The sequence below is a fragment of the Myripristis murdjan genome, chromosome 19 (assembly GCF_902150065.1).
Source record: "Myripristis murdjan chromosome 19, fMyrMur1.1, whole genome shotgun sequence".
In the NCBI taxonomy this organism is placed as follows: Eukaryota; Metazoa; Chordata; class Actinopteri; order Holocentriformes; family Holocentridae; genus Myripristis; species Myripristis murdjan.
Genome location: NC_043998.1, coordinates 10989099 through 11061187, shown reverse-complemented (window position 1 = coordinate 11061187; position 72089 = coordinate 10989099). Strand labels below are relative to the sequence as shown.

General features: G+C 40.3%; 4 protein-coding genes across 4 annotated transcripts in view; 3 read left to right on the top strand and 1 right to left on the bottom strand.

Moving 5' to 3' along the window:
* The window catches only part of LOC115377965 (uncharacterized), a 48040-nt gene extending 42872 nt beyond the window's left edge, over positions 1-5168 (top strand). Inside the window, exons 7-10 of the mRNA XM_030078052.1 lie at positions 2889-3086; positions 3223-3407; positions 4125-4140; positions 4824-5168. Of these exons, the coding sequence (XP_029933912.1) occupies positions 2889-3086; positions 3223-3407; positions 4125-4140; positions 4824-4864 (440 nt within the window). The 3' untranslated portion in view covers positions 4865-5168. The remainder of the gene's footprint in view (positions 1-2888; positions 3087-3222; positions 3408-4124; positions 4141-4823) is intronic.
* A 4806-nt stretch (positions 5169-9974) lies between these two features.
* LOC115378241 (leucine-rich repeat-containing protein 4B-like) lies at positions 9975-19393 on the top strand. The gene is made up of 3 exons (XM_030078429.1): positions 9975-10296; positions 15206-15818; positions 15942-19393. The coding sequence occupies exons 2-3, from the start codon at positions 15576-15578 to the stop codon at positions 17934-17936; spliced, it is 2238 nt and encodes a 745-aa protein (XP_029934289.1). The 5' UTR covers positions 9975-10296; positions 15206-15575; the 3' UTR covers positions 17937-19393.
* A 10722-nt stretch (positions 19394-30115) lies between these two features.
* On the top strand, positions 30116-38655 carry LOC115378011 (testicular acid phosphatase homolog). The gene is made up of 12 exons (XM_030078123.1): positions 30116-30192; positions 30613-30743; positions 32240-32335; positions 33099-33185; positions 34829-34984; positions 35265-35363; positions 36309-36404; positions 36901-37033; positions 37332-37414; positions 37618-37724; positions 38006-38187; positions 38376-38655. Exons 2-12 carry the CDS (start codon positions 30651-30653, stop codon positions 38483-38485), a joined length of 1242 nt encoding a protein of 413 aa, XP_029933983.1. The 5' UTR covers positions 30116-30192; positions 30613-30650; the 3' UTR covers positions 38486-38655.
* A 98-nt stretch (positions 38656-38753) lies between these two features.
* Positions 38754-65674, bottom strand: LOC115377765 (myosin-binding protein C, fast-type-like). Its single transcript, XM_030077772.1, has 28 exons — positions 65606-65674; positions 58676-58693; positions 51468-51536; positions 51095-51243; positions 50863-50980; positions 50702-50750; positions 49926-49985; positions 49612-49781; positions 49203-49335; positions 47882-48006; positions 47592-47697; positions 47236-47405; positions 46139-46304; positions 45938-46044; positions 45809-45838; positions 45533-45675; positions 44358-44517; positions 44145-44249; positions 43779-43967; positions 43530-43664; positions 43224-43391; positions 42494-42582; positions 41844-42039; positions 41337-41476; positions 41016-41175; positions 39659-39795; positions 39236-39422; positions 38754-38884 (listed from the first exon to the last, which is right to left on the bottom strand). Exons 1-28 carry the CDS (start codon positions 65622-65624, stop codon positions 38853-38855), a joined length of 3330 nt encoding a protein of 1109 aa, XP_029933632.1. The 5' UTR covers positions 65625-65674; the 3' UTR covers positions 38754-38852.
* Between the last annotated feature and the right edge of the window lie 6415 nt (positions 65675-72089).

Genomic DNA, 72089 nt, shown 5'->3' with positions numbered 1-72089 from the left:
AATTGTCAATGCCCAGGCTTGATCAACATTTTCTTGTTATGGCTCAGGAATCGTATTTATGTAGTCTAGTATTTTCATGTCACTTGTTTCAAAGTTACTGATTTCATGTACGGTATTTAATATTTGAGATAAGCTAAAGGATATATGAAAGCACATAATTAGGAAAAATACAACAAAAGCACAAATTGTGCAATTATAAATATATATAAAAAATCATATACAATTCATTTTATTTTTTAAATAATTATATGCCTCCATAAGAGAAACTAACATCCACACATATAAACCCACTATAAGTCTTAGCCCCATTGTGTACCTGGTTATGACAGTTTATTTAGTATCAGTGATCAGATAAACTCTTAACAGAAGTTTAGACATTTGGACATAACACATTAGAATCAGTCTCTCACATTTTTTTCCCCTTGAGCTTTAGCAATGCTGGTTGTAGCAGTAAAATTTACCTTTGACTATATCAAGCTTTTCTCTTTCAGGGAAAGCAACAATGGAAAAGTTTTACTCACATGTCACCTCCAACACTCTGGATTCTCATCAGAAATTTGTTCAGCGACTCATCAAAGAAGGTGCAACTGAGGTAGACTCACCTGACAAGAGTGATGTCATCGTCATCTTCTGTGCCGTCATCAGTCGCCTCGGGACTGACATAACTGCAGCGTTATCCAACATCTCAGGTAAACATGTAGAAACCACAGGTATTAGTGCTCAGAGAATTAGCATTCATTGCACACAAAGTGACATGGACTGTATTGTTTGTGTTTTTGTGACAAACTGGATGATCTGTGTTGTTGAACAGAACTCTTTGGATGTAAACCAGTGATCCTGGTGGTGATGCACCACACCTTCAACCCAGAGCTCACTGTGGCAGACAGCAGCAGACTGGTGAACAGCAGCTCTGTCAAACTGGTTGTGGACTGTCTCTTCTATGAGACCAAGGGACTTTTGGACTGCCCACGCAATGAAAATGCAGTCAGACAGGTTCTTAAACAGGTAGTCACACTGTGTTTTGAGTTTCTTTACCATGTGTTTACATGGTGTAAAGATCCAGTCACTGAAACATGATCCTGTTTTCATGCCAAAAATATAACCTACTGCTAAAATGAAATCTTATAAATATCTGTAAATTTCATTTTAAATTACCTTTCTCTGATATTAAAGATGTTATTTTTCTGGAAAACCAGTTTTATGCTAAATGAGGGACACATTTGCCTAAAATTGGAAACTTGATGCATTTGTTGCCCTTATTACTGAAGATCCCAAACCATGTATCCCAGATCACTCCCATCTGTATGTTACATTAAACACAAAAAAACAAACAGAAATGATCATTTGATCATCGGCAAGAGCTCTAAGACTGAAGAATGTGTTTACAGTCAGATTGACAGAGCACTATAACAGTGAAGTATGAAAAATATGATAAATATGATAGTTTGTTTTCTTTTGTTAGCAAGCATTTTAGCAAAAGTTTTGTTCAGAATTGTATAAAAGAATTGAGAAACATTCTTTATTAGAGGTTATTCTTTTTTTTCCTTTAATTGCTTTGAGGTTGATGGTTGTGATTTAGACTGAGTTGTTGTCATGTAAAAACCTCTGACTTGTCCCACTTTTACACTTCATATTGCAGTAAATAAAGTTACATATTTAACCTCTATATTAGGTGGCTAAAGAGTTTGGTGCTGATGCAGTTTTTATTTTTGTTGCAGATGAATCTTCCAAAATCATTAAATGTACCTACACTGAAATTACCAGCATTGCCGCAGTGGTTCAGGGGCAAAGACTGCACACATTGTCAAGAAAAGGACCGACAACTTCAGGAAATGAAGGAAGAGATTGAGACGTTACAACATAAACTGGAGGAACTAAGAAAGCTGAAAGACAAACCTGAACAACCTGAGTCTGTTTTGCTAGAGCCCCTTTTGTCTGAAGTGCAGAAACAACTTGAAGATGAGAAACAACTCAAGGAAGAGAAGAATGAAGTTGAGCAGAAACAACTTCAAGAAAAAGAGAAAGAACTTAATGAGGATAAACAACTTAAAGAAGACGAGAAACAACTTGAGGAAGAGAAACAGATTAAGGGAGAAGAGAAAGAACCTGAGGAGAGAAAACTACAGGAAAAGGAGAAACAACTTGAGAAAGAGAAAAAACTTCAGGAGAGGGAGCAACATCATCAACAAAACCAAACTAAACTGAAAGACCAACACTCTGAGGAAGAAAAGACAAACATGGAAGAACAGGGAGAGGGAGGAGAAGCTCTGGAGGAGAGCACCAAGCAGTCTGAACAAGGTAGGCAGCTGTAAGGCACAGTCATTTTGACAACTTTAACATTCCTGACAAAACTGGACAACTGTGACAATCAGCCCATTAAGAGAAGACAGCCAGCTCATTTTAATCCTACAATAAATATCTCTGTCCATAATGCATATATTTCAGTGCAGATAATAAATGATCCTCAGACTAAATTCAAGGGAGTGGAAGCTGAAGAATCAGCCCCAACAATTAGTGAACAGGTGATGATGTCAGAGCTTTTTTAAAGAAAGTAAATAGTGAAAAATAAAGATTTTCTATTTCTTTACATTTGACCCATATTGTGTTTTGCCAGAGGCCCTTTTGTCTGGAGGCGTGATGCCATTTGGTGTGAAGCTGCTTGGTCCAGTTGTACTAACTAGACCTTTGACTTGACAGTTTATTTTCCAGAGACCTGAAGCCTTTTAGTCTGAGGAACGACGTCTTTCTGTCTGATATCAGAGAGCTGAAGTCGAGGTCTGAAGAGCTCCTAAAATGTTCCCCGTACTATACTGGACGCTGTGATTGTGCCACTAAAATCTACTTTGACTGTATCAGGTTTTTTTTTTCTTTTTTGTTGTTGTTTTCAGAAACAGTAAAAATGGAAAAGTTTTATACACATGTCACCTCCAACACTCTGGATTCTCATCAGAAATTTGTTCAGCGACTCATCAAAGGAGGCGCAACTGAGGTAGACTCACCCGACAAGAGTGATGTCATCATTGTCTTCTGTCCCATCGTCAGTCGCCTCGGGACTGACATCACTGCAGCATTATCCAACATCTCAGGTAAAAATCCCAGGGATTAGTACTCACATGGTTACCAATTATTGCATAAAGTGTAATACAAATAATCATTTTGCTGCAAATTAATTCATTATTTTGTTTGTTTTTTGTTTTATGCTTTCTGTAACAGTATTCTTAGTATTTAAACAAGTGATCCTGGTGGTGATGCACCACACCTCCAACCCAGAGCTCACTGTGGCAGACAGCAGCAGACTGGTGAACAGCAGCTCTGTCAAACTGGTTGTGGACTGTCTCTTCCATGAGAGCAAGGGACTTTTAGACTGCCCACGCAATGAAAATGCAGTCAGAGAGGTTCTTGAACAGGTAGTCACACTGTGTTTTGAGCTTATTGATCATGGTTGCACATGGTGTAAAGAGAGAGAAACAAGTTTTCATTTTATATTCAGAGGGCCAGGTGTTTAAAAATATGATGAAATGAATATGATGATGATGGTTTGGTTCTAGTGAAGGAACATCAAGATTTCCTGTTTTTTCCATCAGCACCATATTTTAGTCAGTTTTGGACAAGGCTTTGCTTTACTAAATAAAGACGGACTGAAACTAACTAACTAACCAAATCACAAAGTAAACAAACAGACAAACAAACAACTGTGAAAAACTGTGAAAACTTTGTGTTAAAATGTGAATCAAAACCTTTGTTTGCAAATCCAAAATGTTGGCTTGCAAATCCAAAAGTTTCTCCCTCCTTTGAGCTGTATCTTGTGGGCGGGAGCCTAGCTGAAAGACATAAGAAACATGACTTGTGTTGATAGCTTTACTTTCAAATCTGTTTTTTGGTGCTAAATCTATTCTGTTTGATTGCATAATAAGGAAACAGAAAGCATAGAAACATACCATCTGTTGCATTGAGGGTGACAGTTATGATTTATTTCAAATGTATGTCATGTCAAAAAAGGTTGACTGGCTGTTTTTCAGTATATATTACGTATTGTATTGGTATTAAGTGTGCATACTTAACCTCTATTTAAATTATATATCATAAAGAATTTGGAACTGATACTATTATTACTTCTCTTCCAGATGGATCTTCCAAAAGGTAAAATGACTATTTTTGTGATGTGACTTGATATTACAAACAATATTACACACCAGGCTCTGCAGTATCAAATAACAAAGAATAAATGTACACACTGCTGGTGGACAAGAACTGAAAACTCCCAGTTAGAGACGACAAACCAAGGCTGACCTATTAAACTGAAGAGAAAGTAAAATATTCCAGCTGCAAGCAAAGCTAAATCAAATGATAGGAAGCTGAAAGAGGCGAGGAACAGGAGGTGGACTGTGAATGTAGAGGGATGTTTTTGATCAGTGATGTGCTGAATTGGACCAGGACTGGCTGTGTGGTGTTGAGGTTCCTCAAGAGGAACACTGCAATATTCTTGTCCCATTTCAGGGTGTGTGTGGCCGTGGTCTCCACACATGACTGAGCTGAAGTCATAGTTAGATTTTGTTTACCAGTTATCTTCCACATTTGGAATGAAGCTGTAGGGCTGTTCATTCACAAAACGAGTTACTGTTGGTCCTTTGTGGTGATACTGAAAACATTATCAGATGATCAGACCAAAGTGGGGTAAATCCTTTTAGGTTGTCTCTAGTCATAAATATGTAAGACTAAAATGGAAATATGACCTATTTAGAAGTTATGTTGCAATCTTTCTATTGTTGACAGTTCAGATTACTTCACTGTCTTGATCAGAGCATTGTAATGTTTTTTCCCAGGGGAAGAAGAGCAGGACTGCATAGCTCCTCAGCAACTCTGATCTGATGACGGAGGTATAGATATAGCTTCCTAATTTTTTCTGAGGATGCCCTGGAAGCCCCTCATGGACCACTGCTAAAACACCTAGCCAGAACATGATGTCCTCTGCTTGTTTCTTGACTCGTGTATGCCCTGGTGATTGACTGGCATTTATTTTCTATCGCAGCAAGTAGCTCTGACTCCCTGGAATTGCTGTTCGCTTTCCTCCGAGTATCAATCTGCACACTACTGTCAGTTCACTCCTGTAATCTCTGTAGTCTGGCATATTTCGATGCTCCTTGCCCTTTCATAATAAAGCTTATCAGCCGTTTTCACTGCAGTCTTTTTTCTGTTTCTGTCATTGGTAAACACAGTATTGTGCACACCATAATAGTGTCATCAGTCTCTGCCTCTGTGTGTTTTTGGTAGTTCTTGTTCAAGGCGTCCGCTACATAGAGGTCTATTCATTTTAGTCATTACACATTCATAATGTATTTCTGTATTGCTTCAGTGGCATCTTTTGGAGTCTGAGTAAGGTTTCAGTCAAAGATTGATGAATTATTGTATTGATGGAGTTGTGGTCAGTATGGACCTAATTCTCTGCCAAAGATTAATGTGAGATGCAGGAATTTAATATGTAAGATTAATGGGAGACCCTACAACTAAATAGGTTGATAGGATTTTATTTTTTTAAGGAGCTGTGCCCCACAGGGATGATAGATCTTATGAGGGTTTGATGTGTTAGACTCTGACACTCTAGGATCTTAGATAGCTGTTTGACTCAAGAAAAGGGAGGTGACAAACTAATGCATTTGAAAGCTACTCCCTCTCTGAGAAAACTCACAGACAATTAAAGAAGATAGCTTTTATAACGGAAATTATATCACCATTATATTTTGTGTGCTGTGTAGCATGCTTTTATATCCTATTCCCTACGGTGAAGTCGAGTATTTTCTCACTGAGCTTAGAGAGTAATCAAAAGGCAGCAACATGCCTTTATTTCCTCGTCTATAACACGTGAAATCAATGACAGAGGTAGGTATTTTTTCCCCTAAAACTCAGAGAAGAGTTAAAGCTCCTTACTGTAAAATTTAACAATTTAAGTTATATTTTATATAAATAGATATTTATCAAACCACAGCAATTATCTTTCTAGTAAATAATTTGTTAGGTGTGAGTACCATAGTCTCTGGTGTGTGTGTGTGTGTGTGTGTGTGTGTGTGTGTGTGTGTGAGTGTGTGTAGTTTTTGACTTAATATTTCACTGCTCAAAGGCCTTACCAGAATTATTGTGGGAAAAATATTTTGGTGCTTGAAGAAAAATGTGGAACAAGATAGAAAAAAATGTTGATGGTAATCCTAATGGCAGCTCTAGTGTCAAATGTTCCAAACATTACACGGAAAATGGGAATTTCCCAAATGGAAAACAAGCAAAAAAACAAAACAAAACAAAAAAAGAACAGATTTGATATGTAGGCTCTGACTGAATAGCACTAAAATTCTCGCTTTTAGACCCCCTGGATCTTTTTTGTCTACTTATGCCAGTTCAGCTTATACTGTACACTTTTTCCCCCTCTCCTACTGACTGCAGTTCTCTGCATTCCCCAGAAGATGGCGGTAGAGGACAGCAGTTCCTTTAGACAAGGATGCTGCGGACTCCAGGTACTCTGTTACTGACAAGCTTGACAGCACAAATGGATACTGTTAGCTATGATAATACAAAATGTCCTGCTGTAATACTGACATACATTCTGTCTTAGGGCTGCTATACTGCTGCACAAATTCTTCTAATTCAGTGCCAACTATGTTGAAGGACTTAACTTGATAGTAAGCATGAAAATGGCTTTGTAATGGTTCACATGAAAAATAACAACCCTCTGAAATGTTTGTTTGGAGTGTTAGTGCTAAGTATTTTGTAATAATGAAATGATCTGGCAAAATCATTTTAAACTTCTGTTTCATTATAAAATAAAAGTCCAAGTGCGAACAATGTTATATTTTAGGTAGCAATCAGTGCCAATTCAATTTTTTGCGACATTACTTTTTGTACTGACTGTGGACAAAATGAGTGACGTTATGGCGTGTACCTCAACTGGAACTCTGGAATATATCATTTCTGTGTCTGTGCACATACTGCAGGCCCACATCTGCACACGAACGTGGACACGCGCCAACACAGGTGCACAGGCACACATACACATACACACACACACACACACATATATAAACAAACATACACACCCACACACACATGCCCTCACACACATAAGCACAAACACACTGTGTACAAACCAAAAGTGATTTCTCACAGACGGGAAATGATGTCAGTTCTTGTCTCCAAGGAGATGGAGGCAGTTGCTAAGATACTGTGACACTAGGATTTCTCTCTCTCTCTCTCTTTCTCCCCCTCTGTCTCTCTCTCTGTCTCTCTTTCTAACACACATACACACACACATACCCACATTCAAACTCACATGCATGCACACATACACACATAGGGTTGTCACCATGAATAACTCTAAACTCTCCCAAGTATCTCTCTTACTCTCTAACACAGATGGCAATGAGCATCCTTCCAACTTTTCAGTTATATTTCTAAAAATAACCACAAAAAAATATAGTTTTGTTCACAAGCCCCATTGGATGCCCGAGGCCATCAAACAGATCACTAATTCTCTTTACCCAAATCTAAGATCAGCGCCACTGCAACAAATATCACCCATATTCTTAATCATTGCTTTGAACTTTTTTACGATGACTCAACCACCCACTACCAGCCTGGTGAGGCCTGTATCCAATATCCCGAAACGATGGAAATGATGGATGTGTATCAGCACCCCTCCCTTCTTCACAGTGTGAGCTGCACCTCTCCAGTGCTATCAGCATGCCACATATGTCTTGGCAATAGCATGTCGCTGCCAAATCCTCATCTCCCTCCCTTTCTCCTCCCCTGTGGCTCCTAACACAGCATTAAGAGTTTATGGGGTTTGGGTTGTATTGGAAATGCTGTGCACTCCTTCTCTCGATAGTGGGATTAGTGCCCTCCGCTGTATTTCTACTCGAAGAGCCTTCCCGTACTGATGACACAAGCAATACAGCGATGAGTGTTTGTTCATTTACTGTGCACAAATACATGTCCCCCTCCCTCCTCCCTTCCCTCTCTCTATCACTCCCACACACACACACATATACACTTAAGGGTGCATGCATACACACGTACGTGGCATAGATGCATAAGGGGGGATATCAGATGCAATGTGCAATGACACAGTGAGGACATAGTGTGGAAAGAGGGGGAAGGATAGCAGAGGCACTGGGTGGGTTTGGCATGGGCGGCGTGGAATCATTTTAAATGGCGCGGGGGTTGGAAGGCAAAAAAGATGTACAGAGGGAAGAAGAGAGCAAGAGAAAGCATTGAAAGGGAGCCAGGACGGGAGAGAGTCTGGATGTGGGCTAAGATTTCATCATGAGTGAGAGGGAATGAGAGGGAGCAAGGGAAGAGGGAAAAGAGGGAATATCCTCTGCACCACTGTGTGACTGGAAATTTAATAGAGGGAGAGAGAGAGAGAGAGAGAGAGGGAGAAAGAGAGGGAAGGAGAGAGGTAGAGGGGTGGGGGGAGAGGGAGGCGGAGGAGGGGGGAGGGGAGAGGAAGAGAGAGGCAAAAGGCACAGAGACCTCATTGCTGTGCGGCTTTCAGCAAAAGCTAGTGGTTGTGAACAATGCTCACTACGGCATTCACGGAGAGGGAGGGGAGGAGCCGAGGAGCGAGGGAGAGGATGAAGGAATGAAGGAGAGAGACAGTGCGGAGAGAAAGTATATATCTCGGGGGTCTTTGTGAACCATAACTGGTCTGTTCTGTCCTTTGACCTTTAGTATGAGCTGAGATAGAGTGAGGAAGAATTGAACATCTTTTTTTCCCTTGTGAACTAATTTTCAGTGCTTAAGACACTGCTACAAGGGTTCAGTCTCATTTTTTTTTGCAAATTTTGACACAGAGTGACTTAACTACCAACGTAAAGAGCAAACTGACAACAAAGGGGAGCTAAAGTAGACACACGTGGACATACACATGATAACAAAGATCGATATGGGAAGGCCCTTTGGAGAGAAGATGGGCATCTTTACCGACTAATGCTATTTTTATTGGCTAATATATTGCTGGCATTGTTTCCAATTCACTAATTAGAAGTGTAGAGCAGTCTGCAAGCTTTGAACCCTGGAACCTGTTCGCTAAGTATTTCTTGAGCACATTTGCAGGTTTTGGGGAATATTTGAGGTTTGGGGTGTCTGGTGGCACACAAACCTTGCAGGGCTGCAGATGGCTTGCTCTTTAAGTCTGGATAATGTAGAGAACAAGTTATGATGACGGCTAAATCCACCACTGAAAACCGCTCAGTGAAAAAGCAAATAATCATATCAGTGCACAGTCTGCAGAAAACAGGCCTCATTAGTTTGCCAGATTTGGTCATTACCAAAATGCCAATGCTAGCACTGAGCAATTACTGGCAATATGCACAGTTAGTGATCAAGTTACACCTCAAAATTAATATCATAGTGGATAGAAATATTTCCTACAGCAGATTTTTTTTTTGGCCTGTTGGCCTCAGGTGTGGCTCTCTGTTAGGCTATGTGGTTGTAACAGATGGACTGCCCCTGTGAAAACTCACCAAAATCAATGCAAACCCGCCTGAAACCCCACTAACAACAACAATCTGACTCAATTCATTCAGCTGATCATGGAGTGCTGCTGAGTCATATTAATGAATATGCTCTGTGACCACACGCTCATTACATGCCTGGAGCTTATGTTGCACCACTGATATGGACCGAATCACACACCAAGCCTATAAACCTAAGACAAAAAACAAACGCACGCATTCGCCTATAGTAAAACATATGACTTCTACATAACCCTGGGCGTAAAACTCAGTCATTCAAAGCATCTGATGAACTTGGGTACATCCATGAACCGCTGGTCCTCCATCTATTCTGCTAATGCTGTCTTAGTGGGATTCAGACTGAAACATACGGAATGTGCGTAAAGAGCCGCTTATGCTGGACGCAAAATGCTCTGCCCAGCGGGCGCCGTCGCGTTTGCTGCTTGCGCTCGTCTCCAAGGATGAGAAGGCGCTCGGATGCATTCGTCCTAGACCTCGTTCCTGAGTGTGATGAAAATAATAACATCATATCCTCCGATACCATAAATCTGATCTCTGTATTCGCCCGTGTGTGTGGATTGTGTTCGTCTTTAACCTGCCATCACTGTAGCCCCCCGCGTTGCGTTGGCGCTGCGGAATACAAGAACAAGAGCCAGCTCACAGCCGTGGAAACGAGCGAATCAATTTAGGGAAGAGAAAAGGAGAGATAGATTGCGAGGTTGGAAAACTGACGAAAGGAGAGGGAACGAGAGGAGAGAAAACATCGACCTCACGCCGCAGCCGCTGAGACATTAAGGTACGTGTTTATTGGATGTACTACAGGTAGAAGGGACTGAAATGGCCGGCGTAATTATTGCATTTCTTATCTCTCATCTGCTCAGATGCTGAAATCAGTCACTAGATAAGGATGTTTCCATAGTGGGATGTGCCGAGACTGCAAAGATGTATGTAACACTTGAAGAAAAATAGTGGAGGAAAAAAAATCCAATGCATCGGTGCCAGTTGAATTTACATGATAGTCCCTGCAAATGTCATGAAATAATATGGTTTCTTATGTAAGCATAATGATTCCACATTTCCACAGACACTGTTTAACAAGAAAGATTGAGGCTATATGCATTATTTTTTGGGTGCAGTCATATTGTCATTACCCTGAAGAGAGAATGGATGCAAGCCATTTTGTAATGCAGCATGTGCAGAATTAGGCCTATTCAGAATTTCAATTGCGTTCCAGAGAAGGTGCGCCGTAGTGAGTGCAGCTGCATAGATGAATAAGGCCATTCTGTTATTACTGAATATATGCTAGATATTATGCTAGAGGCTATGATGAGGAGAGATTGCAGATGAGAGGTTGTGACTGCTGAAAGAATTGTTAGGCATCACTTTGTATTCCCACCAGTATCTGAGAAACCAGAAAATATGTAACTTGTCATTAATTGGAAGTGGAGCAATTATCATTATTATTGTTTTTATCCCCTCCTCTCTCTAACAGCAGTGGTTGCTACTATACTGGTGAAATGCGTCCCATCTTACCCCGATTCCCACGTCCTGAATCAATTTAGTGTTGTCATAGTTACAGTAGATGATGTTAGCCCTGCTGCACCTGTGTCGCTTTGTGTTCATCTAGACCAGCTGTAAATACATCAGCTCTAATTGGGCCTTGTGTAAGCTACAGGAAACGTCCCACAGCTCAGAGCTACACTGTTTATCTAAATCAACATTTTTTTAATCCTTTATTTATTTATTTATTTATTTGCCTCGACATACCCCATAATGAAAGTGTTGTGGAGAAAGAAAAAAGGCATTGACAAAACCAGGCGATTACGACGATGTGATTGGTTTGTCGCAATTGGTCAGCAGCTCACAGCTAATTTGTCTTTTCACGACTGAGCGCTCTCTCTCAGGCCTGATTGAGTAATCAATATCTACATGGTTGCAATCTGCTCTTGACATGAGAAAATGACCAAGATGAAGAAAAGAGAAAAAAAAAAACGTTTGAGTGAAATTGGTGAGAAAAAGCATACATTTCAATTATGCAGTGAACCTAGCTGCAAAGAAAACACATGATGCACATTGATTATCGATGATGGGGGCCACAGGTGATGCAGAAATATATATAGACTATATTGAAAAATAAAAGCGGCATAAACGGGGTGTATCATTGCTCTTTTGCTGTCATATGGTGGGGAGATTTTGAGGCTGAGGGGTCAAGGCAACAGGCAGCCTGTCTGCAGATTCAAGGTCTCATCGCAGTCATACATAATGATATTGTTTTGTACTGTCTAAACCAAGTATGTTTGTGTCATAAAAAATGAAAAGATAAAGTTCAGTGGACAGATTTGATTCCCTCATTGGAGGTAGGCCACTTTGAAAAATAAATGCAATGGAAAAGTTAATGGCAAAAGCTTTTGCTTGATGGGAAAGGTGTAGGTGAAATTAAGAGGACAGGAAAAGAAAAGAAAAGACATCCAGTTTCACAAGTATCACACATATTAAAACCTGCAATGTAACAGTCAAGCACCTGTAACTGTGCTGAATACAACACTGCAATATTTATTTCTGTGCGAGTTCACCATGTAATTATTTTTGAGAATGATAACATGGTGAAATTAAAGATTTGATGTTTTTTGCAATTATTGACACTGACTTGAATCTTCAGCTCCAAAGTAATTAATTGAAAATCATTCTTTGGGGTTAAGGGTCATAGACGACAGTGTGCAGAGAGCACCACCCAAACAGTGCCCAGGATATTGGAGGGGTGTTGCCTTGTCCCATGCATCCTGTGGTTTGTGGGGATGAAACATGGACTTCCAATCAGCCAATTTCTGAGCATTGCAGGGGAGATGAGTGGCGAAGCAACATCTAGGCAGCCAACTGGAGAGGTGGAAAAGGTGAAACAATGTGTTGTTGAGCCAGTTTATTTGCTCCATGCAGACCTTAGGTCAGGTCCTGGGAGGTCTGCTGCTCCAAAGTCATTGTCTGGTTTATGTTCTCTGTATTATTTAGTTTCCTCCAAGTTATGTGTTCTTCTTCAAGTTCTGATATTTAGTATTTCCTTTTGTTGGCCAATAGGGTCTGACAGGGGACGCAGCCAGACCACCCTGACCCTCCACCCAACTCTCTCCATGAGAAGATGAACTTGATGATTGCCCAATTTTTGCCAGAGGGGAGGTGAAGGCTAGGCTGCATCTTGTTTATGTATTGACAGCCCTATAAATATTACTGCCGCGGGAAAAAAAAAAGTTAAGGGCAGGCTGTGATAGGCTGTTGTCTTCATGTCCTGTTTCCCACTAGGTCGACTAGGTAATAAAGATGTAAACTTTGACAGAGTTTTCCATCTTGTATACTAGGGTTTTCACTGTCCATCTAAAACAAATCTCTCAGTTTTAATATCGTTGGGTGACCAAGTCTTGTCAATGATTGTTGTGGTGTTTTGCCACTTCCACGGGTCATTATTTTGAAGGGCTAATCATTCTATCAAACCAAGATTCTGGATCATAAACTTTCACAGAGACGCTACTCTGAAGTCTGCAACAGAGATAGAATCATTTTTTCAACACAGTTAAATTTATGGATTGTGTAATTACCCAGCAGATAGGGATGAGAAGGGGACTCTTCAAGGAAGGACAACAATGTGGAACACCATAATGAGGAATACTGCAAAGTGGACACACAACCTTTAGGTTTCACATTTGCATTTATGGGTCTGTGTTTTTCTGGTTATTTTATCCAAGTTTGACATGGTGTTGTTTCTTCTTTGTTACAGTTACAGGATGGTTGAGGATAGAGATGTGTGATTGTGTGTGTTTGTGCATGTGTGGGTGTTGGAGAGGGAGAGTGTTTGTAGGATGTGTGGAGTAGAGCAACTCAAAAGTCTATTTTTAGCATGCACTCCCTTATGAGCTTTCTTAATGGCTGCTTTAAGAGTTCTCAGAGCTATGTTTTAATAAAGACTGATGTTGACCTAATCCTCAGACCTTGTAGATATTAAGATTCATGGCACATTTGTTGCCTTTGTTGTGATAGTGAAGGCCAAGATTCAAGCTTAGTGTGCAATTTTCACATTCCCTGAACTTGTGTGCTGTGTGCCATGTATATTTGCTGTAAAACAAATCTCACTGACAACTTTATGTATGTTACTGTATTCTGTCTCATTTTCAAAATTCAGTTTCTGGTCCTGTCATAGGCATCTATTGAGGAAAAGACAACTGATTTTAAGCCACAATTTCTATCTTAACATAAAAGGCATTTAAGGGAACCTATGTAATGTTTTAATGAAATTTAGTAATATTGCCCCAAAAGGTGTTGCTGATTGGTTTAGAAGAACAAATGTTCATAAAGCTCAGCTAAACACAGTAATGTGGAATAGGGCACTGGACAGTGAAACACAAGATGGTGAGTGAGCAGGTTGCCACAGCAACCGTGTTTCTAGGAGCGCATGCATCGTCGCTGCATAGGAGAGGGGATGCTAAGGGCTGGCAGAAAACCTTTTAAAATACTGTGTTTATTACAGAATAAAATTGTTAAAGAAATCCAACCAAAAGTTTTCCCATAAAAATGACATCAGAGAATGTTAACATAATGGACAAGACTAATTGACAAAGATCTTCCTGTTTGTTTTGAACAGATGGCACAGGCTTGTGACTGGAAGAGTCTTATAAGGTAGAAAACAACATGTTTGAGAAAACAATGAACACTTTCTCTTTGGTGTAGTCATTACAAGGGAAACAGCCTAACCATTTCTAAATTTAGTGAGTCTGCTGATGCTTGCAGCCATTTCTGCTTCTGGATGTGTGTAGTTCTCTCTCAACCGAAGACATATTCCCATTTGAAAAACCTAAATATCCAAGTTCTATTTATAGACTGCAGAATTTTCCACCCTCATCTTAATGTTCAAATTTTAGTTGTTGTTTTCATCTTTGATTCATTAACTTAGTGACTAGGAATCTCTCTGTGATTTTCCTTTGCTTACTGACACATGGCAATATATACATTTGCAGCAACATTTCAGTGGTTAAATGGTGTCCTTTTGTATCTTAAAGATGAAATAATGAACAACACCTTTGGTTGCTTAGTTGTAATGCTGTTCCTCAGCCTTATGATGGATTACTATAATCTCTGTATCTCAAAGTTCATTAGTTAAGCCCAGATGATTTTCATTAGCATTTTGTCTCAAAACAGAAATTTGCCATGTCTTTTTAACACAAATTTGTCTTCTTTGAGACATGACATAATAACACTATATACATGTATCTGACAAGTGCTATTTAAATATCGTACAGTATAAGATGAGACTCCAAACTAAATTTATATCACTGTCATCCTAATAGGTTTGCTCCTGCTCTTGTGACCCAGCTTGAGCTTTAAGAATTTTGTGGCCATTTCAATCCGTGACCCAGATGTTAACTTCAACCTATGAAGAAAATGGCAGCTGACTCACCAGTTAGACTGCAGGCCATGATCTGAGAGCCATGGCTTTAGCTTTACCAGAACCCCCAGCCCAGCTTTTCATATAATCCAGCATATATGTGCTCACATGACAACAGCACAATGAGATGTTTTGAGGTTGAAATTCAAGAATACTTGCATGTTTATCTTAAAGCTGCTGCACGGTGCACTTATTTGACCCCCTCCTTCTCTCTCTTTTCTCTCTCTCTCTCTCGCTTTCTCTCTCTCTCTCTCTCCTCTCTCTCTCTTCCTTACAGTGAGGAGCATCAGCCTCTACAGAGACACTACTTTCAAGAGCAAATTCTCTCCAAAATTTGTTTTCTATTCTGATAATTGTCATGGGAACTAAAAATATGCAGTTCCCTAAAATGACGTGCTGAAAAATAAAAGGTGTTTGATAGTCAGACAAACATGAGCAAAGTAAAATAAGAATTGATTAATGTTAAATAGTGTATTAAATATAATATTATACTCTTTCATTCAGTTTTTAAAGTGACTGCTTGAAAGAGAAAAAAAAACAAGAATAAGAGTGTAAAATATGAAAGTCAAGATAAGCACTTGAATTTCCTTGTCTGGAGGTGACTTATCAACATCATAGAAATAGGGGTGGGTCATGACTCAGTTGCCATGCGTGTTGTCATGGTGACCAACCCCTGTACCCCTTCCCCCCTCCTCTGGTTGGTCCAGCTTTTGTTGTGGTTTCACAACCATGGACCTCAGCTGACAGAGGCAGCACCCCCATGCCCCACCCCCTGTACCTGCTCCAATCAGGCGAGCCGTGTGATTTGTACAAGGAAGAGCTTGGAGCAAGTCCCAGACAGTATTTCAGAGAACACAAGATACCTCAATCTACAAGAGAACTCCATTCAGGTAAATATGGCTTCTAAAAATAGGAAATACTTTCACAGTGAAGGAATATGTTTGTATATGAATAAATCTGATATGTTACAATGTGCCTCTTTTTTTTTTTTCTTTTTTTTTTGCCCACCCCAGGTGATCAAGTCTGACACATTTAAGCACCTGCGGCATTTGGAAATCCTTCAGCTCTCCAAGAACCACATCCGGCAGATTGAGGTGGGAGCTTTTAATGGCCTTCCCAACCTCAACACACTGGAGCTTTTTGACAACCGTCTCACAGTGGTACCATCACAAGCTTTTGAGTACCTCAGTAAGCTGCGGGAGCTATGGCTACGAAACAACCCCATCGAGACGCTGCCGGCCTTTGCCTTTCACCGTGTTCCCTCTTTGCGTCGTCTCGATCTAGGGGAACTCAGGAAGCTGGATTTCATCTCAGAGGCTGCCTTTGAAGGTCTGGTCAACTTGCGTTTCTTGAACCTGGGCATGTGTGGCTTGAAGGATATCCCCAACCTCACACCACTGGTGCGACTAGAGGAGCTGGAGCTGTCAGGGAATCAGCTGGGGATAGTGCGACCTGGATCCTTCCAGGGCCTGGTATCTCTTCGCAAGCTGTGGCTAATGCATTCTAGGGTGTCAGTCATTGAACGCAATGCCTTCGATGACCTCAAAAACCTGGAGGAGCTTAACCTCTCCCATAATTCCCTGCACTCACTGCCTCATGACCTCTTCACCCCTTTGCACCAGTTAGAGAGGGTGCATCTCAACCATAACCCCTGGGTGTGCAACTGCGATGTTCTGTGGCTCAGCTGGTGGCTGAAGGAGACGGTGCCCAGCAACACCACATGTTGTGCTCGCTGTCATGCACCTCCAGGTTTAAAGGGCAGGTACATTGGGGAACTGGACCAGAGCCACTTCACCTGCTATGCCCCAGTGATTGTGGAGCCACCCACTGACCTCAATGTCACTGAGGGCATGGCTGCTGAGCTGAAATGCCGCACTGGAACCTCCATGACCTCCGTGAACTGGCTCACTCCAAACGGCACTCTGATGACCCATGGGTCATACCGAGTTAGGATCTCAGTGCTTCACGACGGAACACTGAACTTCACCAATGTTACTGTGCAAGACACTGGCCAATACACTTGCATGGTAACCAACTCTGCTGGAAATACCACCGCAACAGCTGTGCTCAATGTGTCTGCCTCAGACCCTAGCAACAGCTACAGTTATTTCACTACTGTCACTGTGGAAACTGTGGAAACAGTGCAAGAGGAGAATTCAGCAAGACAGTATATTAATGAGACTTTCATAGAATTTCCTGGTCCTACTGTTCAAGGAGGGGTGTTGGAAGGCCGACCTGGTATCACCATATCACCCTCTCTCTCATCTCTTTCCTCACTGTCCCCACGAGCCAATAGAGCCACTGAAAAGGCAGTGACTGTATCCATAATGGATGTAACTAACATTCCGGGCCTAGATGATGTAATGAAAACCACAAAGATCATCATTGGTTGTTTTGTGGCCATTACTTTTATGGCGGCTGTAATGTTGGTGGTGTTCTATAAGCTTCGAAAGCAGCACCAGCTACACAAGCACCACGGCCCTGCCCGAGCCATTGAAATCATCAATGTAGAAGATGAGATTGGAGCCGGGGCAGGAAGTGGAATCTCAGGTGGATCAACCATCAATTCTGGCAGTGGTGGAGAAGGTACCCTAAGGATACATCATCCAGAAATAGTCAACCTGCCTAACATTGGCCGATCAGATAATCTCAACCACTACTACAAGACCCATCATTTCAACAACAATGTGATGGGTCTTAGTATTGGCACTGAAGGAATGGGACCAGGAGGCATCCTCAATAACAAGAACAACCAGCAAGGCCAGGAAATCCCCATCTCCTGTACTTCAGTTCCAATCTCCACATCCAATTTGCTAACTACATCTGGCAATGGCACCAACACTAATCCCAGTTCTGTGTCTCCACCACTGCCGATGTCCCTCCCCATGCCTACCATGGGATTACATGGATCGATCAAGGGTTTCATGGGCCAGAACCAGAATCCCCAAATGGAGCCTCTTCTCTTCAAGGGGAGCTCGAAGGAAAACGTCCAAGAGACTCAGATCTAAAAACAAAGTGAGAGTGCAGAGAGAGAGTGAGCAAGAGTCGGAGACAGAGAGGGGATTGATGTTGAGTTTATGTGCGGAACGATTAGACACTAGAGTGCATTGACATTACACCAGGAGAGAGGATAGACTGACACGGCAATACACAAACACATAGACTGGTCAGTGACAGTGTACTGAGCCAAGGATTACCACAATGGGCCACTTGTGTTTGTAGTAATGATCATGGCCATGGAGATAAAGGAATGGACATTACTACAATGTAAATCTGTGCCAAAGCAAATGTTTCTTGCAGTTTCTACAAGCTGTATTCTCATAGAGAAAAAATAGCCTTTCAGAGTTCTCAATCCCCAAATCGTTGTTGGCCAGCCGAGATGAAAGACATGCACAGCACTTACCACATTGAAGATCGGAGATGTTACAGATCAAAATTCAAGTGACATTTTTCTTCCACACAAAAAACAAGACACACTCTCTCTCAAGTGACTCAATAGACTCCCTCAAGGTGACAAATATGTAGGCAGAAATAGAAGGACAAAAAGGTACAGTGCAGTACAAACTACTGTGAAAAATCCACAAATTATATAAATATATTTTCATTTAAATATGTAACATTGCAGACTCCAATGCAGAGATATTTTGGGGTGGATGTATAAGCTGGTATAGTTTGTTTCTTTGTGAATAATCAGGGGCGGTGATTGTGGAGGTTGGTTATATGAAACATGTTTTGAGTTTGGCTACTTCTCAGAAACATAAGGGCTCAATTGCAACACTCATTGTGAATCTTTGAATTGGCTTAGTGACATAAACTCCATTTAGGTTGTAGAACAGTAAATGCAAATCTCTGTTTGACAAACTTTTGTCTGTTGCTTCAATAGTAATCATTACAAACTTTTGTGTTCTGAGAGTATATTATGTATTTTGTAAAAGCCAGCTACTTGGTATTTGAATTGACAGCTCTGATACTTAAATGCCAGCATCAAATAATGGTAAAATGATGTTCCACAAACACGGTAAGGTAATCCAATGCAAAGACCTGTATGGGTAAAATAAAGTGTTGACAATGTGTTATTTGAATCAGATCAGTAGCCAGATACTTGCTTTTAGATAGGAATTTGATATGACCTCTTTGCTCATGGTTACCATGGTCATGCCATAAAATGCTGTCATCAGGATGATTAGACATCTATCTATCTACAGCAGCATTTAAAGAAGGGATTTGACATCCAGCTTTTGGATGATTGGAATGAATGGAAATGTACAGTATAATAATAATAGTAATGTCTGGTTGTATGACAATTGTAAGATCCACATTTTTACAGTGTAACTTTCATATGTTAAATGCCATTTACGCTTCTTGCGTTTCAACTATGTATTTCTTTATTTTTGTTAGTTTGATATAATGTGTACAGTTGTCTAGCCATGTACCATTACGTGTGAAATAAATCAATCATATATTGGGTTGTGGCGGGTCAATATGGCAACCTCATAACATTTGTAAAGAATGAGACATTATGCAGGTTTCTGTGCTAAACCTAGATTGAATGTATGGTTTGTGGTTTAGCCATTAGTCATCTCGGTAATGACAGGTGCCATCTGTTCTGTTAACATGCTCTGACAGGTCTTTAGTCATTCTCCTATGGAAGCTCAACTGGCGCTACAACGGGTCATGCACAATGAGTGCTTTTCAACAAAAATAGCTGATCCTATATTTAATGAAAGAACTTTTCACCCAAATTATTCTTCAGTACACTTCTGCCATGGTGATTCCTTGAATGGGTTAAAAAAAAAAATATTGTAGAACAATTTACAAAATGGATTGAGAATAGGGACACATTGAATGAATGACCTATTTTGGATAAAAGATTGTATGGATCAAGGGGGACCTGAAATGTTTGTTGCAATTGAGCACAAACTGGAAACTCAACCAGTGATTCCAGATGAATGGAACTGAGATAGGATTATCAACAAGATCGTATCAACAAGGCTTTCAACTCTAATGCAGTATGCTGTATGTGATTTTGCTTTTTTTTTTTTTTTTTTTTTTTTTTGCACCTCTCCCTCAGACCTGCATATATATATAGAAGCTGCTTTACGTGAGTTATCATGGTCTCTCTTATCAGCAGTGAGCCCACAGTCAGTGGAGGAAAAGGATTCACATTGAGCAATGGTAGTAAGGATGATGATACTATGAGTAATAATATCAGATAAAATGCATCCATAGTCACAGAGTCTACAGTCATAGAGGTTGCTCATGATAGTGTCACTCTATGAAAGGAACATGTTTATGAAATTATGTTTGATGCCAAACAATTAAGCCATGCATTGCAGTATGTCTGTTTATCAGCAGCTACAATATCACTTGTATAACGGCAGATAATCTGATTGATCAACTCTCAGGTTGTTTAAAATGCTGGTGTGTGTTGTCTCAACTTGGTATCAGTATCATTGGCTGTGGATGTCTTTCAAAACCAGGGTAACATAATAAATGTGGGTTGCGACCCAACAGGCAGATCTAGTGGGCAGGGTTCAATTGTAGTCCCACAGAGACACAGCTAGAATATAAATGAAGGCTAAAGACACAACATATGGCTGCTCTCTTGATGTGCTACATTTGGTAACTCTGTCGTCAGATTTCAAAGAGCATATTAGATACCTGCTAGTGTGTTGTGTGTGAGGGAAATTTCTGCATGTTAAACATGTAACAAATTCTCTTTCCTGCACCAAAACACTAGAGTGGCAGTTTTTGATCATGGTTGTTGATCACTTAATCATTAATCACAGAAGTGTTCCTTTCATTTAACTGAACATCTATAACATGCAACAAATTTGTCACTATTATCATCGTTACTACTACTAATGAATATTTGGGGGATTTTGAGCAAAGAAGAGGGATTTCTGTGCAGTGGCTGCCATCGTAGATGTAGACCCTGATGCTGCCCAAAAGGAGGGTAGCATCATAATGTTTCCAAACATGCACGCCCTTTTCTGAAGATAAAAAATTTGAGACTGGACTTTGAATATGTGCATAGTGGGCAACTGTACCTATACCACTGTACCTCACTGTATAATATGGTGGTGATTGACGCAGTTGGGCCACAGATGGAGTACTGGCATATGTGTATCCTCTGCACCACCCCTCGCTTACAATGGATGCTTCAGTCCAGATGGCATTTTCTTGGTTTTTTGGAAGCAAAACTCCTAAATGAAATGGATTATTGTATCTGAGACACCAAATTGCAATACAAGGAAATGGAGTGCGATATATTTAAATGGTGGACTGACCTTTTGGTACTTTAAAGGTAAGCTGTTCTGTTTGATAAAACAATATGAAAAGAACCTGAACCTGTTTTGAAAGCTTTTTAAAAGGAACGGGAGAAGAGTGTTAAGCTCTAGAAAAATATAGGTTTCTTTAATACAAAATAATAAAAAATGTCATTTTGTGTTTTTTTCCAGTTGTTGGTTGTATCTCAGTATGTGATATTATCGATTTGGGTCTTTATGTACTGTCATTAAATGTCATTTTTCCACGCATTAATCCAGGTACACAATGTGGCAAATTTGAGAGTTTTGAAGATTGTATTTCTTCAATCCAATTATAGCAAAATCAACACGTGCTGTATTTCCACTTCAATGACTGTCATACAATGACTGAGAGGTATATTATTTCACTGTTTACTACTTCTGTGACTTAACTTTTCGCCCGCTGTAAGGAGTTACTCTGCCATTAGAAACATATATCACTTTTGTTCTTTGTTGTGATTTCATCCTACAGAGCACCACTACTAACTAAATGAGAAATGAGTTAACAGGTTCAAAATGCTGATGTTTCAAATAAGTTATTGCGTGAAATTTTATAAAACAAAATGAAGAAAAAAATGTCTGAACAACAATTGTGTTTATGCTGTATTTGTTATTTCATTTTTTTTTTTCTCTACACACACCTGCAAGCATGAGTATAAGGAGCCAACAGTTGTTGGTCCTTTTAACTTAATGTGCTCTGTGCACAATTATATAATAATAGAGTATTTTTTTTTCTTGTGATGTTAATGTCAAACCAGACAAAGGCTTACCAGACAAAGATTATGATAATACAGCAAATGCTCAGGTCCACAGTTAAAAAAGTCTTGCAGGCGAATAAATATACATATATTTTTTGGATAACTGATTCACAGTGTAGAACAGATTTTCTCACTTATTTGACCTGTAATTGCATGTAATCATGCAAAAGGATTTACTGACTTTAGATTTAGTGTTTTATTAGACCAATGCACATTTATGAAAATGTGCTGCAGTGCTGGAGGTGGGCTCACAATTTACTAGGAATCAAAACATCTAATTGGACTGGTAGTTTTAGCTGATTGAAATCCTAATTACAAATTAGTTGGCTGAGAAGGGTCCGCAGTAGAATGCACCAATATCAGCATAGCAAACATCACTGCATCCTGTAATTGTCACAATATGGCAACTACCTAAATAAAACTGTCCGTTACATTATGTTACGCTAATTTTACATTTATCAGGGTGCCATTTTTTCATTATTTGTGTATTATGTGTTGTGTTTTTGCAAATCCAACAAATAAATTAAAGGAACACAAAAGATTACTTTCATTTTACTGGATAAATAAACAGGTTTGATGCATAGAAAATAACTAAATGCAGCTCACTGTGGGCTCTGCTACTGAAGGCTGCAGCACTGCTTCACGCCATATAACATGCAAACATCTACATAGACAGTTGTCATAAGACACTGCAATCTCTTGACATCTGCAACCAGAATGAACTTCCGAGCTGATTCATTTTTATAAGCTGGATGACAAAGGCAGGGAGCAGACTCATCAATGTTGTAGAATCACTACTTCAGTCTTGAAAGCACTGGCAAAATAATATTTTATTATTATTGTCTGTGTGTTGTTTTTTGTCCTGAACCATACCCACACATTTTATGAATGCGATAGTTTTTAACTTCCCTGAGGTGCTTGTTTAAATTGTATAGGCTATCACAGATGTCCACTGCCCACTACAAGTCCAACTTGCATCACAAAACTGCAACCTCGAGGGATTCTTGTAATAACAAATGCATCAAGCGTGCAACCATAACTGAATTTGAATAATATGTTTAGATAAAGTATTAAGGGCTTACAAGCAGGCAGATTGTATTTTAAATGTCTTAAGGGGCGCTATGTAAACTAATTTTCTTGAATGCGATTGTAGTTGGTTGTACACTTCAGTCTCTGGAGATCTCAGTCCCCATGAGACTTGGTGGACATAATGTTAAAGGGCCTGCACACTGAAATAGCAAAACAGACGACAGCAACATTGCAGCCCTATCTTGTGGTGCCAAGTACTGTTGTCTAAAAAGCATAACCTAGAGCTAAAGAGAGGCATAAAACCAAATGCCCCATAACACCTTGAGGTGACTCTAATTTTCAAGCAGATTCCCCATATTTGTGTGTTGTAAGTTTATATTCTTTCTCATTGCTTAATAGAGTGCAAACATATGGTGAGTGCTCAAAAGCGACTTGTGTTTCCCGCTTTTCCTGGCTGTGTCTGGCTTTCAAACTGAAAGACCAGGCAGATTTAGGTACTGAAAATGGTAATGCTCAAGAAGCAGGGGGGCATGAAAGTGAGTGAAGCGCGTGTATGCAGCAGAAAAGAATATATTTAGCACAAATATGCACTAAAGATGAAAGCAAAATGAATGCAAATACGTTTACAGCACACTGTGATCTTAGCATGAATACGCAGTATGTGATGGCGAGGGAGATGTTGTGGGATTTAAAAAAACATTTTCAGCCCTTGTCAGAAGAAACAACAATGTGCACTGGAGGTATGTTTCTCAGCGTATTTTCCCTCTTGTTATTTTTAAACAGATTAAAATGAAAAGAGGAAAAGCTCATTTCTATGAACTTTCTCCCTGTTCCTAGACTGCTTCCTTTGCACCTTTATTGTGCATTAATTTTCTAGAATCTTACTGGGGCTGCGCTCTCCTCTCCTTCTCGTCACTATGTTGTCTTTTCCCTTCAAATTCAATAACCTCCCAGCCGTGTGTTTCTCCAGGGAATCCCCTGGTTCCCCTGGCCCACAGACAGACTGCAGAGTCTGTGGGGAACCTGACACAACATGAACTCCACTATGAAGCAGAGGTGTCAGAGTCTGTGGGCTGCATCTCTGCTGATTGAGGCACCATGAAAATGTTGAGCCTTTTTCTCCACACTTTAGAGGCTGCAGAGAGAAACACATGCTTACACAAGACAAGTGTGTTTGGTATGGCTGTGTGGGTAGCAGTAGTAGCAAAAAACTAAGTATAGATTCGGTGGCCTATTTAGACATCGTTTATATGAGAGGTGACTACTCAGTATAGTTAGGGTACAGCTTGGACTCAATATTCCAAGTATTATGGAAAGTGAGGAGAAAAGATGACAATGAACCAGCGGGACTTCATTTGTGCAAGAGGCATAAAAGGGACAAAAAACCTTTTGATTTATAGTCAGCTCTTTGTTTAAAAATTCTGTTTTTGAGTGTTATTACTCGAAACTATGTTGGCGATTTATTAGCTTACTACTGGTGTTCACAGCGGGCTTTCTCACACTATACTGAACATACTTTGTTTTTGTTTCAGTCTATATTTAGTTTCTCTATCTTTCCCCAGTTTTGTTAAGCGACATGCTTTGGAAGCCCTGATTTGGGAACATTGTTTCTTTTCTCACCCAAAGATCTCAATTAATAATCCAAAGAGAGTGGATTCACAGAGGTAGGAAGTTATTTTTGTTGTCATTTGGTAGACCTAACTCTTAACTCATAACTTATAACCCATAACCCATATAACCATCCAATGTACTCCCCAAGCACTCTTCAGGAGCACCGGCAACCGCAGGCAGTTCTTCACGTCAAATGAAGTCTCTCTCTGGAGATACAACTCTCAACATGACCAACAAGGCATGTCACCTGGAAAAAAGTGCCTGTACTTCCCCTAAATATTGCAGGAGTACACACACACACACACACACACACACACACACACACACACACACACACACACACACACACACATATACATACATATATATATATATATATATATATATATATATATATATATATATATATATATACATATGTATATATATATACATACATACATACATACATATATATATATATATATATATATATATATATATACAATATATATATCTATATACAAGGATACAAGGATACAAGGAAGTTTATTTGTCATTATACAACAGGTTGTATAATGAAATTAAAGTGTGGTTCCCTCTTGATTGATTAATTGATTGTATAGAAAATAAAATTATTAAACATGGAGGAGTGCAGATGGTGCATTTAGTAGTCATCTATATAGATAGATAGATAGATATCTGGTGCACACACACACTACAGACCTGTGAGGATGAGTCAAAATAAATGTTTCATATGTCATTTTTACAGTCATGAAGCATCAGGCTATCTAATCTACTTTAACCCCATCTTGATGACAGTTTACATCAGCCTCTGACACTTTTTACAGTGTCTTTCTCCTGTGTATGTGCTCTTTGTTACTTGGTTGACTTTCTTCATCAGTAGTGTGTTTTATAAACTCATCATGGATTTTTTCGCCCACGATCAGAGCAGATACGGCCACAATTGGATACAAAAATGAGTGAGGTAGACAGTGAATGAAGTGAGGGGGCAGTGCAGCAACCCAGTATATGAAGATAGAGAGAAGAAGAGAGCAGCAGTAGTTGAGCAAGCTAGACAGTTAGTGAAGAGAGAAAGCGGAAGTAGCTAGAACTAATGTTTTTCAAAGATTTTGAATCATCATTATACAGTCATAACTGTGCACAAAAAAAATTTGGCTGACAGACCCAGTATTTTGTGAGATTAGCTGTGGACAGACAGACAAACACAGACACACATACACAAGACCAAATGCATGATGAAAGTCACGTTTTCCCTCTTCGAGTCAATGAAATATTGATAATGCAGAAACTTTAGATGGAATAAGTCTCATTATCATACAGACTCTAATTTGCAGTAATGGTCCAATGGTAAAAAATATCCTCTCCTGATGCTGAATCTCTGGCAAACTGTAGCTTAGGTCTAGCTAGCTCTAGCTTTCGAATACATCAGCATGCTATGAGCTCATTTATAATACATCCTAACCATGTTAGCTGTTACCAATACAGAACCAGTGCAAGGAGCTTGTCCCTAAATATCTCACCAAGGCTCCTTGTTACAGTATACAGAAGGCCCTAAGAATGGAATTACTTCCCTATGAATATTTTGTTTCCACAATACATTATGTATGAATTGGGACTTCCAGGGTAAATACTGAAAGAAGGCATGCATGCACTGATGTGGGAAATTGCATACAGCCCATATAATACATGTTAAATTGTTCCCTAGCCTGGGTCTTGCAGTTCTACATGGAAAACAGGAAGTAGAGTATCACAAATGACTAACTTCAAAACATTTGAAAAGACTTGCCTTCTCTTTTTTTCTGTCTCTTTGTTGTGTTTGGGAGGAGATGAGCATATATAGGGGGCTACCGAGGGACAGCAACCACAGAATAGGAAAAGACAAGGGGATTCCTTGCGGTATCTGACATATCATGCACAACATGATGAGATATGAAGGCAGAACAAACTCACCTCTCTATTTCCCCCTCTCTCCTCCCCTTTTCCACTCATCTTGCCCATTCTCCTTTTGTCCTAAAGAAGGACATTTTTGTCCCATGGGGGCTAACAATATTGACGTCAAGAGATGAGTTATTGATTGAGAAAAGAGGACAGCGAGACAGTTTACATGCAGCAGGCTATCCCACGAGGCCCCACACTGCACTTGCATTTATACATGTATGTGGTGGCATGATTAAACGAATATTCATTTTGGTCCAGGTTGATGTTTATTGAGTTTTTTTACACATGTCAACCAGACCAACACATGTACTGAGGAATGAGGAGGATGTGGGCTCTCCTCTGTTACGTGCCACATGGGCTTTGGCGCTAGCTAGCTGCGCATCTTCATTTGTTGGAAAATTGATGTGGCACTGCTTTGTTCTGCAGCCTTACAATATCTGTACACATAATGAGACTGCATTCTGTCCCGATTGAACAGGATGATGACATCGATATGAAATAGTTCTGGCCTTCCCATGCCTTCCTCCACATAACTTCTTGCCAAGTGGGCTGTTTGACCTGCATTGGTTTGCACTCATTTGGACATACTGGGGGACAAATGCACCCCAATCCTGTTAATATCCATTTAAAAGCTTCTTAATACCAACATAGCTGGTAATCGCCTTTTACATATTTCCATATCTCTCCAAATGATGCTCACGAAACAATTTAAATTGGATGAAAGTTCTATGTAGCTGCCCAATGTCACAGATAACAGGAGTTGAATGGCTGAGACGAGAGAGGACATATATGTATCCATTTGCAGGAGATATCAATAACCCAGCAATATACAGAACATATAGATTCCCATCGACAATTATGCAAATGTGGGAGTGACATGCGAGCCTGGGCCTGGCATGCGACGAGAGGAGAATTTGCCATCGCTTGGTTGTTCTGCTCTTGCTACCATTAGCATTAGCATTGTTCACACATCCCCTCATCTCAGGCCGCTTCCACCCCTCCCCCTCTTCTCTCTCCCTCCACTTCTCCATCTCCTCCTCCTCCGTCTCCTCCTCCTCCTCCCTGCCTGCCTGCCTGCCTGCGTCCTCTCTTTCCTGTTCTCGCTGCAGTGTTGCTATAGCAACGGAGAAATGTGGGAATACCTCCGTCCTTCAGAGAGAGAGAGAGGGAGAGAGCGGGAGAGAGAGAGAGAGACAGTGAGTGAAGGGGAAGAGAGGAAGAGAGAGAGACAAGAGGAGGAGAGGAGGGAAGGGAAGGAAGCGTCGAAAAGACTGTTAATTACAAGACAGAGAGCAAGTGGCTGTGAGTCACCGCCTGAATGGACACCATTGCCTGTCACTTAGCCCCTGACTCCCAGCACTAACCCCCTCCCCACTTTGAAAAGCTCCCCTACCACTGATATTCAGCCTCTATGAAACGATGCTGCCGGAGGGATGGGTGGGTGGGTTGGGGGGCTTGGGTGTTGGGTGGGTGGGGATGCGTGTGTGTATTTTGGGGGGGATCTGGGGGGTCCGGCTGAGATGGCGTGGTGTCGCGGAGCCACGGCGCAGCTTCACACTGGGCCCTACGCACGCCATTTGTTTGACGATCCATGTGTTCTGGATGTCTCCATTTGTAGTGAGGCTGCTGTTTCCATGACAACGCCCGGCCTAAAATAGCACCGCACTTTCCTCCCTCTCTCTCTCCCTTTCTCTCTCTCTCTCTCTCTTTACCCTAGCCTCTCTCTATCTATCACTCCTCTCTCTTTCCTCTTCTCACTCTACACTCATATCTGTTCATCCCTGATCTTTGGGCCTTGTTGTATCAGGCTGAGATGTCCCATACTGTCTGCTAATCTCCATTCATCATATGGATTGAAGCTTCTGCCCTCCCCCATCCCCCTAACCACCCTTTTCACACACACACACACACACACACACACACACACACACACACACACACACACACACACTCACACACACACACACACACACACACACAAATGCAGTCCTCCTCCCACCTCTTATCTCCCATTTTCAGTCTCTCGGTCGCCCTGCAACAGATTCTGTCAACATGCATCAACCTCCACGTTGCCATGACAACGGTCGTGAAAATCACTGCAATTATTTCAACAAAGACAAAAACACTACAGCCACTGGGGGAGAGGAAAGAAAACTAGGGAGAGACAGGGAGAGAGAGGGAGAGAGAGAGAGATGTGGTCTTGTGAGTCTGTACATGTGTGTTTCATGACCCTTCAGTGAACTAGTGTGTATCAGTTGTGACATTTTCTGTAGAGATTGTGTGTGTCTGTGTGTGTGTGTGTGTGTGTGTGTGTGTGTGTGTCTGTGTGTGCGTGTATACGTGCATGTGTGTGCAAGTGTCCTCAGGCTGCCATCCTCATATGGTGGTACTTTCTTTTGCTGCACTCAGGCCCTTGAGTGTGTGTACAGTATATTGCTTTGCAGAAGATCAGCACAGGTGGACGTGCTGACCCATTTGTACAGGTGTATGGCCTTTTAAACCTAGCTGGTACCAGCCACCATGAATGTGTGTGTGTATGTGTGTGTGTGTGTGAGAGAGAGAGAGAGACAAAGTGAGAGGGAGAGAGAGAGAGAGAGAGAGAGAGAGAGAGAGAGAAATGTGGTACAGATAGATAGAGAGATAGAGAGAATGCTGCGTGCCATCTATCTTACCAATAGACATGACCTTGAATTTGACTGTGTGCGTGTGTATCTATGTTTGAGTGTTTCTGTGCATGTGTGTGCGCAGACATGAGTGCACTCCTTTATCTAGATCAATGACCGTCAATTCTTGAATTTGATGTTGAAAATGTAAATATATAGACAGGCTTCCCCTATGAATACATAACTCCCTCCAACAAAATAAATTTAACTGCTCTTATCATATCTATGGATTTATAATGCCAACTCTGTACAGTGGCTTTAAATCTTAGCATGCACTAATCCCATTGTATCCCATAAAGCTGCTTTGATACTAACAGATACTTACACGTGTGCCGAGTCAGGGAAAACACTTCAGGCCCTGTAATTTTGGGGCCAAACCCATGGCTGATGACATAGCAAGTTATAATGAGTGTTTGTGGCCTTGGGCCTGTGTGTGTGTGTGGTGTGTGTGTGTATGTGTGTGGTGTGTGTGTGTGTTTATGCACACAGGAGAACAATTTGAGAATTGCCAGGTGGGTGCGTCTACGCTGTTTGTTTGTCAGTGTCACTGTAAAAATTAAAGTGCTCTGTAGCATGTCGGATGGCAGCTCTTAAGTGGAGTTGTTCACTCCAAGGGGCCAAACATGCATCCTTAAGATCAAAAGCTGACTCAAACGTATCTGCCAGGGTGGGCTGTCATATCACTGGATAGAGGGGGGATTGGCAGAGACAGTGATTTGGACTCTGGTTGACGATGAAGTAGATTTGGACCAGAAATCCCTGGGTAGAGAGAGAGAGAGAGAGGAGGGAGGTCAGGTAGGAGGGCTATAAAAGCATTGCCTCCTTTAGTGGAACATGCACTTAATGTCAAATCACATCTGGGTATGGCTGAAGACATGGGATTCAGAGCTGAGAGTGCTGCTCTCCTTCATTCATTTGACTAAGACGGCAAAATGTGTGGCAAAGTATGCTAAGGTAAGTGAGCTTGTTCGTTTTCGTGATCTGCAGTGTTTGTTTATCTGTTTTGACAAGGCGCAGTTACACTTCAGCTCCTCGCATGTACACAGTATACATTACACTGTGCATGTGAATAATTCACAAATATGTACCAAATATTTATGATGACATCAATTCTGGAGAGAATATTACGGTACTTTGGAAATGGACTGATGACATAACATACATGTTTCATGAGGATTAATTATCTATTTAAAAGTTAAAATTATGTGATGTGAAAGGTCATATAATTTGAGGCTGGGTTCTTTCTATCAATATCTTATGATGAAAAATACTGGTTCAAATGAAGGTTCGTAAGAATAAATTTATTTATATCACTTCTAATTACATGTGGTGTGATTTTCTTGTTTGTTCACATTATTTCCATCACGTCGGCAGGAGAACTGTGTGACAGAGGCAGACAGACAACTGAAAAGATGTGGAAGTTCACGAAAACTTTCGGATGTCTCTTCCTTCTCTTTTTCTGCTTGTCTCCGACTGAATGCCGTGTGCTGAAGTTTGTTGTAGCTGTAAGTCCAACAAGTTTTTTTTTTTCTCAGTCTATATCAACTTCTATGCCAGGAACAGAAGGCATTCACTTTCTAGATGATGATATAATAGTACTGATAACGTTTAAAAGCATGTGCAATGCCAGAACTTGAGATTTCATCTGGAAGCCACTTCAGATCACATGAGGCCATGTTGCTGCCTCGCTCTTTTTAAGTGATTACACTGTATTATTTGCTCAGGGAGCATTATTATATTTACACATTATTTGACAAAGGATTACTTTGAGCCTAAACTCGAACAGTGTCAAGCATATCTCTCGCAGACACTACAGCTCCTTTTATAAACCTCTTTGCATATCTCCCTTTCACACTGAGGTTCAACAAAGGATTGAGAAAGACGATGAAGGACTGAAGTGAAAACCCAACCTAAAACTGGATACAATTATCCTTTTTTTCCCTGTGACATGATGTTGAATTCCTTTCTTGTTATCTATTTTTTATGTATCTCTACTGTTAGTTGCATTACATGCTGCTTTATTGTGTTTGTAACGTTGCTACTGATTCTGTTATTATGTCTATCTGTTAATGACATCATTGGGTACCTGTTAGTTACCTTATTACCCATCACTTACTGCAGCTGTTAATTATTCGATATCAGTTAGTAAGCTGGTATTATTAACTGCCTCATCAGGCCATGTGTCCTTGTTTTTCTGTCTTTTTATTTCATTTCTAAATCTAATTTAATTGCACTATGTAAAATTGCATAAGAACCCTTCAGACTCAACTGACAAATTACTGATTATTCACTGACAAATTATGTGCTTTTTCCAATTTTTTTGGCAGTTGTGTCCTTTTTTCAATCAGCCCTCAGTTTTGTATAATGCACCTTTAATTACTGAGTCGAGTTGATTAAAAGAATGAAGATCAAATCTGTACCCAAAGTATGAAGGTAGGCCATCAAAGGGCCTGAGTTCTATCTGTGTGCTCCATTGTTTTTTTCTTCCTTGAACTGAGTTGAGTTGAGTTAAGCGGAGAACTTTGACATCTGGCAAAGCTATTTCTGTAATCAAAACTTTCTTGTCATAACCTGCCTGATTAAAGAAAATAAAGATATAATTAATTTTGTAAATATAAACAATCATCTCAACTGACAGAGACACTGACTGAGAGAGAACTGAGAGACTGACTTTGCTGGCTTTCCTTTCTAGATTGCCTTTTACACCCCAGTGAGCTTAACAAGAATGATCCAGAATTGTTCATATCCCTGTAAAACCAAGTTGTGTAATGTCAGTGCTCAAAAAGCTGAAATCCCACTTAATTATAATGGATCAACTCCAGGATTTTGGCTGTGGATGACATCATGCAAATGACATAATCTCAAATACTGTACAAGATGACAGGTTCCTATATGCCATATTTATCTCAGGATGTTTTTTTCCTTCAAATACACAATGTAAAAGCTGTTGAAGCTCCATGCAATCTGAATTTGTGCGACTTTATCTGTCATGACTTTTAAGGTGTTCCGACATGGCGATCGATCGCCCATTGAGTCGTATCCCAGGGATCCGCATGGGGAGGAAGTGTGGGCTCAGGGCTTTGGACAGCTAACAGAGGTACAGAGGTGCATCCCACAAAAACGACATTAGATACTGATGTTAATCTTCCTGTGTGTGTCAGGATAAGAAATAGGATAGTAAGTGAAATACACTATTGAATACACCAATATCTGTCATGTTTTGATTCTGTTGACTAGCAGGACTTGGTAGACAACACAGGCAGGGCTTTATACATAGACAAACACATGCAAAGTTATCTTGTGAGGTATGAAATCATATCAAAGTTCATATCAAAGTTCGCTGATGAGCACATTAGAGTGCTTTGTGGGAATCAGCACAAAGAGGGCAAGAGCTTGCACACCTCATATTCTCTCTCCCTTACAGCGCCTGTACGCCTTGGGAGAGCAGCTTCAGATGTATCAAAGCGGTTATGTTTCAGTTGTGGTGGAAGTTATACATCATGAAAACATCTGTTACAGTAAAGAGATTAACTTCTAAGAAATCCTAAAAAGAAAACTTCTTGTAGAGATTTTTAATGAAGTGCCTATTCCCTGCATTTTTCTTTTTTCTTTTTTTTTTTTTTGTTAAAGTTTTCCTCCTACGGTAAGACTGTTCCTCACCCAGGCAATTAGCAAATTTACTGTGGTTACATTTTTTTTTTCCTCTGGGAGGCCAGTAGAGGAAGAAAATTGTGTTGTTTTAATTAAATAGGTCAAATCTGACTTTGACAACAAATGGAGGAAAATTCTATTCGGCTGGATGTGCAAAAGCCCCAGATTTTACACATATTAACAGGATCTGAATCCTACTTTCCTCTCAGCTGGGGATGAAGCAACAGTTTGAGCTGGGAAGGTTTCTGAGGAGGCGCTATGGACGCTTTCTCAGTGAGGACTACAACAACAAAGAGGTAGGTGTGTTTGTGTGGGTATGTGTGTTGTGTGTGTGTGAATATTTGTTTTCATCATTTTCTTTGTTTATGGCCTTCACTTGCCGCAGTTCCTTGTGTGCCTACTTGCGTACTCTCTTGACTACTCTCACTTAAACATCTGAAATGAAGTGCTGTTGATGTGTGGCATTACCGTCTGTAATGGCTGTAACCACGTACGTTAATGAGCATGACTCATATTGATGATATCACTGCCGTGGCCTTGTAATGTGCTGTAACATGTGGGTTAATCCTGCCCCTGGGCTGCATGTACAGTAGACTCTGCTGTATGCATGTTGGTTCGGTGTGCCCTCGGGCTGCACGCTCAGCATCTTGTCATTATGAAGATGTGATTTCCGTTCTTTCTTTTCCTGTCTCCACTCACTGTCTCTCTTCCTTTTTCTTCTTATTGCTCTTTCTTCCCCCACTTCCCAGCTTCGCTCCATTCCTCTCCTTGTGCCTATCCTCTTCCTCAGTCCCCTGTCTCTCTCTTTCTCTCTCTTTCTCTCTCTTTCCCTCTCTTAAATAACATGCTATTACCATGAAAATAGCAGCTCTCCTCAGTACTTGTCATTGACAATTTGTCGCCCAAGTTTCAGTCAACTTGCACAGTACCTTTCACCCGCACTGACATGCCTGTTTTAATTTAACAAAAGGAAAAAAAGAAGCACTTTTGACATCACAGGAACATCCAACCTTATCAGCGCGATTTACTGTGTACGAAAACCTGACACAGGGTGACAGAGAGATATAGACGAGTGAAGGCTGATGTCAGAGGAGATCACAGCAAAGAGGATCTCTTTTTCCCCTTCTCCCATTCACGTGGATCTGTTCTGACTCCCCTCTCCTTCATATTAACGGAATACCTTACAACTCACTCATGATACATTACTGCTTTGCTGGGTGCATTTGTTTTGCCTCTTCATTCTAAAAAGCACATTAATCCTACTACTAACTGCTACTCTTGAGGCAACTATTCATCCATCCTGCGCTGCAAGAAATCTCCATCTTAACAAGTCATTTAGTCTCATATTCAGTGTTAAAATCTTGTTTGTTTTAAAACAAGGGGGAATCTGCCAGAACGGTGAGATAATGCCACTTATTTCCAATGCTAAATGACGTGTTTCCAAGAGTTTTCTTGAATCAAGTGTCAGTTTCTTGATACTAGTGGGCCGATGTGCCTCATTCTGTCTTGTTTCAACACATTTATTCCCAGAAAAACTCATGAAACCAGGGATGGTGCATGGAAAAACAAACCGCATCCCACTGACAGATTTGTTCTCTTGTTTTAAGAAAAACACGATTTTAAGACTCAATATGAGTCAAAACAACTTTTTAAAAATAGATATTTTCACAGTGTTGTACAACTCAAGTCAAGTCAAATCAGTGTTTATTTAAAGTGCATTATCACCAGGAAGGTCTCACCACACTGTACAATCAGAAAACAAAATGAAGATGTAATAAAAATGATGAAACACTGACAAAACAGAAAAGGAAAAACAGTTAAAATAGTTCAGTTATATAGTTAAAATAACCATAACGACAGTGGCAATAATAAAAGTAGCAGTAATCAATAATAATGAAATGACACTTTAATTAAGAATACCCCTCCCTGTTTCCAATAGTTATACGTGCGGAGTACTGACTACGATCGGACTCTGATGAGCGCTGAGGCCTGCCTGGCTGGGATGTTCCCCCCGAGCAGACGCCCACCTCCCATCATGCCCCAGTTACCATGGCGGCCCATTCCGGTGCACACCATCCCTAGGGCCCAGGACAAGGTGGGCTGCTGTGCCACAAAACATTTCCTTTAACAGAGCAACCATTTACACAGCTGGATGGAAGCTTGTCCATGTAGGAGTAATCTGAGTTCCCTTCTGGAGCTCCGTCTTGCTGTCAGACTTCACTGAGGCTGTGAACCTGGCATGCCAAACGCCCTCTACAATGTCTGCTGTTTTTGAAGTGTCAGATGAACATAACTGTGCTCAGAGGATCCACAGTACTCGGCCCAAATGTGTCTTATTCTCAGTGATGTTGTGCCCTTGTTTTGGTTTTCTCAAGCTGCTGAAGTCCCCGGGCAAAGACTGCCCAAGATTCAGAGATTTGATGACGCAGACCTTTGAGAGCCAGCCCTACCAGAGATTCCTAAGGGCTCACCAGGTAAGAAACACCACAAAAGGACACAAATACCTCAATACACTGTACTATAAGTCATCCTCAGCATCTGTTCGACAACACACACTGTGTACTCACAGCTGAACTTGTTTTGAAACACATGACTTTCCCATGTGTCATAGACTGCCATCCTCTGAACACTTGTTTGTAGCTCTGATGTGTCATCCTGTATCATTAGAATAACATTTCTGAGAATACTACTTCCCTCTCCCTCCTTCAGATGCCTCTGCTCTACTTCCCCGTATGCTGATTTGTGACACTGACTGACACTAAAAAAAATGTACATCTCTGCAAAAACACTAAATTTATATACCTCACAGTTATCAGTGCCAAAGTCATCATCACCTGCAGTGCACCTGTTAGTTATGCTGGAGACATCATGTCCTCTCAAGTGATTCTCCCAGGCACCATGACTCCACTGCCTCCAAAAAAGCTGCACGGTGCAATTTCTCTCACATTCTCAGAGACGCTAATTAACGGTTGGATTGAATTAGATCGAGAATTACAATGAAAAGGTTTTAATTAAACTGAGTCCCATCGTGCTACCTATTAAGGAGGTGTCCTGACGTCAGCCAAGGGCCTCCTGCACTGAATTTTGCCACCCTCTGGTGGAAGCACACAACCTGCAAGTTAAAAATGGTTCTATCACCTTTTTTTTTGGCATCTTCCCTAACCAAAGGTTTTGAAAAAATCACTGCATCAATGCACAGTAATAAAGTATAACATGAGCTCCTGTATGCCACTTTGAATTACAATAAATGAGATGCAAAGAATGACATGATACAAAAATGTGCAGAAATAACCAGGAACACTGTGTCAAGTTGTATATCACCTAGAACAAGGTTAATTAAAATTTTGTATTGCCTTAAACACTATCAGCCAAAGTGGAGAGTTGAATGTAATATGTTTAATCACTTCTTCAACATGCAGTATTTTGTGGAACAACTTTCCAACCACACCGGCTACCCCGTGTCCAGGCTGGTTGGCAGAAAAATATGGAGGGTCTACGACACTCTGACCTGTCAGGTATGCAGTATATTCCTAGTGCACTATTATGCAGTTTAGAAATGCTTCAATCACATATACAGACAGCAGCTGCATAGCAGAGAGAGAGAGAGAGACAGACAGGCAGACAGAGAGAGAGAGAGAGAGAGAGAGAGAGAGAGAGAGAGAAGGAGAGAGAGAGAGAAAGAAAGAAAGAAAGAAATCTGCTGTCTTCAACAAATCTGCAGAGAGATGGGGGTTGGGGTGTAAGAAATTATCTTTATACATATGACATGAACAGCACAACATATTGAAATGATAATTAAACCATTATGAGATAGGTGGTTTCTGGGTCAGGTTGAATGCGCTCATTCACACACAAAATGAGCATCTGTTATTTTCAGACAAGCGCTAAAAATAGCCTGGATAATAGGAACGATGAAATACAGCCATTTAGACCCCTTTGTTGTGACTCATGTGTTGTGTAATGCGGTTCTGAGAGTGATGCAAAGCTAATGAGTGTCATTTTGCTGTGTAGAGGATCCACAACCTGACTCTCCCACGCTGGGCCACCCAAGAAGTTCTGGACACCCTGAGGAAAATAGCATCTTTCGAGGTCATGTACAGTATCCTCAGTCATAAGCGGAAAGAGAAGGCCAGACTCTCGGGGGGTGAGAACTCAAATTAGGCGCAATTAATTTAAAGCACTCCTCTGAAAGAATAGTATTACATTGTGAGGGTTAGATATTTGGTATGGAATGTTGTGACTGCTGGCTGAGGCTTTATTTATTCTTCAGCAGACGTAATATGCTGGGTCAGGTTTCCCAAAAGCATATTAGCACATATTAGCTAATGGGACAAAGATGATTACAGCGCTAAGACAAGATGTTGAATAAGGTCAAGCAGATTGTTTGTGTTGGTGCCTGGGTAAATTTAATTTGTGCTGTTGACACAATGTTCATTTACCAGGGGTCCTGCTGAATGCCATCCTGAGGAATTTCTCCAAGGCTGTAGAGCAAGGGAGCACTCTCAAATTCATCATGTACTCAGCTGTAAGTTTACCGTTTGGGTACACAGAGAACACGCTCAGACATGCACGGCACATACACTGTTATCAGATATTATGCAAACTGCTGTTTCACACGTCTCCCTACTTGTGCATTATACATCCAGATACACATGTACATGTGCACATCCTGTGAATATTCAGTATACGATGACTAATCTATTTGATATGACATGTTTGTTTCTCCAGCACGACTCTACACTCATCACCCTCCAGGCTGCTCTGGATGTGTACAATGGCCTTCTTCCTCCTTATGCTGCCTGTCAACTCTTTGAGTTCTACCAGGAGTATGATGGGTAAAGCAGCGCTTGCCTTTGCTACATGCACTTCTTCTCCTTGCATATTCGAGTATGTAGGTCAAATGGCCTGGATACACCTTATTCAGATTTATTTCACCCGAGTCTCTCAATGTTTTCTTGCTCTGAAGCCATTCAAATAAGTTCCTTTTCCCCCGGATGAAAAACTGGCAGCGATCCAGGAATGCAATGGCCAATTAAGCACATGATACAAAGCCACTTACATAACACTTTGCAGAAATGTGTGTCATCCCATTGTGTTCATCCTGATAATTCTGTAGATCCTATTCTCTGGAGCTGTATTACCGCAATGACTCCTGGCGCGATCCCTTCCCAAACCCTGTGCCAGGCTGCAACGGGTTGAACCCCTGCCCTTTGTCCATGTTCACTGAGCTGGTGAGGGAGGTTGTGGCAGAGAACTGGGAGGCGGAGTGCGGGCTCAGACCAAGATGGGCAAGCACAGGTAGGGGAGTTGTCGCTCTGAAAATATGACCTATTGTTTCGCTTTGTGATTTTTTTTTTTTTTTTTGCTTTTATTTCAAGACATTAATTGGCATCATTAAGGCTTCTCTAACTCTACCAACTGAATATACTCTAGTGAACCTCTGCCTCATTCATATATACCTAAACAAGCTTTTTTCTCTCCCACAGGCGTCATAACGGCTCTTGCAGTGGCTGTGGGTCTCCTGGCAGTGGCGCTGTTGCTTAGCATAGGAGTGGCAATCCACAGGAGAAAAGCACACTACTCCAGAGAGGTGTAGTGCAGAGGAGTGTCAGATCAAGTGCCAATCATAAACAATGCTGCCTCTCACCTGTGAGGATAGTGCTAATAATGTAGCATGTACACGTTTTTATTAGTTTCAGTCTTACCTGGGTATGTGGGGTTTTTCAAACTCTTACTTTTTCTAAGATTTCTTACAAATTCTGTATTTTTAACTATATGTTTTTGTGTTGTTACTGTACTGTTAGATGGTATCACATTTCAAAAGGAATAAAGAATTATTTACAGCCAACACGTAGTCAACACGAGTAAATTTTATTCAATGTTTTCCTGACACTGCATACATACTGACATTCATTGTTATTAATTTGGCTCATATCGTTTGACATTCCTTGCTGTTGATTTTCTTACTTCCCCTCCTTGCTGGGGTCTGTGGGAGCTGTGGGACGACAGGACAGAGAATTGTGTCAGGTTTTATTGAAGTAAATGTATTACTGACACTATACTTCAATATTCAGCATAGTGCGGTGCTAGAACACATTGAATGTCCTTCTTCAACAATTTTTAAAAATCTGGTTCTTTATGTTCAATGTATAAAAATCCGTATCAGCAACTACACAATCATCTGAATGTAGAACAATAACAGAGTGACACCTTGGCAAGAGACTGACAGTTTATTGTACTCATTATTCATCACTGCTGCTCCTTCCTCATCCCTCCCCTCTTTTCCACTCTCCCAACTCTCTCAGCTTCCCTCCCTCTCCTCCCTCGACCCCGTAACCCTCCTTACGTCTGATCTGGAGAACGCACTCCACTTCGGCCTGGCCCAGCTCGTTGACGGCCATGCAGGAGTACTTGCCCCCGTCAAAGGTGCTTGGCTTGCGGATGTTGAGGGTCAGCACCCCCTGGTTGTTCTGCATAATGTACTTGGGATCTCCGCCAATGATCATCTTGTTCTTCATCCAGATGATCTTAGGCTAAGATGGATAGGGCAAATTTGAAAGTTTGAAATGAGCGGTAGCAGTTTAGTGTTTTTTTTTATTATTATTATTTTTCAAACTTTTTTCATGCAAAATCTGTCCTGAATTGGCTGGTGCTAAAAACGTGCTGTTTAAAAAGAAAATGTGGGCAGATCTGTTCCAAAAGGCAAAACATGGCCAGTGTGTTTCCAGCCCCACACTGCACCTCAGCTTACACTGACATGCACGTGTACCTTGGGGAAGCCTCGGACGGAGCAGCTGATGGCGGTGCTGTAACCAGCCACCACAGACCTGTCAACCAGGGGTTGTGTGAACTTGGGCACACAGGTCGTATCCATCTCCTTGTAGGGTGCACGGTTGTGTACCAGGCCTAGAGCGGGGAGGAGGGGGAAGCCAAGGTTACTCAAACACCATAAATCAATGCCAAGAGGTTGGTCATTCCACACGACACGTGCAGCATATGATGAGTGTGACTAGCAGACTGGAGAACATGGTGTGTGTGTTGTTTGCTGTGTGTACTTTTCTACAGACAACAGAGATGGCGCATGCACATCCAAAGAGAGAAACTCAGGTGCCAGACAGACAACTCAGGTGACCAATCTTTCGATTATATATTGATCTAATAATTATTAAAATCTTGGGAGTTCTCTATATTTCATTGTGTGACTTTTCAGTCACTTTTTTAACTGTGGGTTTCAACGACTTTTCCATGATTTCTCCATAAATTTTGCTTAACTTCCACGAACTTAAGAAATTATATATAGTGTCCATTGTTATACTGTGAGTGTCAGTCTGTATTTCAAATGCTGTACATGCTTAAACAAATATGTCACAGTTATATAGGCCTACCTAGATTTTTTTTATTCCTGTCATTGAAACAATGATAATTACAAAACAATGATAATTACAAACCATGAAACAATGATAATGAGAACAATGATAATTACAAAACAATGATAATTACAAACCATGAAACAATGATAATGAGAACAATGATAATTACAAAAACAATGATAATTACAAACCAAAAAAGTCCATAGTATTTACTCACAGATGGTAAAATAAGCTGTTTTCAACTTTCTTCACCAGACTGAGACAACATTATAGAAATCTTAAAGTGCACCATCTGCTTTTTCCATTTGACAAGTGTTTAAAGAGTAAGTCAACACTAGCAGAAAACTTTTGCTGCCGTGCCCTCTAGGGGTTGAAACTTTCAGCCATGTTCTGCTTCTGGCCAAACTAAATCAGTGATGTAGCTGCACCTCTTTAAAGACTAACTAAGCCTTAAATCATTTAGGGCTTTTCAGGGAAGGTTGAACTCTGATGGTGAAAAGTAGGATGCCTAGTCTTTGGTGGCAGGTGATGTCACCACCCATAAAGTACAACAGATGGTGACATCATCACCTGAGGTTTGGGGTTTAGTTAGTCTTAGTTTTTGCTCTTTTAGTCAGATGTCCAAGACTTTCAATTTCTTGTTTTTTTTTTTTTTTTTTTTTTTTTTTAGAAAATTACTGATTGTCAAAACTTTTACAGGGCCTGCAGGGCCACACACACACACACACACACACACACACACATACACACACGCACCTGTCTTGGCAATAACAGCCGTGTCCTTGCTGAGGCCGGGGTCCTCACTCAGGCCACAGAGGTTTTCGCTGTAGACTCGGAACATGTACTCATTGCCCATGATCAGATCTGAAGCTGTGCAGTTTGTTCGTCTGTTGTGCTCATAAACGGTGAACCACTCCTGGAGGAAGAGAGAAAGTGAACACAATTGAAGACACTGAATAATACAGAGTACTGCAACAGTGTACATATAAGCATAAACAAAGCCTTAATCTCAAACTGGGCTTGATATGTGGTAATCTCAGCATAACTTTGAATTCTTCCTTCCCTCCCTCCTCTCACCTTGGTCTTCTTGTCTGCCTTCTGGATGGTGTAACCGGTAATGTCACAGTTGCCATTGTCCTTGGGAGGATCCCACTCCAGAGCTGCGTTGAAGCCCCAGACGTCTGTCACTCTCACCTTTATAGGAGGCCCAGGCTTCTCTGTTTGGGTAAAAAGAACAGTCTTTTCCAGTGCACCATTGAATGACACTGGTGTAAAATGGTGGGTCAAGTCAGAAGCACTAATGTTACATTGTCAACAAAATGATAACAAGAAGTAGGACCCAGAAATGCAGGCACATCACAAACAGCTGTTTTTTTTGTTTGTTTTTTTTTAAAACTGGTTAAGTCTTTAAGGTGTTTCTTCCTTCCAGGAAATACCACCACCACAGTTTTACCATGTTTACCATCTGCTGTTTGATAGATGCTTTTATCTAAATGCACCCCACTGTGTCATGAATGCCTGCATTTTATGCGATGAGTAGTCCCTGTCAGAACTGAGCTCTTAATCTTGGCAGCCTTTCCTCACCAACAATCCTTATTTCAATGGTAGCCCGGTCCTCCATGTTCTCAATCTGCAGAACCAGCTCATATTTTCCAGAATGGTCTCTCTCTGCAGAGCGGATGAAAAGGATGCTGTCCACATTGGAGTTACGGACACCGATCGTCTTGGTGTCAACAGGCTGGCCATCCTTGTACCATGTTGCAACAGGGCGTGGCTTACCCTATGAGACACAAAAAACGGAACAGAAATATGTTTCAAAAAGTGTAGAAAGAAATGACATCTACTTTCATAAAAATTATGGATGACTGACAACTGATGATGATTGATTAACTTATTTTTACCACGAGACGCAGCATTTTTTTTTTACAAGATAAAACACCCTGCCCTGCCCTCATAAAAGGCACAGCAGGTATTTTCCACCCAAATGTCTGCTTTACTGCTATGGTAGTTGCCAAACATAAACAACACTGTAAAATATACTGATGCAAAACAGCAGAGAAGAGGGATGCTACCCTAAAGTTAGAGTTTTCAAAGAGAGGTTCTCGCTAAAGTGGGATGGGGTAATGTAATGTATTGTAATGAAGGTTAACAGCTTATCATCAAGCTTTCATTAGTGGAGCAGACCCACAGCCACTGTACTTAGTCAGCAGCTGAGGACAGAGTTTGCCTCTAACCTGGAAGGGGATGACCAGGTTGATCTTCTCGCCCACTCTCCTGATGTATTTGGTTCTCAGCTCGCGAGGAAGTCGGATCTTGGGCAGCTCTAATGGAGGAGAGGGCAACTCATTAATATGGGAGATACAATGGATACTGTTCCGCTAATCCATCATCATGATCTAATCATCCTCTAATTCTACATGTATTATAGTTTGAGTTTTAAAGCCTCGCAAAAAGAACTGCCACTTCAGTGTATCTTAAATGGTGTGTCAGAAAGCATAAATAAGAATTTCAACCAATAAAACCTTCACAAAATGTTGAACAATCTTGCACTCATCATCTCATCCCATCAAATAAAAATGTGTTTCTCTTCCTAACTCATATCATATTGGTTGACACTTTAAAATGATTACTATGTCCTTCTCCAACATCTTGTAATAATGGGAAATACATGAAACCAGTCATTCTGATTCTGATAATGTATAGAAGATGGACAGGAGGTTTCTCCACCAGGACAATCCCCATAGTGTCAGACAAGATGTGAGCCACACAAAAGATAATAAATCACCTTTCAAACACTTTCCTTTAAGGGTCTAAAGCTTTTTGGCATCCACTGTCTGTGCTGTCTGATGCAGCAAACTCTACCAATATGACATCCATGTGCAATAAAGCCAACCATAAATTATTTTGGCAACAACGTTTGGCTCAAGTCTGCTTGCAGGTACACGGTACACCTGGATGACTCACCCATGATCTCGCGGATGGTGACGGGCTGCCCCAGTGTAGCAGGAGGACTGCGCCCGGCGATGTTTACAGCCACCACCCTGAAGTTGATCTTCTCCCCCACAGGGAGGCCACGCACCACGAAGCCCTGCCTCTCACACAGTTCCTTGTTTGCCACCACCCACTCAGTGTCTACAATGAAAGGACATGCAACAAATCACAGTGAGTGGGATTTAAGTCTTTCTTTCTTTCACATTCACTGTTCAGTGCATCGCATTGGGAGTGAAATGTTGTCTTAGCATTATAGTATTTTTTTTTTTTTTTTTTTACCTCCTTCCTTGCAGTATTCAATAACATATCCATCCAGGCCTCCAGCTCCTATCCTCTCAGGGGCAAGCCACTTCAGAGTGCATGTGCTGTCTGTCACATCATGCACCACCAGTCGAGTTGGCTCACTAGTTGGAGCTGAGGGTCAGAGAAGGAGTAAGAGAGGCATGATATCTACTAGGATGGTTGAGGGAACTTAATGCATAGAGGGAGGATGAGAATTTTTTTTACTTAGGTGACTGAGATACCCACCGATAGGCATGAAGGGTTTGGAGTTGAGGCTGGGCTGAGACAGACCGATGCTGTTGACAGCAAACACCCTCATCTCATAGAGCACGCCCTCAATCATCCTCTTAGCCTCATACGTGGTTGATTCATATACATCAAAGTTGAGCTTTGTCCATCTGGAGGAACCTTTCTTCTTCCTCTCCATGAGATAGCCTAAAGAGAGGATGAGAGGAAAGACAGAGTCAGTGTGAACATGGGAGGCAGGGAACTGTCTTTTTTTTTTTTTTTTTTTTTTTTTTTAATACTCACAGAATTCTTAAATAATAGGATTCCTCATACGTGAGTGTGCTTTATGAAGTTTAAAACACAGAGAAATAACTCATCCTTTACCCTTGATTGGTGCACCACCATCGAATGCGGGTGGCTCCCAGGTGATGGTGGCACAGTCCTCTCCCACTGAGGTGCACTTGACTTGCTCAGGGGGGTCAGGCACATCTGATACAAAGCAAACACATCGCAGCAGCAAAATTTAATACATGTTGAAACAATCTGAATGTGAAACAAGCTTTATGTTTTGTTTTACCAAAGAGAGTCTTTCCCTACCTACGATCTTTATAAACAGCACAGCCTTGTCCTCTCCAGCAGGGTTGGTGACACAGATGGTGTAGTTGCCCTCATCGTCCCTCTCTGCTCCCTCTATGACGAAGCAGCTCAAATCCTTTCTGGACTCCACCCTCACGCGCCCTGTGCTCTCTGTGATTGCCTAATAACAGGAAATCAGACTGACTCGTCAACATTTTTGTAGCTGCTCAAGTAATGCTGCTGCACTACATCTGTTGGTGCAGTTTAGGATTTCATCTTGAGGAAAAAACAATGTAAAGTAGAAGAGAAGAGTGCAGTAAAGTGCAGATCACACCAGGTTTATCTCCCCCTCTGCGATGCTCAGACTCAGTGACAAACCACCGCCTTTTTTGAAGAAGAAAAAATATGGAGGCACCGCCTGCGTATCTCCTTAAAAAAACAGCTGAGGAGTTACTGTAGCACTCAACTGCGGTATAAAACAGTTTTTTTAAAGGTTTTGAATCACCACAATCACAAGATATCCTTGATCATACAGTCATAACTGCACAAAAATATTAGGCTGATAGGCCCAGTAGTATGTAAGGTTGGCTGGGGACAGAGATACACACACACACGCACACAGCCAGAAAAAAACTGTGTTTTTCCTGCCATTATAAGAGTTTTTGCACAGCACCCAAGTTGACTGAAGAGGGAATATGGAGAAAAAGTCAGTGCAGTGCTAAAGCTAAAAAAATCTACTTAATAAAAATGTTTTGTCTGCCAGTCTGGGGACGCACAGCCTCTGCGCGTCCCCAGATTTTGTACAGACAGATTCTGTACAAATGTCTCCCTCTTGCACCAGTCAATTAAAAGCTGCTTGAGGAAAACAGAGAGATTCATGGAATGGTTGGACAAGGTTGGAAGAAATTTTGAAGTGTGGTTGCTGTAAAATACATCACAGGTGCATCAGCTGTGCACCAGCACAAGAATGTTACCTCAGACAGCAGCTTTGCCGAGTCTGCAATGATGCAAGATGCAGGCAGTTTTATTGCTGGCTTTTTGTCATTAGATTTGATTGAACATAATGAACATTTACTTCAATTTGTGGCATTATTTTTGTCTTGCAAATGCCACATGATGTTGATAGCACAAGGCTGTGTCTGTGCTCTACAACTGCATATATTTTTGAACTGTCCCTTTCTGTGCCGTATGCCTACTTGATCTCCTTTTGACCACACAACGGTGGGTGCCGGCTCCCCTGTGATCTCCACGTCCAGACGGAGCTTGTTACCCGCCACGACGATGATGGTGTTTTGGGAGACCATGTTGCCGGTGGTGTCCAAGTGGATCTTGGGAGGATCTTTTCATTGTACAGAGCATGAATGGAGAGAGACGGTACACAAGTCTCTTTAAGGATATCGGCTTGATTAGACATTAGAAAAAAAAATTGATTTAACTATTTTTTTGTGTGGAAGCATTTCACAGCCACCTACCTTGTCTAGGCACATAGTCGATCTTGATTTCTGTTTTGAGAGAAAAAAGATGTGTTAGCAATATCATGCAGGCTGATAATGATTAATTAATCCATGATGGTATCGTTACAATCATTCCATCTTTCTTACCCAAGAAGTTAAGTTTGGCAGAAAGTGACAGAGCATATCCATCAGGAATAAATGTGTAGTCTCCTGCATCTTCTGGCTTCACCTCATCAATAACCAGTCGATGCACCCTGAATCAAGCAAAGGAGAAGTTATGATGAAAATGAACGAAAACCGTATTTGTCATAACATGGAGATCTGGTTTCACAAATGTTCCATGTGCACCTTCCAATGTGAGACATCTTGATGCGGTTACTTGGCAGGACCTCCACGCCGTCTTTAAACCACTTCCCTGTCACCTTCTCGTCAGACACCTCACACTTGAACACGGCCTGATCTGTCGCCCTGACCGTCAGATCAGCAATGTCCTGCAACACCTCCAGCTCCTTCTCTAAATATGACATCAGAGGCCACAGGAGAAACCATCAGTCTCCAAAATCTCCATCTTAACAAATCATTTAATTTCCTATGCAGTGGTAAAATCTGATTTTTCCTAAAAAAAAAAAAAAAAAAAAATCTCCCAATGGAATGAGATTGTCCCTCTTGTTTCCAGTGAGGTTTCACTTGTTTAAGGCATTTTGCAGTGAACGAATATTAATTTGTTCAAACAAAGGAGGATAAGGCAGATTAGTATCAAGTAAATGACACTTGATTAAAAAAAAAAAGTCTGGAAAAAAGTTGATTAACTATTATAGAAAAGTGAGTTTTTTTATATCCAGATGGACGTTTTTTTTTCTTTTTACTTGATTTAAGAAAAACAAGATTTCAACACTAAATAAGAGACTATATGATTTATTAAAATTAAGGATTGTACACAATTTAGCATCACACTGTCAGTGGCATTAGGCCCTTGCAACTGCAACAGTTTGACTGCTTGGCTGCACCCACTCACTTAAACAACATAAACTTATTGCTATTATCATTTCTAGTAATTGTTATTATTGTGTATCACTTCCTTTTTTATTGCCTTGTATTTACTTTATCAATCTTTATTTTTTTTTCTCTGTAGTTTAGAGCAGAGGTGTATCAGAAGGGTGAGTACAGACTGAATCTAGGGTTTATTGTTGTGCCCTTCAAATGAAAAGCAAAACAAAAATCTGCCCCCCTCAGCCCTCTCAGACAGACAGACAGACACACACACACACACACACACACACAATTAAATTAACTGTAATTAAACCAAATCTTCTTTTCCTGTAACAAATTATGCAGCAGTGAAAATGTTTTGTAGCCTCCCAGTACACTCAAATACATCCATACAAAGTGAATTAAAAAAAAAACAAAAAAAAAAACATCTTTCTCAGCATGACGAGGTGCAGTACCTTCCACTTCCAGCTCTCCTTTGGTATGCCCTCCATTGGTCCAGGCATGGTACATTCCTATGTCCTCCAGGGTCGCCTCCTGGATGATGAGTGTGTGCTTCTTCCCATCTTTCTTAAAGCGATACTTTGTTGATTGTGCATCTCTATGAAGTTCTTGCTCCTCAAAGAACCTGAGAAAGCATAGGCAGCGAGCCATCAAATCAAATGTTTACACTAACAATACACAATAGTAATTATTTAGGGGTATGGCCACCAAACTTGTGGGAATTTTTGCTTCCTAGGAGGAGTAAAGCCATTCTCCAAAGTGGGTCCAAGTTTAACTGAGATAAAAATAAATAACTGGGATGTTTACTGACCACATGACGTGGGCGCCCTCCTCAGACACCTCAATCTCAAACTCCACTCTCTCTCCCACAACGACGTGGTAGTCATCCATCAGCTTGGTAATGGTCACAGGGGGCTCTGATGGGAACAGCAGGACATTAAAGTTTATAAATGTCCAACTTCCCTGCAACTAATTTATGCGTCTCACCATAGGAACGTTATGCTCGTGTCAGGAGGATTACAAATTGTCAGTAATTACAGCTCGTCTGTCATATCAGATGAGCGTTGTTGATGAATGGTCAAAGGAGAGGAGATGGTGTACCTTTGACAAACACCTCTGTGAAACACTTGTCCTCGCCGATCACACACTCGTATGCAGCGTCGTCAGCCAGGGTCGTCTTATTGATGGTGAGCGTCCTGATGTTGCCATTTGCCTCCATGACATACCTTGCAAAGTCACAAACAGATAAAAGGTCAAACGGAGAACCAACGTGTAACTTTCTCCGTCTGGTCACGGGTTTTAGTACAAAAGCCTTGAATATAATCAACATTTTTTCATGTATACTAAAAAAAATATGGATGAAATTGATCCCGATGGGCTTATCATTTGTAAGTATTGCAGTGACTGGTCCAAGACATAGAAACAAAACATCTATCTATCTTTCTATCTATCTATCTATCTAAAAACTGATGAATTTCTTATTGATATTGTTGGTTTTCTGTCTCTGACTCTCTGATTGTTTTTATTTTTGCTTTTGTTGTTGCATATTTGACAATTTTTGTTTTTCATTGGAGGATACTATTTTTGTTTCATATGTACAGTTATTTTACTTATGTACTGATCTTCACATTTGGCTTGTTTTAGTCTTTTTTGTGTTATTGATACAGTATGTTTAATTATTGCTTGTTTTTATTGTTAATGTTTGTGTATGGACCCCAGGAAGATTAGCGACCTCTTTCTGGAAGCTGATGGGGATCTAAATGAAGAATAAAGAATAAACAAATCTATATCTATCTAGATAAAGTTTTAATTTAGTTCATTTTAATTTTTAAACAGTTTGAACTTAAGTTTAATTTAATTCATTCATTCTGAAATATTCAGGTTTTGTCTAAGATCTATGGTCAAACCATACATGCACTGCAGGTGTCAGCCAGGCCATAGTAGTTCAAAGAACTACCTCACTATTATATAAAATAATAGCCGTAATAATAAGTAAGAAAAATCCTCAAATTATCCTCGTACTTATGGGCCATTAACTTCATATGAGCGAGGTCTTTGTCCAAGGGTTGTTCCTGCATGGAGCATATGATGTCTTGGCAGCATGACATGCTTGCTCCTCTGAAAGGCTAATTATGACCTCCTATAAATAAAAACTGCTGATGGCAGCGTCATTTGAAAATATGACGTTGTGGGACAGATAATTTTAGCGTGTTAAATTTAAAGCGCTGCCCAAGCCTGAGCAAGTCGTAGCTTGATGATGATCAAGATACAGGCCAATGCTACTGTCTAATCAAGCCAAAAAAAAAAAAAAAAAAAAAAGAAAAGAAAAGAAAAAAGAAAAAAAATTGGAGTGATGAAAAAAGATGCTAATTAACATGTGATCCATCAAGAGATCATGTGTTTTGTGCTTTTATGTGTTTACTTGGCTGAAGGTTTGATCTCCTGTCCATTTTTCAGCCACTTGACCTGGGCGTTGGGATCGACCACCTCACAGGTCAAAACGATCTTCTTTCCTTTCTCCACTGAGTAGCAGGATTCAAGCCTCTTCAGGAAAGCTGACGGGACAAGCAGACAGTCAGCAGTCATCGGAGTGGAGGTATTCACGACTGAACAAAAGCCGTCCCTCTCCTGCATCCTCTCTCACTTTCATGTCCTCTTCCCTCCTGCCTCTCTCACATCTTGGTGCTTTTCAACCCCTCCCTCCTCTGATGTGCTTCCTCTCCTCCTCCCCTGTGGTACTGTAAAATCTCACCTCCCTGTTCCGATCCCCGTTTCTCCCACTGATCCTCTACTTTGTCTCCTCCCTTCGTCTCTCGCCCAACCAGACTTACCCTCGCTGTGCTTCGGCTCCACAGCTTTCATCTTCTTCAGACGTTTCAGCATGCCCCTCAGGTCAGTGATGCCATACTCAAAGGCAATTTTCTCATACTCGCTGGGATGGGCACTTTTAAGAAGCTCCCACACGTCTATCTGTGGTTTCTCCTCTACAGGTTTCTTCTTCCTGTCAGTCAAGGAAAGGAGGTAATGTAATCCACAGGTAATGTCACAGAGAGGCGAGAAAGACTTTCCACATAGCAACAATCACACTGTGAGTGATTCATCGGTGCTTGATACTTTTGCAACTGAGCAAAAGTGAGTTTCTCACCTCTTAGTGGCTTTTAGCAAAGCGCTGAAATCCAGATCTCCCTCATCCTCTCCGGCATCCCTAGATGTGTATGCAACAGAAATGTAATGACTCATTCACCGCATCAATAAATCAATCATAGATTCTGCCAATTAAACTGCACGGATTGCTAAAAGAAATAAATAGAAGCGGTTGCTGGCTTTGGCCTGAAACAATATGAAATGCTTTGAAATTTTCAAATCATTCATTCTTTTTGTCACAACAAGAAGATCTAACATTTTGTTGATCTAACAGAATTTTATGAGTTGCAACTTTTGTTAATAAATAATGAGTGAGAAATTCTTTTGTCTGATATTTTCACATTTGAGAAGAAAATGTACAGTCTAACATCACTGCACATTTTAAGAATATACTGTAAATATATACAATTTTGGTCTGAAGTCCTGAATTGAACCATTTAGTGTAATTGTTGTTTTCTACCTTGAATCACCTTGAATCCAAAAAACATTCTTAATAAATCGAATCAGCCACAAGCGGATTGAGTTGAACAGAAGCGCTGTCAGATTCTAACCCCCAACACACAGTACAATAAAGTACAATCTCAACAAAATCAGGTATATTGTCTGTTCATGACACAACACTAAATTCTCCAAACACTGATATCACAGCTCACTTTTCAAAAATATGGGCTTAAAAACATCCTGAACTGTATATGTTTGCACTTTCAGCCACACAGACAGGCACACACTCACACACACCACTGAGACAAACTGAAACACAACCCCCAATGCACTTACGCTCTCTTGAAGGCAGACAAAATATCCTCATGCTCCTCCTGCTGTGCAGCTGAAACCAGAGAAGTTGCAGAGAACGCACATTAAGGCCGGATCGCTTCAAAACAACAGCTCATTTGGAAACCTGAAGCTGTGCCAGCAGGCCAGTGTCTGCTTTCACTCACTCTCAACAGAGATCTCAAAGGTGCTGCTGTCACACTTGTCTTTGGCTGTCACCTCGCACCTGTATCCCCCAGCATCACCAGGGACCACTTTGATGATCTTCATTTCATAAGTGTAGATCTAAAGGGAAGATTAGTTGGAAAGGGAAAGGGTCAGGGTCACTCGGTGTGTAAGATGTCAAACATGTCTCTCTTGTGGATGCATGCAGACACACATCCACGACATTGCACATACCTTGGTATTTCTGTCATAGGTTTCTTTGAACTGCAGATGCTTCCCGGCCTTGCTGCCAAGGTCAAGCCACTTGCCCTTCAGCCATTTCATGGTGGGCTTCCTTGTCAGGGTGCTTGAGTCAACCTTGGCAACGAAAGTGACATCCGTCCCTGCCGTTCACAATAAACAAGCAAACAAGATGAACTACATGTCCAACTCTAATCATGTAATTAGGCTTTACAGTAGTTATCAATCTATCTGTCTACTTACGCTGTAAAAAATCACCACTAAGACAAGTCATTTAGTCTAAAAAATATCTCATTATTTTTTTTTTCTTCATAGAAAAGAAAAACAAATGTTTATCTATCTGTGTGTCCAGATTTGCATGTCAAACCTGTGATGGCGACTACACTATCTGGGGGCTTCTCCACAAAGAGCCCAGTGAGCTCAGTATTCCCCGTCCCTGAAAGTATGGGAAAAAAAAAAATCATAGTTTACACATTCTGAGGGCTTGATTTCGAAGGATTAATCTAACTCCACATTCAGGTCAAAGCTCACGTAAAAGAACCTGCAAATGACCTCAGCATCATCACTGTGAACAACAAACCAAAATGCAAAAGGACAAGACAAAATATTCAGGCATTTTTTTTTTTTTTTTTTTTTTTTTACAAGCAGATGTGAAGGATGTATTTGCTCCTGAGACGCTGGTGGTGTGCACACAGACAGATACAGCAAGTTTAACTGCAAAGACTCTTACAAAACAAACACAGTGTCGTTATCAAATACCAGGATGAAAAGCCAAACTGCAATCTCCAACAGTTCTAGAGACACGATGTGAACAGGGTCAACATTAACATGTAATCTTGCTCCTCCAGCAGCTGTAGCTTCACGTGCCTCCGCAGTTTCTTGTCGTGATGAACAAATGTTAAACTAAATCATGTAATATTAGCTTTAGTCAACACTATATCAGAGCTATTACAGCTGACAGATCACATTTCAGCTCTCCCGTTGGAATTGCAATTGTTGCATACCAATGTTGCATAGCATTATACTGTATAGAACTGCATGTAAATTAATGCATATGTATCTCTTAAAATAGCAGCTTTCCCGAAACATGTAAACTGTCTTCATACCCTTTAGTGATATCATCCTCTTATGGCATCTACTCAAATTCTCATCAGTGACCTCTAGTGTTGCTTTTTGGTAAAAACACCCTGTATCCACACACTGTTTCAACACAGAAAGTTAATAAATAAGACAATATCTTTTACCATTAACATAAATGAGGAAGCAGCTTTAAGAACATAGTATTGCTTCACAATCATTGTGCAAGAATAGAAGTGAGTTTTCTGCTCCAGAAGTGTTACAGGTTAATACAATAACATTATTTGGGTCTAAGAGCGGAAAAAGAAACACCACTTTTACACAAAATCAATGTCATTGTTCAGTGTTATTGATTGCCAGTGGAACAATGATGTGGTTTCTCTCCTCCTGACATCAAAGATAATATTGCACTCCTCTAGTTTTCAACAATACACCAGAACTGTTCATATTCATGGGGTAACTGATATGTCCAAAATCCTAAAATAACATGCCTGTCTTGGAGTTTATTTTTACTCTGAAAATGTTACAGAGAATAACATCATTGCACTGACACAGATATCTATGAGGTTTTGACAATGACTTCACAATACTTCATCTCTCGATCAAATGCTCCATGTTCTCAGCTCAAAACATAAGCAGTGACATGTAAGGAGAGCGGTGTGGAGTTGCCATATCATTAGGCAAGTGAATGTTCCAGTGATATATAAGCGTAGCAGTAAAGTATCATTCCCAAGGAGGAGGAGGTAACCCATAATGTGCCAATGAAATGTCTGTCAAGTATAAAACTTCCACCGAATGCACCTGTCAATTTCCATACATCACCACTCAACATTACAGCTGTACAGTAGCTCAAGCTTAAACTATAGTCATGATGTAGCCATCAGAGTACACATCTATATACATTGTGGTTTCATATCTCTGAGAATTACTGTGCCTAAAAGACTTAATTTGTAAATTATTTGAACATAAAAAGAAAAAAAAAATCAGATCTTCAATGCACAGACAATCAACTGTTCAGAAATAAAACATAATCACTCAGGACAGCATTTGAACTTTTGAATCAACTCCATACAACATATAGAAAGTTTACAAATTGCATTTCATATCACTGCATCCCCATGCGATTGATAATCAGAGTCCTGGGCTTTCAGCACACCCTTACCTTCCTCTGCAGGGTTTACCTCAGCTGACAAAAATAAGTTCCCTTATTTAACATATGGAAGTATAACACTTGTCTGTTATACTGTACCATAAGCCAAAATGAACACATGAGGTAAAACAAGGCAAGCGAGGAATCATTATAGAATTATTATTATTATTCTGTAGGATTATTACATGATTACGGCACGCAGTGTAATGCATGGGGTTTTTATTTATTATAGATGAAAGATCATAACTGTTATCAATCAAAATACAAAGTAATCACATTTGTTGATTACTACATTTTTAATCACCAGACTTGGGACACATTATTATGTGAAATTGCTTTGATTACTTCTGTTGGACAGATCTTGCCAGGCAGCGCTTGTCACAAAGGAGCCAATTAGTTTACCCCATACAGAGCATGTGAATCCCATCCATCCTGCACTCCAGGCAGCCTCAAAACCATTGAAGTAGGACTTAAATGGCATTTTGTTTATCATTACTTTTTAAAAGCTTCATTTACATTTTGTATCAAAGCAGATTTTTTTCACTCTACATTTTCTACTCTAATAATCCCTTTAAGATACCATAGGAGTGATACACAAGTTTGCAAGACATTCGAAAAAATGGCCTTTCATTGCTGGGATTAGTTTCTCAAGAAAACAGCAACAGTATCCCGTTGAAATTCATTAGCAATGCTGCTGCATGTCTCTCTCCATGCCCTAAAAGAGTCTGCAGTTGGCCACGTTATGATAAGCAATCCCCCTACACAGAACACAACACCCCCATGGGTATGGCTTTAAATGGCCTTGCAATGTTAAGCACTTCCCACACACTGCACAGAAATCCCACTCTAATAGACCCGCTGACTGCAAACTCAGCGTGGGGCAATAACCAAGCTGGAGTCAGGACTAGGGACTGATCAAAATATGGTAGGCAACAAAAATCAAAACAAAGTTTAAGTGATCACTGTGGTGGATCAGGGAGCGCTTCATCCTGTACACCACAGGGTATGTTATTATTATTATTATTATTATTATTATTTTATTTTTTATTTTTTAATGTGTTTTCCATCCCTCAGTAACAAAAACAGTATCAACAAGACTGGGTGGAACATCCCAAAGAAGCTAAGGGCCGAGAACATCAAAGAAGAGCAGGAAAGAATTTAGATTTGATGATGTTTCGAATACTAGAGTATTAGATGATCGTCTGGAATTCTTGACAATGTGACATTTTAGTGACAGTGGATCTGTAGGATAGGCGATTAGTTTTGAATGCCCCTTTTTACAAACAACTGGGGGATTTGCATTTTGGGTTTTACAGTATATATGAGTTTCTGAGTCTGCCCTTTGGTCTGGCCCAAGCTCCACAGACATTTTCTGAGTGTGAGTTGACAGTAATGCCACTCAACAAGAAATACTATGTTTTTTTTTTTTGTTTTTTTTTTGGAGGTTGGTTTCTGGAGCACAGAAATTCCACACTGGTTGTGATATACACCCAAACACTAACATAGCACTGGAAGGCCTTTGGGGTTCAGATAAGAGAGGAGACACAGTCCTGCATACCTGTGCAGGGTTGAACCTTCAAGTTTGACTGGGTAACTTTGACTTTTTGGGCTACTGCAGCTCACTTGAGAGCTTCTCACAGTTTCCTCATGTTGAGTTAGAAGGAAAACTGTAAGTGTCATTAAGTCAGAGGTTACTTGGTATGTTAGCAGCAGCAGCTGCCATTTTTGCTCTAGGGCAGCTACACACTAACCACAGCTGTGTTTCCACTCTCATTGTTTTAAATGCCAGAGGGGCAAAAGCGAAAGAGAGCTGGTATCACAGAAGTGGGCAAAGACTTTCCTATATAAAAAAAAAAAAAAAAAAAAAAAAAAAAAAATCCTGTTACTTGAAGGATTACAATGAGAAAGATATGTCAATGTCATGTCAATGCTATATCAACCAAATGCAGAGATATAGCTCAGAACAGTGAGTGAGACAAAGCCTCAGTCAAAAGTGAATGTTATGCAGCTTATGCCAATTTATATTGGACTAAATGTGGCAAATGAAGAGTCTGTAATCACACTCTCTAGTCTCTGTTCCTTTAGAAACATGTGAATGCACTGTACCCAGTCTGGGCATCACATGTCAACCATACTGAAGACTTTAGGCCACTCAAGCCAGCTTCTCGTGGGCTCTCTGACGCAGCCTGAGGCGAGCTGTAGGCCAGAGGTGTGGCTTATTCAGTTGAGGATACTACCAGAATGTAGCAAGCCTCCTCAGCTGGACTGCTGGTTAATGAGCGCTTTTGAAAGGGGGGTTATGTAGATGATGCGAGTGCTATGGCAAGCAGGACTTCCTTGCATACATATTAGATATCACAAGTTAAGTTGTGTTCACAGAGGAAGCCTTGCATGTTGCCAGTTTGAATTTGGTCTGACGGCTTGTTGAGTATGAAAGTTTAAGGCCTTTGTGATTACCGTCCCTCTTTGGTTACACTGAGAGAATGACTGGAGGAGAGCCGCAATTCTATTTCAGCAATATCACCGCCAGTAGAACTGTGTTACGTTCATAACCCAGTGATGTTTTGTTTTCAAGATGCTGCTCAGCCAGAAAAGAGCTACCGAAAAAATTTCAATTGTTGAACATCCTATTTATCAAAGAGGTTGAAAGTCAGTTGAATAACTGCATTTTTCCATGCTTTACTCTCAGTCCAAATTTAAGTAATCAAAACAATTTCTTAAAAAAAAAAAAAAAATGAACACTTGAAGGTCCACTGAACACTATATATTATGTGACATCCTGACCAGCACACAATACCAGAATTATACTTGAAACGTGAAATATGTTAAAGACACGCAGACCATGCTCTTGGAGGGGGAAAAACATAAATTGTCCAATAGTGCGGTTGCTGTTTCTCTTACCATCCCATTCAGCTTCTGATTCTGCGAACAAGGAAGCAAACTTGACTGATAAAAGTAGCTAGGAAGCATACACTTGACGATGTACAGTATGATAGTGCCAGTAGAAACAAGTAAAGTGTAATAAACATCCCAGTACATGGACGAGGAGAAATCAGAAAAATCATGCAGCACCACATTTGATTTAAAAATTTAAAAAAAAAAAAAAAAAAAAAAAAAAAAAAAATCCATAGAAACCAAATCCACCTTACGATCACCGGGTTGAACAGCGCACTATTGCATGCCAAACATAAAAAGACAAGATATATAAAACATGTAGAAACCACACTTGGGCATACAGTATATTGTTATATACTGTAAGTGGAAATACAACAGTAAATAAAACAAACAAGTTGCACATACTTTAAAAATCACCCACGGTTTAGTTGAAAAATAAATTATAGTCTATGTCTATCAGATTAATAACTAGCACATAAAGGCATTCAAATGTGAAATGGTGTATCTATGTTTCATAACAATGTTAGCAGTCAGATGATGCTGACAGAGAATATTTATTCATAAACACTGGATACAAGACTTGCATAGTGTAAAAACAAATGCTACCATAATGCAGAGTACCTGAAACAAACTTGAGAAACTCCATGCACCTACTTTTCACACAGTCTACCACATGTATGTACTCATATCTGTGAATACATTACATAGATGCATTATAGAGACAGATACATTAAATCAGTACATTCAACATCCTGTGTAGCGCTCCGCCTTACCTCCATCTGCTGGTAGTGCATCTATAGAAAATGAATGAAAATGAGCTTGAATGCCATTATACTGAAAAAAAAAAAAATACTCTCTGTGTATTGAATGTGTTATATGTGTTATAATTAATATACTGGACGAGTCAGTTTACAGTCCCTGACACTAAGAGGCCCCTTACCTTCTGGCAGCAGTTCTGCTGAGCAAATGAATGTGAATATTATTGTTATTATTGACTGAATGTAGAAATGTGACGTGACTGCGACAACATTCAACTCGGGAGCGCCACGAGGACAAAACATTAATCAAAATGCAAAGATAGCAGAACGCATACAGACGCTCCCTCACGCTTAAACATGCCTGCACAGTAAAATGTAAACTCACATCATTTTACGACAAAGTAAACACAGATTTGTAAACTGCATCCACATTTCAACAGGTGTTCACAGACAAAAGTCCACACGGATGCCTGACATCAGCTCACATTGTTGTTTTATACAGACAGATGTTTCCTTACAGTCCACAACTGTACATGCTACAGTCTCTTCAACAACAACAACAGCATCAACAACAACAAGAGAACGGGAATGATGTCAATTCACGTTAGTGCCTTCATCAACAGGCAACAGCAACATGGAAAGGCTTCATGTGCTGCTGTGATGTGCAGACAGGCTCACTGCAAAAATATCACCCTACAAGTTATTCTTGTCAATACAGTTGATAAATCTAATGGGATTAACAAAACTCTTACCCTCCTCTGCAAGTGCTGCTTCAGCTAAAATGAGTGAAGCAAACTATAAACTCCCATACAGAAATGCATACAGTACACACTGAATCAAAGTGACATAGTAGCCTCTTATTTAGCCTTTAGCATTATCCTCTTCAGTGGCTTTATGTTGTGTCATATAAAATTAATGACTTATTCTCTTCTTTAAATGCACCCTTACAGCAAATACTCAACAGATCATCAGTATCAACACCACTTGTTCCAGATTATTTAGACAAATCTCCTGATTGATTAGTTCAAATTCATTTTTCAACACTCAGATCAACTCAAACACACTCATTGACACATATATTAACCATATGAATGCACTGAATCACACCAAGTCATTTTCCCTCACCCTCTTCGGCTGGCACTTCCGCGGCTAAAATTAGTGGATATTTATTAGAAACAGAAAATGAAAAACAATATCATGATAGCCTGATGGAAATATGTATTTTCAAACTCGCTTCAACAGCTGAGCAAATACGTGTCGTAAGTGTGAAGCACATAAAATCCAGTCTAGTATTACATAGCCACACTCAAACATAGACGCCACATCACACTAACTATTTTCCCAGTGCTCCCTCTGGCTGTTGTTACTGAACATCAGTGAAAGCCAGCTGAGAGAATGGCTTCAGTAAACAACTAACGAGAGCACCGGTGAGAATGCTTCTGTACAACATATAGCATGCTGACGTAAAGGGCTTGACGTAAACTGCCATCTTCAGAGAAAAATAAAGTTCATGAAGAAAAATTGGTGCATGCCGATTACACACCCTCAGAGGACACAGCCTATTCTGCATGACATAGCCAGTTGACACAGATATGTGAACAAACGTGAAAATGTGAGAGCTATAATCAAGTCACCATGTGATAATGTACAGCACACAAAAGGTCAGCAGGCCGCTGCTGCAGGGAGATGACTTACCCTCCCCCTCCGGTTTTGCTGAAAAATAGAAAAAGAGGGGAAAAAAAGACAATTAGAGACATACAGTCCATTAGACATATAATTGTATGTGACTCGACATACCACTGTGACTCCATACTGCTTCTGACAGCATGTGTCTTTGCATCTGTAGATAATGTCTGATGATTCACTTCCATGCTTACTTGTGTGGTAATTAAAGGGCTTCCAAACCATTTATTTATTAATGCATTCATTTTTATTTTATTTTATTTTATTTCATTTTATTTTATTTTATTTGTAGGGGACCATGTACAGTGTTAAACATAAGCGTTACCAACTGATGTATTCTTGAGGTAGCTTATGGCTAATTTTCATTTGCAGGTCACAAGTAAAACATACCACAGCACAGAACAAATGTATGTTCGTCAAATTAAGAGCCACATCATTTGCGTACATGGGAAGACCATGAAGGTGTGTTGAGACCAAACGCGAAGTGACTTTATAATGCGGCGTGATTACATGCAAAGTCAATACAAAAATGTGAATAGATGCGAATTTGCAGCAGGCAGTGCAAATGTTGCGAATTTCCTTGTCGCGAATTACATGAACATGCAAAATTTGCATCATTCGCATATTCGCATCAGTTGAATTTTTTCAAAATTTGCATCTGTATTCACGCAAATGCATGATGCTTCACATTTGGTCTAAACACTCCTTGAGAAGGTTTTAACTATAAGTATTTGTCCAATTGCTCACAAAGAATGCCAACTGCCAAAATGCAGTGAAGTAAAAAGGTATAGACAATCAATTTCTTATTTCAATTTCTTATAGAGGATGTTACAAAAATGCACAAAGTCCCATGATGGAAGCCAAGCCAAACCATCTAAGGTTTTATGAACAAGGCACAAATTTGAATATACTCTACAATTCTCAAAGCTCAGTAAGTTGTATTTCTTCAGTGTCCCACAGTGATGATATGACATCATCTTTTCATGCACACATTACACTTTTGGTTATGTAAAGATTCTGATGGTTTTACAGCTGTTTCTCCAGCCTGCCCCCTACATGTAATGCAATAGGACATAAAGGAAAGGATCCTGCTTTAATATCTTGGCCACATCTACAGAGAGACAGTTTATAATGTGTCTAACGTTTGCCAAGTTGTACTTTATGTGCCATTAGCTGAAAATTTCCACAAAAAATTGGAGCTCATGCCGCTTCTGTTCTCTTTTTCCGCCTTTCTGTTTTTATGATGTTTATTTAGCTGTTTGCCTGCAACAGATGGTCTTAATACGAATAGGTTATTTCAGGTATGTTTACTTAAGAGTGTATCTGATTTCATAGTGCAGCTAGTTATCTTGGACCATAAATTTAAAATGCAACCTCCCAAGTAAGACGACTTTAATACGCACTTTAAACTGGCCACCCTTTGAATTTGAATCAGGCTACATAATCCATGGCACATACTGTATTCCTTGAATCTGATAGCGCACCCTAAATTTCAGCAACCTCAGGATCATTTTATCACCCAGAGATGGACCAGGCTATCTTCGTTGGTTGCCAAGACTCATTGCTTTGGGCAAAAGGTCTCAGTTTGCTATGCAGGAGTGTGGAGCACTGTCAGGGTATTTGTTGAGCCCTAAATCTGGTTAAAGAAAATTCTTATCGGAAATAGATGCATATTAAATCCCCAACTGCCCAAGTGTCTCTCAGGGGTTGACTGCATTACTGCAATGGCTGGAAAAGGCCAAGCATGGTGTCTTATGACCCTTCTGAAGTCAGGCCAGTTTTCTTGAGTTGCCCACCGCCTCCTTGAATAGTTCAATATGACCTCTACTTTACTGGTTTGTGGTGATTATATATCTGGAATAGCTTTGTATTTTTTGATTGTTACAGAATTTATAAAATTGAGTAAAGCTGGCTGTCTATTCTAAAAATTCTGAATTTTCTGACAATACACATAATTTACTAAAATTCCTTGTTTTGTCTGGGTTCAGTGGGGGGTCATCAGGGCCGTTAGCTCAAGTGATATTTAGCATTTAAATTATAGGATGTGATGCAACCACCCTTAGATTTTTATTGCATTGCTGTATTTTTCCCATATGATTAGGGACATAGTTAACACTATGTCCCTAATTTAGTCCCATTATCGTATAATTACAAATATTACAGTATCCTGTAAAATGAGAGTATTTTCTGACATACCAAGCAGTTTGCCTCTTGCGCACACACTAACACTCTGGTGGAAACACTCCTCGCTGCCTGTCACAGGACATAACACTGTGCTGAGTGTAAATTTGTATCAGCATGTGCTAAGTCATATCAGCTTTGCTTGGGAATGTTGAATTTTGAAAATTCAGTAAGTTCACAGTGAACTTCTGACCTGTTGTTCGCCGCCGTTTGAACACTTTCTTGTCTTATTTGTGGTTTTCCATGTGTCATGGCACATTTTTGTTGTTGTGGGTAGATGTGTAACTGATGTAGTTTGGCAAGATATGATTCTTAATATCTTGTCTGGATGTGATTTGCTCTGAGACTACAGGAGAGCCAACTACAACATGAAAACACAATCTATTTATTTATTGCTATATAGACCTTTGGTCTTGTTTATTTTAGTTTACTTTTGAATGTAATAGATCATTACTTTATTGTCTTTTATTAACACCTCAGGGTTTCAGTGAGACATTTGTCTACCTGTCCGTACTTAACTCTGGCGAAGTTTTCCGGTATTGACAGCTTAATTTACTACATGTTTTAATGTGGCGGACATAAAGGCAGGTGTTGAGTTACCTGACCTTGTCATACCTCAGCGAATCATTGGATCACTCTTGACAGCATGCAACAACATTGACAAAGATGTCTTGACATCATATTTGTTTATACACAGTGCTTGTTGAGTGGCCTTTCACCCACATTTATTAGACTATAGGTAATCTTGATGTTAGTCTTAATATGATAGCAATCACGGCAGAGTGTTTGAAAAGTAACTTTTTGCTGCAACTAACCCACCTGCTTCAAGTGTTAAAAATGATTTGCAACCCAGGCAGGAATTTTTAATTCCTATAAGATCAAAGTGGCATTATGGTTGTTATTAGCATAAAGTATTCAACTGGAAGGAATAGTGGTCGTAAATTAGCTGGTTAATATACATGCCAACTGAATGCAATTATGTAAAAACAGGTGTCACTTCTCATGGACGTATATTGTTGCGCTATTCAGCAACTTTACAAGAAAACTATCTGACAAAGTGGTGATGTCATGAGCCCCAATTAGCAGAATGATGAAGCAGAAAGCCCATTATATATCCACACTGTATATCATTTCAGCTCTGCACAGAGAGGCTGATATGCTTAGCTGTGGACATGCTATATTTAGTGGTCAGCATGTGTCCAGCACTAATGTAATGTGACCATACACAGCTACCAGAATGACTTTTATGGCTATGTTTGGTGGAATAATCCAGCCTCTCGGTAAATCAGTTGTTTTTGACATGACAGTCTTGGTGATAGGATTTACTTTGGGAACAATAGTCCTCTTCCTAGAGGTCTGCTTCCTTGAGAAAATATGTCACACTTGGTATTGATAAAGGAGGTGGTGATGGAGTGGCTGTCATCAGGAGTTTTTGTCATATACATAAGGCAGAAGAAGTGGACAATAAAGATTAAGTGAGGTCAGACCCTCATCCATATGTGGCAGAAAAAAAAAATTAGTGCAGTTTTAAAAAGGAACAAAGAACGCATTTCCTTTCCCTGTATTTATATCCCGCAATAAGCAAATGCTTTTGGGGGGCTAGCACGGGATAGGAACCTCAGAGAGCGGTTTCACTTTAATGTCGCCTCATAATGTTTCATCAGGTTGCAATGATGAAAGGAATTATGACCATGAATCATGCCGCTGCTTCCATCCACCTTCTCCCCTCACACAACCCGACTAGTAAACTGTCGTGTTTGATTGAATACACTGGAACTAAATCCATGGGGAAGGGCACTGCGGGCCTGCTGACTGGAGAGTTAGGGAACTCTCTGGAAAAACAGTGACAGATTACATAATGATTTATCTCAGTTAAAATAGTAAACCGGTTACACGTAAACCTGATATCCTAGGGCGTGTGATATACTTTGGACTTATGAAGGAAAAAAAAGACGAAGTGGAAAAGGTTATGGGTTATGGCAGATTATTTTTAGCAGTTAGTGGGGGGCAGGATCTCCGGCGTTAGTTAAAAGAAGGAAATGAAGCGTGAGGCATGGCTGTTGGCTGAAGGACTACAAAACACTATTTGTCATCTCATCTTGAGTACAAACAGGGCAATAATTCACATGTGGTAAAACAAGAAAACTGATTACACAAAAGTCCCAGGGTGGAACATCTTGCTGCTCTTGTTTAGTAGACTAGTATTTTACAAAACACATAATCCATTGTTCCTGATTACTTTATGATCCACCATTTCTTTCCATTAAATATAATATTTAATCTTTTCCATGAACTTGAAGCACTGTTGGTTATAAACTGGAAAGGAATTGGTTATTTAAGCCCTGCAGTCAAACGGTAGCTGTGGAATTAGACTTGGACTAAGAGAGTGGTGGGGGTGCAGACATATAGTAAGCAATATTGAACCATAGCCATATTGCATGGAAAAACTCCCGAGCTGTATTTGGCAAATTAAAGTGGCACCTGGTTATGTTTCTAGGACAAAAATAAAAAGGGACAGGCTTGCACATTTAAAAGGATGAATACGGCGAGATGAAAAGGTGAGCAAAGATCAGAATTAGAGTATACAATATCATATAGTAATATAATACTATAGATACATACTATCCAGTGCAATTTCAAAGCATAGCTGGGTAAATCAAGGTTGCGGTGTGATGTAGGGGTTTGAGAGGCCAGACCACCTTTGCAGTGATGTGACCTTGATCAGCAGTGCCTCATGCTCTCACGCTCTCACATTCACATTCTCATTCTACTGCTGTCTCTCCGTCCGTTATCTTAGGTTACTGTCAGTGCAGTGATTTAGAGCCGCACTTTGTCAACGGGGTTAAGATGGAGGACAGATGGCTCATCAGGAAGGAGGGAAGACAATAAACATTTTACTACCGACGATCCTTCACCTTAGAATGACAAAGTGTTAGCACAGGATCCCTGCTACAAACTTTTGCGTTGATAAGTTTTGCCGAGGTATTGTTTATTCTTCTCTTGGTATAGATCCTATTTATCTATCCATCTAGCTAAATCTCAAGAGTTAATCAATTATAAGCCCTTTCAGGTACCGTCATCATTAATGATATGACAATGAGTTGAGATTGGTTTGAAAAACATGGCCTTCAGACATTATTATGTTATAACAGTAAAAATGCTAATTGTGTCACAAACTCAGATTATACATCCTATGTGATGTCAAGTGATGGAGTAGCCACTGGATTGGGTCTTGTTTAGCCCACGACCAGTGATTTCTGTTTTTCATAGATGACTTATCTTTGAAAATACATTTTGAATACTTTTGTTTTGAAGAAGACAGTCAAGACAGGTTTCATTCAGGTCTCATTGTCAGGTAAAAATACAAATAAATAATAAATACTGCATGAATGACTACAATTTTTCAGTATGTAAAGTGTCTTTTACAACTTGCAAACATACTGTAGTAAGCTCGCCTAAATCTGGCAAAACGTGCATGTTAAGTTGCCAGCATGAGTTGCCAGTTCAGACAACAAAGTGAACTTTCCTGGACTGATGTCATTTGGCTATTTGATCCCAGTGATGTCACACCAGGAGTCTGCTGTCCTCACATATGATTATTTACAACCTTTCAAGTACCTCTGTATTTCTACTGACAGACTGGAACAGGTCGGCAAGTCAATATGATGCCTGTTTTAATGACACCTCTTCAATATGACCACTAACTTAGAATAGAATAGAATAGAACACATCTTTATTGTCCATAAATGGAAATTTGTAAGCTGTTAGGAAACTGATGAGAAGCTTTTCACTCACATCTTCATTGCTATTCTAAGGTTTTGGCTCTTTTTTGTTCCAACATTATTTTGAGATCAGTTCTTATTGTGGTAAATTATGTATATTAGTGTAGATATTTTGTTTAGAGAATTTCTTTCTATCCTATTCATTGTGTTAAGAATCACTGTTGTATGAAGAGCACAAGTTCTCCCAATTGAAAAACTGTGCGTCTGTTCAGATGTCTGTAAAACCAAACTGAGCACAGTACTTGTGCTCCCTTACATCTGTCACAGAGCCTCTCGAGCTCCTCAGAGTTCATTGTCTCCACTTGGGCAGCAGTATACCTTTGCTGTAAATAACTAGGTCACATCGCCGTTTACTTGCCAAGACTGACAGAGTTGTGAGTTTTAGCCCCCTGAAGCTCATTACTGCTCCCTAGCCAAACTCCCACTTGAACATCAAACTGATCCACTTCCATCCCGACTTTTACCATCTGTTCATGTTTCTATCTTCTGCCATAACATACAGTAGGTGTCATACTTTTCCCCAGTTACCCCTGGTGCTCTTGTTTCTTCTACAAAACTAAATACATTTTTCCTCATCAGCTCGTCTCCAAAGGCAGCATATGTTTTCCTTGTAATCAGTGAACATTAACATGACGTGAATCTTTTTATCAACAGATGATTTTATTTTTTCTCCAATTTCCAACTGTTTGTTTGGCATATTTGTTCTGCCAAATATGATACTTTTAATCATCATAAGATATACATCTATTTGCTAACTTGGCATTGATAAATTAAAATCTTTTTAAAGGCTTTCTTCCTCTTTAGATATTAATAGATAGATATTAATACCTGCCATTCCTGAATATTTAGCACTGTACACACTGCAAGTTACCTATATATCTTTCTGTCACAACTAGTTTCAAGCATCAGCCTTGCCTTTGAAATCCTGTCTTCAGACTGATCAAAATAAATTATCCTGTCCCAAAAAACATCTGCATACCTGCAGGAGCCTCAGGCATGGTTATTCCAGTGTCTTCTGCTTTTTGCGGCTTGAAGACTGAGGGGTTGCGTTGGCTTATTCCTTTTATTTCTCTCCCTCTCTCTGTTATTCAAAGCTCTCTTGGCACTCATGTCACCCGCACCCACCAATGAGCAAGGAGCATAGAGGGTACAGATGAGGGAGAAGAAGTCACTTGACACCCTTGAAGAGTTCAAGGAAGTGAAGCACCCCGACTAAGAGTGTAATAAGGGGGAGAAACAAGGGGCTGAGGTGGTGTTGAAAGGGATCGCATTTATTTACCAGGAGACTGATGGACTGACCAAACCTGATGAGCAGATCTGATGTAGTGTAGAACCATGTAAAGCTCTGAGATAAACAACACTGTGACACCTTATTTAGCACCTTGTGGACTACACCCATAGTTGCTTGTGTAGCTACTAAGCCCAGGTGGTTGCCGATATGTTTTTAAACTGTTTCTACCCATTTAAATTAAGGCTTTCTTTGTGTAGGCTGCCTTTTTGGCTCTGGTTACAGTTAAGGTTATGGTTAAGCTCTGGAGTATTATATTGTTTATGATTAATCAACCTTGTATTCGAAGAGCATCTCGTTAAATTAACCTCAGTGAACAAAAATTTGCACAATTTTTAACATATTTGTCTGTGTTTTTTTCTTAAACCACAAGAAAGTGTATGTATACTGTCTGTGACCCAGAGCTGACATATCTGTAACTATTTGAACTGTATTAACATGATCAACCCCATCCGTTTGGTCCAGGAAGATTAAAACAAACAAGCATTTTCTTTGCATTCATTGTTTGATCAAGGACAATTACTGGTGGGTGAGATTTAACTTAAAGTAGTTTTTACTCATTGTCTCTTTGATTACATCCACAGCAATTTAATAATTGGACATAAACAATGCATCTAAAAATGTTGTATATTGCTATACAATATGTTCACATGCTATAAGTTATGTTGTGTTGAAAAATATTTTCATCTTAGCTCATTAATCTGTTAATTCAAAAAGTCCAAAGGTCCAAGACACTCGCTGGCCACTGAAAAGGAGTTTGAAAACCAAACTTAAATAGTCTGCTGACCAGAGCCAGACTGCATGCTGCTCTGTTCTAAGATTTCCCTCCGCAGCAGTTTCTGTCCCCTGTTTGCCGACATCTCACGGTGAAAATCCAAGTCTTCGGCATGTCTTCATTACTTCTCGTCATCTCCTCTTCAGTTATCAGAAATGTGCATGGCTCACCAGCGAGAGCCAATGTGGAGACATGTCCCCTGCTGCTGAGGTCAAGTGTAAATCTGTGAAAGTGACATGCCTTCCAGTCTACTGGGACCACCAGAGGGTGCAGCTGCAGTGGAATGGGAGAAATATAGTATAGAAATATATAGAAAAAATGTTTAAGGAGATAGACAGCAGAATCAGATTAAAATCTGTAAGGCAGGAGGGAGCTGGTGGGGTTTTGGGTCACTGTTCACATGATGGCTGAAGGCTGAAGGCTAGTCCAATAGGAGTGACTCAAGAAAGGGTCACTTTGTGATAGGAGTGTATACATTCGCTTACTTGTTTTCTTACCTTCAAACTCGAGGGTACAAATTACTAATTCAAGGGCACAAATTTTTAGAATATTCTCCAAGGAGTCCAGGTGGGCTCTGTAGACCTCCCAGTGGGTCATGAAATAATTTGGGGGTGTCATGCAATGAATTATGGGCTACGAAAAAAGCAATGCAACTATAGCAACATTGCAACTATATAAGTTTATCATAATGTCAATTTTAAATTATGTTTTTGGTCCTTTTTTTCCCCACTGGGTCCGTCAGTCGGTCAGTCGGTCGGTCTGTAGTCAGGTCCAGAACTCCAAATCTATGTGGTGGATCATCATGAATTTTGGTGACAACATTTATGTATGCCAGAGGATGAAATATGTCCATTTTGGTGACCCTATGACCTTCTCTCTAGCGCCACCAGCAGGCCACATTCTAAATCTGGCACACAAATTTCTCAAAAACTACTTGAGCATTGCCGTGATATTTAGTTACAACATTCATGTTGGGCAGATGATGATGCCTTGTCAGTCTCAGTGACCCCCATGACCTTTCCTCTAGCGCCACTAGCAGGCGGTAGTTTTAGGCTTCAAGCCATCCTTTGATAATTAATGATAACCTGAAAAAGCTGACCTGTTCTCCATTCTGTACATGCTGCCTGGGACCAAGAGATCACAAGCCAAAAAGGTTCAGAACCACTGTTTTAATGCAACTTTATCTGATGTTATGAAAAATATGAGTTCAGCCTGCCATTGTGTTGTAAAAGATACACTGCTGTCTGTGAGATAATCAGCTTTTCTCAGTTAAAGAGGAGTTCAAGTTCAAGTGCAAGTTCATTCATTAAATAGCCTTTCACCACAAGCATGTCTCACAGGACTGCAGAATGAATGAGCCTCCACAGAACTTTACTGTACAACACAAAGCCAAGGAAGCAAAACAAAGCACAAGACACACAATAGCAAGATTCAGCAGGAAATAGCAGGGCACTGACAATAAGAAAGTGTAGTTTAATATATTTATTTTTCCACTGATAAAACACCACATCAGCAGCAGAATACATAAATAACAAGTAGGAGAAGTAAATTAAAATAGCCCTGATGCAGAAAATGGAATCATAAGGGATGTTAGAGTGGTACAGGAGGGTGGATGGCTGTCTGCGTTTATGAGTAAGGGTGTGTGTGTGTGTGTGTGTGTGTGAGAGAGTGTGAGAGTGTGTGTGTCGGGGGGAGAGAAAGAGTTTCAAAAAAAGAAAGACATATGGAAAGGGAGTTTGTGTGTATCGTGTTACTGACAGAATACCTCAAGCACTTCGTTGGTGATATGAAAATAACTATTCCACAGCTGAAATCCACCGGATCTAATGATGGAGAACAGTGATTAGTCCAGAATATGGGGAGCTGCAGGTTATTAGACTGCCTGGCGTTATAAGTACAAACCGGACTGCACGTACAGTATATTACTTCATCTGCTGTACTGGCACCTAGAGAGACCAAAACGACCAAAAACTCCTCTGTCTTCAACACTTACCAGCTCTGCTTGATTCCTTCACATTTCGAGTTGGATTTGAACATTGTGGGCTGGATAAAGACAGATTTCCACAGACAGATCTCTCCGTGTTTGGGTTAATGGTGCTCAGAGGGGCTCTTTTCATCTGCTGGCTCCCCCCAGGCCTGTGCTCTTTCTCCACTCTTGTACATTTTATTCTACATTTCATAATAACACCTACCATAGCTATTTTATCACGTTTAGGGATGATTCGGTCATCAGAGGTCTGCTGTCAAAAGAGGGGAAAAGTGGACGTGGTTGTGTTGTTTGTGACTTGGTGCAATCGTGTCATGGTGCAATAAATTTCTGAAGTTTATAGCCGCTACCCAAACCCACTCTACTGTAAGGATAGGAGATTGAGTTGCGGGGGAGCAACCATAAAAATCTGGGAACTGTTACTATACAAACACATTTTGGAGGAAAGTTATATCAGATTTGTTTTTCCTATGGAAGATGACCTCTTTGAAGGTATGATGTAAAGCTATGACCTTGTTTCACCAGAGTTTGACTGAATCTGTTTTAGCTGTTTGTGTTGTAGCCTGGCATGGTAGCTTAAGTTTAAGCTGTAAAACAGACTAGGGAGCTTAATGAGACCATGCAGTAAGCTTACTAATGTGAGCGAGGCACAACAAACTGAGACCTTAGACAGGCATGTGGTGAAACACCAGAGCCATTCCCCACCACCCTGGGGACCCTGTGAGAGGGCAGTTTGACGTGATACCCTCTGTTTTACAGCAACCAAAGAAAAAAGCAGAAGAAGCAAGGACTTATTTATTTCCTTTGCAGTTAAACAGCTTAAGGGAAAAATAAAATTGTGTAAGGTCTTGTCTGTATATTGTAGAAAACTTGGAATTTTTCGCATGACCTTTGATTACACTCTAACAAACTACTGACTCCATTTGGTCTTATCAGATGGTTTGGGGTATTTGTATTTGTATGTAGGTCAGTATGCGTATATTCCAACTTTATGTGCATTATTGAGCTTAATGATAAAAATGTATATTGTTTGTCTGGGTTAAGTGTTTTCTTATGTATTTTTTGTTATTTGTTCATGCTGTTTCATTCAGTCCCATTGCCACATTTGTATAAAATCAAGCACCTAGCCACACAGTCTGCCTTTACAAACATTTGTGAAAGAATGGCTCGTTCTAAAGAGCTCACTGAATTTGAGTGTAGTACTGCAATAGTAATGTCATAGGACGCTACCGTTGCAACAACTGACGTTCGTGTTATTACAAAGTTGAAGCTTTCAGGAACCACAGCAAGTCAGCCACCAGGTGGCAGACCACGTAAAGTTACAGAGTGGGGTCGCTGAGTGCTGAGGTGCATAGTGCTTAAAAGTGGCCAATGCTCTGCTGACTCAATAACTGCAGAGCTTCAAACCTCCTCTGACATTAACATCAGAACAAAAACTGTGCACCAGGAGCTTCATGGCATGGGTTTCCATGGCCGACCAGCTGCATGTAAGCCTTACATCACCAAGCACAACACCAAGCGTCAGATGGAGCGGTGTAAAGCACGCCACTACTGGACTCTGGAGCGGTGAAAACGTGTTCTGTGGAGTGTCAAATCATGCCTCTCTATCTGGAGTCTGGGTCTGGTGAATGCCAGGAGAACATTCCCTGCCTGACTACATTGTGCCGACTGTAAAGTTTGGTAGAGGAGGGATAACGCTATGGGCTTGTTTTTCTGGGCTCGACCTCGGCCCCTTAGTTCCAGTGAAGGGAAATCTTAATGCTTCAGCTCACCAAGACATTTTGGACCATTCTCTGCTTCCAACTTTGTGGGACCAGTTTGGGGAAGGCCCTTCTTTGTTCCAGCATGAGTGCGCTCCAGTGCACAAAGAAGCTCCATAAAGGCATGGCTGGCTGAGTTTGGTGTGGAAGAACCTGACTGGCCTGCACAGAGCCCTGACCTCAACTTCATCCAACACCTTTGGGATGAACTAGAGTGGGGATTGCGAGCCAGGCTCTCTCGTGCAACATCAGTGTCTGACCTCACACATGCTTTTCTGGATGAATGGGCAAAAATCCCCACAGTCACACTGCAAAATCTTGTAGAAAGCCTTCCCAGAAGAGTGGAAGCTGTTCTAGCTGCAAAAGGCGGACCAGCTCCTTAATTAATATTAATTAATTAATTAATAAATACCTGTGGATTTAGAATGGGATGTCATGAAAGTTCCTGTACGTTTAATGTGGAGGTGGCCCACTACTTTTGTCCATACAGTGTTTATAACTTGAACTTGATGTGACTCGGAAGCTATATCCTGTGCAGGGCAATACATTTAAATTGTGCACATTCTGTCATTTCTACATTTAGTTTTCTGCTTAAAATGTGGTTATAAATGATTCCATCATTTGTAGAGCAGCAGACCGCAGTCACACAGAATAACACAGTGTAACACAGTGTAAGAAGAAGACATCAACCACAGTCATCTGGACTGTATATATGGGTGGTGTTTATATGATGCAATGCTCTTTAAAGTTAAAAATAGTGCAACGTATATTCCAGCGCAGTTAAAAGTTATTTCAGGACTTCACATTTCCATTTGACTTGGCCTATTGACCCATCAATATCTGATTGGTGTCACAATATTTTGAATTGAATCATTCTTTTATGTGTCAGGGTTGTTTTTAAGGGTGATTCTGTAAACTACACATAAAGCTAATGAAGTATTGATCGGTATTGTACATCTGCTTACTACAGCTATGTATCGCCATGATAATCTATGTCAGCAAGACTTAGGCAAGCATGTAACTGACTGGTAAAACGAAAGAAACAAAGAAACAAAGAAAGAAAAAGACATGATACACCTAATGGTTGATCCTCTTTACATTAATAAGTGCAGTATAGATGTTTTCTACAGTATGACATGGCACCATCTTGTGGCTGTACTCTGCAGTGCACCAACAATCCCATTAAATCCAGTGGGGAAAAGGTCTTGGTTTTACAGTCACCATTCATTCAACAATTATGCTGGGATAAATAATAATTCATATTTTGTGGATCATTTCCATACATGTTTGCTTTCATGGTCATGAGGAGAAATGCCCCGTGCAGCTTTAGAATAACACATGACACCAGACTTATGGACTTGTTTCCACCCAAAACACTGTGCAACACACTGGGTAATAGTGTCTGCTAAATTACATACACTATGCTAGAAAATGACTCAATATTTAATGCTTCCTTATCAATAAGAAGACAGTTTTGTAATGAAACTATATGGCAAAATGGATATAGTTGTATTACACTAAATATTAAAGATGGAAAAGATTACTATTCTTAATTTCCTAATCTATTATATAAATTGATATGGTCTCTATTTAAAAAAAAAAAAAAAAAAGTGAGTGGAGAGGAGCCTTGCATAATCCACTAATTTTGCCCAG

Coding starts and splice junctions, on each gene's coding strand:
- LOC115378241 (XM_030078429.1), top strand. CDS start 15,576: ATGCGTGTTGTCATGGTGACCAACCCCTGTACCCCTTCCCCCCTCCTC. Junction 15,819..15,941: donor TACAAGAGAACTCCATTCAG/GTAAATATGGCT, acceptor TGCCCACCCCAG/GTGATCAAGTCTGACACATT.
- LOC115378011 (XM_030078123.1), top strand. CDS start 30,651: ATGTGGAAGTTCACGAAAACTTTCGGATGTCTCTTCCTTCTCTTTTTC. Junction 34,985..35,264: donor TCCCTAGGGCCCAGGACAAG/GTGGGCTGCTGT, acceptor GGTTTTCTCAAG/CTGCTGAAGTCCCCGGGCAA. Junction 38,188..38,375: donor ACCAAGATGGGCAAGCACAG/GTAGGGGAGTTG, acceptor TCTCTCCCACAG/GCGTCATAACGGCTCTTGCA.
- LOC115377765 (XM_030077772.1), bottom strand. Junction 49,986..50,701: donor TTGTCTGCCTTCAAGAGAGC/GTAAGTGCATTG, acceptor ATACACATCTAG/GGATGCCGGAGAGGATGAGG. Junction 45,839..45,937: donor TGCCAAACTTAACTTCTTGG/GTAAGAAAGATG, acceptor CTCTCAAAACAG/AAATCAAGATCGACTATGTG.